At 31.5% G+C, this 69,972-nt stretch overlaps 9 protein-coding genes and 1 non-coding gene across 13 annotated transcripts in view; 4 read left to right on the top strand and 6 right to left on the bottom strand.

Annotated features, from left to right (window-relative positions):
• The window catches only part of LOC110665736 (LRR receptor-like serine/threonine-protein kinase RGI2), a 3,806-nt gene extending 766 nt beyond the window's left edge, over window positions 1–3,040 (top strand). Inside the window, exons 1-2 of the mRNA XM_021825984.2 lie at window positions 1–2,321; window positions 2,461–3,040. The exon at window positions 1–2,321 is cut by the window's left edge and continues 766 nt beyond it. Coding sequence (XP_021681676.2) covers window positions 1–2,321; window positions 2,461–2,906 — 2,767 coding nt within the window. The 3' untranslated portion in view covers window positions 2,907–3,040. The remainder of the gene's footprint in view (window positions 2,322–2,460) is intronic.
• Window positions 3,041–6,281: 3,241 nt separating this feature from the next.
• LOC110665737 (uncharacterized) lies at window positions 6,282–10,814 on the bottom strand. Its single transcript, XM_058131138.1, has 10 exons — window positions 10,435–10,814; window positions 10,254–10,319; window positions 7,877–7,957; window positions 7,708–7,761; window positions 7,554–7,622; window positions 7,248–7,310; window positions 6,946–7,028; window positions 6,764–6,829; window positions 6,565–6,668; window positions 6,282–6,461 (listed from the first exon to the last, which is right to left on the bottom strand). The coding sequence occupies exons 1-9, from the start codon at window positions 10,681–10,683 to the stop codon at window positions 6,626–6,628; spliced, it is 774 nt and encodes a 257-aa protein (XP_057987121.1). The 5' UTR covers window positions 10,684–10,814; the 3' UTR covers window positions 6,282–6,461; window positions 6,565–6,625.
• Window positions 10,815–17,627: 6,813 nt separating this feature from the next.
• On the top strand, window positions 17,628–19,652 carry LOC110636379 (glycolipid transfer protein 3). Of its 2 annotated transcripts, none has more exons than XM_021786053.2 (6): window positions 17,628–17,943; window positions 18,042–18,097; window positions 18,276–18,406; window positions 18,691–18,832; window positions 19,073–19,216; window positions 19,314–19,652. In XM_021786053.2, the coding sequence occupies exons 1-6, from the start codon at window positions 17,784–17,786 to the stop codon at window positions 19,347–19,349; spliced, it is 669 nt and encodes a 222-aa protein (XP_021641745.2). In that variant the 5' UTR covers window positions 17,628–17,783; the 3' UTR covers window positions 19,350–19,652. The 2 variants fall into 2 exon arrangements, with proteins under 2 accessions (XP_021641745.2, XP_021641747.2); XM_021786055.2 differs by having other exon boundaries at window positions 17,633–17,943; window positions 18,691–18,826.
• A 254-nt stretch (window positions 19,653–19,906) lies between these two features.
• On the bottom strand, window positions 19,907–22,726 carry LOC110636378 (endoglucanase 9). The gene is made up of 6 exons (XM_021786051.2): window positions 22,023–22,726; window positions 21,616–21,914; window positions 21,045–21,518; window positions 20,818–20,950; window positions 20,527–20,699; window positions 19,907–20,429 (listed from the first exon to the last, which is right to left on the bottom strand). The coding sequence occupies exons 1-6, from the start codon at window positions 22,399–22,401 to the stop codon at window positions 20,028–20,030; spliced, it is 1,860 nt and encodes a 619-aa protein (XP_021641743.2). The 5' UTR covers window positions 22,402–22,726; the 3' UTR covers window positions 19,907–20,027.
• Window positions 22,727–23,150: 424 nt separating this feature from the next.
• LOC110636375 (uncharacterized protein C57A10.07) lies at window positions 23,151–32,037 on the top strand. The gene is made up of 3 exons (XM_021786048.2): window positions 23,151–24,376; window positions 28,664–28,788; window positions 31,360–32,037. The coding sequence occupies exons 1-3, from the start codon at window positions 23,794–23,796 to the stop codon at window positions 31,678–31,680; spliced, it is 1,029 nt and encodes a 342-aa protein (XP_021641740.2). The 5' UTR covers window positions 23,151–23,793; the 3' UTR covers window positions 31,681–32,037.
• Window positions 32,038–34,397: 2,360 nt separating this feature from the next.
• On the bottom strand, window positions 34,398–35,799 carry LOC110636387 (pathogen-related protein). The gene is made up of 4 exons (XM_021786074.2): window positions 35,399–35,799; window positions 35,168–35,300; window positions 34,768–35,069; window positions 34,398–34,690 (listed from the first exon to the last, which is right to left on the bottom strand). The coding sequence occupies exons 1-4, from the start codon at window positions 35,549–35,551 to the stop codon at window positions 34,547–34,549; spliced, it is 732 nt and encodes a 243-aa protein (XP_021641766.2). The 5' UTR covers window positions 35,552–35,799; the 3' UTR covers window positions 34,398–34,546.
• Window positions 35,800–36,683: 884 nt separating this feature from the next.
• LOC131171659 (small nucleolar RNA Z221/R21b) lies at window positions 36,684–36,776 on the bottom strand. Its single transcript, XR_009142317.1, has one exon. It is a non-coding gene; the product is annotated as a small nucleolar RNA Z221/R21b (small nucleolar RNA).
• Window positions 36,777–38,011: 1,235 nt separating this feature from the next.
• Window positions 38,012–44,521, bottom strand: LOC110636382 (protein LAZ1 homolog 1). Of its 2 annotated transcripts, none has more exons than XM_021786062.2 (9): window positions 44,396–44,521; window positions 42,843–43,292; window positions 42,609–42,665; window positions 41,012–41,120; window positions 40,732–40,916; window positions 40,556–40,644; window positions 39,901–40,156; window positions 38,934–39,179; window positions 38,012–38,771 (listed from the first exon to the last, which is right to left on the bottom strand). In XM_021786062.2, the coding sequence occupies exons 2-9, from the start codon at window positions 43,056–43,058 to the stop codon at window positions 38,439–38,441; spliced, it is 1,491 nt and encodes a 496-aa protein (XP_021641754.2). In that variant the 5' UTR covers window positions 43,059–43,292; window positions 44,396–44,521; the 3' UTR covers window positions 38,012–38,438. The 2 variants fall into 2 exon arrangements, with proteins under 2 accessions (XP_021641754.2, XP_021641752.2); XM_021786060.2 differs by lacking the exon at window positions 44,396–44,521 and adding an exon at window positions 43,997–44,202.
• Window positions 44,522–48,569: 4,048 nt separating this feature from the next.
• LOC110644419 (uncharacterized) lies at window positions 48,570–49,945 on the top strand. 2 transcript variants are annotated; one of them, XM_021797183.2, is made up of 3 exons: window positions 48,570–48,919; window positions 49,030–49,210; window positions 49,326–49,945. In XM_021797183.2, the coding sequence occupies exons 1-3, from the start codon at window positions 48,794–48,796 to the stop codon at window positions 49,730–49,732; spliced, it is 714 nt and encodes a 237-aa protein (XP_021652875.2). In that variant the 5' UTR covers window positions 48,570–48,793; the 3' UTR covers window positions 49,733–49,945. The 2 variants fall into 2 exon arrangements, with proteins under 2 accessions (XP_021652875.2, XP_021652874.2); XM_021797182.2 differs by having other exon boundaries at window positions 48,595–48,919; window positions 49,311–49,945.
• Window positions 49,946–52,475: 2,530 nt separating this feature from the next.
• Window positions 52,476–60,714, bottom strand: LOC110636370 (vacuolar protein sorting-associated protein 45 homolog). The gene is made up of 13 exons (XM_021786035.2): window positions 60,395–60,714; window positions 59,495–59,696; window positions 59,305–59,384; window positions 57,927–58,154; window positions 57,368–57,493; window positions 57,163–57,243; window positions 56,926–57,067; window positions 56,633–56,811; window positions 56,054–56,209; window positions 55,493–55,600; window positions 55,286–55,407; window positions 54,133–54,264; window positions 52,476–52,961 (listed from the first exon to the last, which is right to left on the bottom strand). Exons 1-13 carry the CDS (start codon window positions 60,482–60,484, stop codon window positions 52,901–52,903), a joined length of 1,707 nt encoding a protein of 568 aa, XP_021641727.2. The 5' UTR covers window positions 60,485–60,714; the 3' UTR covers window positions 52,476–52,900.
• Between the last annotated feature and the right edge of the window lie 9,258 nt (window positions 60,715–69,972).

The following is a 69,972-nucleotide window of genomic DNA, read 5'->3' as shown; positions in this document are numbered from 1 at the left end:
AAACTGTTCATGGCTTAGACAGCTTGAACTGTTTGATAACCAGCTCTCTGGAAAGCTTCCTGAAGAAATAGGCCAGTTGGTAGCTCTGGAGACCTTTCGTGCTGGTGGGAACCAAGGAATTCGTGGTGAAATACCAATGCAGATATCAAACTGCAAAGGGCTACTCTATTTGGGTCTTGCAGACACTGAGATTTCAGGACAGATTCCAAGTAGTTTAGGGGAACTGAAGCATCTCAGGACTCTTTCAGTTTATACAGCTAATCTGACTGGTAAAATCCCACCAGAAATTGGTAATTGCTCAGCGTTAGAAGATCTCTTTCTGTATGAAAACCAACTCACAGGCAACATTCCTGAAGAATTGGCTTCATTACAAAATCTCAAGAGGCTGTTGTTGTGGCAGAACAATCTAACAGGGAGCATTCCAGGAGCTCTGGGAAACTGCTCAGATTTGAAAATGATTGATCTCTCTATGAATTCTCTAACTGGCGTGGTTCCTTTGTCTCTTGTCGAGATAGTAGCATTGAAGGAGCTTCTTTTGTCATATAATTACATTTCAGGAGAAATCCCACCTATTATTGGGAACTTTTCTGCTCTGAAGCAGCTTGAACTGGATAATAACAGATTCTCTGGTGAGATTCCAGCTGCCATTGGGCAACTAAAGGAGCTTTCGTTGTTCTATGCCTGGCAGAACCAGCTCCATGGAAGCATACCTTCTGAGATAGGCAACTGTGAGAAACTTCAAGCATTGGATCTTTCTCACAACATCCTCACTGGGTCAGTTCCACATTCTCTATTTCATCTCAAGTACCTAACCCAATTACTGCTGTTATCAAATGGACTTTCAGGTGAAATTCCATCTGATATTAGCAATTGCATTGGTTTGATCCGTTTGCGTCTAGGATCAAACAATTTTACTGGTCAAATTCCACGAGAAATAGGGTTCCTACGTAACTTGAGCTTCCTCGAATTGTCTGATAATCAATTTACTGGATATATTCCTCATGAAATTGGAAATTGCACTCAGCTACAAATGGCTGATTTGCATGGCAATAGGCTCGAAGGTAGCATTCCGACAACTCTTGAATTCCTTGTCAATCTAAATGTTTTAGACCTTTCAATGAACAGCATATCAGGCACCATCCCTGAAAATTTAGGCAAGCTTACATCCTTAAACAAACTGGTAATCAGTGAAAACCACATCAATGGTTTGGTTCCCACGTCACTTGGCCTCTGTAGGGATCTGCAGTTTTTAGATATGAGCAGCAACAGACTCACTGGTTCAATCCCAGATGAGATTGGTCACTTGCAGGGATTAGACATCCTCTTGAATTTGAGTAGGAATTCTCTAACAGGTCCAATTCCAGAAAGCTTTGGAAACCTCTCAAAACTTGCCAACTTAGATGTCTCTCACAACATGCTCACGGGAACACTCACAGTACTGGGTAGTCTTAACAATCTCGTCTCTCTGGATGTCTCATACAACAAATTTTCGGGTTTCCTTCCTGATACTAAGTTCTTCCATGATCTCCCCACCACTGCATATGCCGGTAATCCAGAGCTCTGCATTAACATAAACAACTGCCCCTTAGGCGGAAATCACCGTGGAAACAATACCAGAAATCTCATCATGTGTACTCTTCTCAGTTTAACAGCAATTTTGTTGGTTGTGCTTGTGGGAGTGCTTCTATTTATCAGAAATCACCGAGCTGCATTTGCAAGGAAAGATGAAGAGAACATATTGGAATGGGATTTCACCCCATTTCAAAAGCTTAACTTCTCTGTCAGTGATATAGTAACCAGGCTCTCGGATTCAAATGTCATCGGAAAAGGTTGTTCAGGGATGGTTTATCGTGTTGAGACTCCACTGAAACAGGTTATCGCGGTGAAAAAGCTATGGCCAGTGAAGAATGGTGAATTTCCAGAAAGGGACTGGTTTTCTGCAGAAGTTAGAACTCTTGGATCAATAAGACATAAAAATATAGTGAGGCTTCTGGGATGTTGTAACAATGGAAAAACAAGATTGCTTTTGTTTGACTATATCAGCAATGGAAGTTTGGCTGGACTACTCCATGAGAAGAATCTGTTCTTGGATTGGGATGCAAGATACAAGATCATTCTAGGAGCAGCTCATGGCCTGGCCTATCTTCATCATGATTGTACCCCTCCAATAGTACATCGTGATATCAAAGCAAATAATATCTTGGTAGGGCCACAGTTTGAAGCCTTTCTAGCAGATTTTGGACTTGCCAAGCTTGTTGATTCTGCAGAATGTTCAATAGCTTCTAACACAGTTGCCGGTTCTTATGGATACATTGCTCCAGGTAAGACAAGTACTTCAGTACTTTCATAATACAGCTGAAGACAATGTTCACAAAATAAAGTTTGAATTTTTGAAATCCCCAAACATAATATGCTTATAGTTATGCAATGCAGAAAGCTAACTCCATTTGCAAATTGCAGAATATGGATACAGTTTCAGAATCACAGAGAAGAGTGATGTATACAGCTATGGTGTAGTTCTTCTGGAAGTGTTAACAGGGAAAGAACCGATTGATAACAGGATTCCTGAAGGTGCCCATATTGTCACCTGGGTTAACAAGGAACTCCGAGAAAGAAAAAGAGAATTCGCAACAATTATAGACCCGCAGCTTCTTCTTCGATCAGGCACTCAACTTCAAGAAATACTTCAGGTGCTTGGGGTGGCCCTCCTCTGTGTGAACCCTTCCCCAGACGAACGACCTACGATGAAAGACGTAACAGCAATGCTGAAGGAGATCAGACATCAAAATGAAGATTATGAAAAACCACATTGCAACAGCAAAGCAGTATCCATCAATCCAAAAGCACCAGTTCACTCTTCTAGTTTCTCCAGATCATCTGAACCTCTAATTAGATCACCTTCCTGAATGTGGAATTACTGCACACTAGTTCATTGATTATTTTTCAAGCAACAAAATAATTTGTATAGATTGATATATGTTGTAGTAGTAGGACTTAAGATTCTGTTTCTTCTATACTAATTAAAGTTTGGTTTCATACAGTTTGGGGATGCTTTCATTGGATCTCACTGTGCTTTCTCTCCAAAGCAAAGAAAAGGTAAAGAATGTATATATATTTTCAAATGCCAATTCTGCGTAAGTAAAATCCTGTAGTTTAAAAATAATAGAAAATGACAAGAGTAATACGTCAAAAGTTCAAATTGTCAGACAAGGTACTGTATAACAAACAGCAGCTAAGCCTTAATCCCAACTGCTTGGTGTCGACTATATATATCCTTTTTCGCCATTTTGCTCTGTTAGACACAGGTCCCCATCAATAAGACAAGGTACTATATACTCGGCATAAATTCTTTATTCGCTTTCCTACAGGTCAGAACATTCAAAACTGCCAAGATTTGCATATGCCCAAAAAAGAAAGAGACCAAAATGCCATCTACCTGCTAGCCGATCATAAGTTAAAAAAAAAAAAGGAACATAATCAAACCCATCTGTCGAAATAACTATTGTCAACTAAAATTCATCTTAACTCAATCTATATCACTCCTAAATAAATTGGCTCGTCTACCAGAATCCTCTTGCATCCTTGTATCACATTCCTACCTAAACCAAGATACTGTCACAAAGCATGTTTGTAAGAAACTAAAATGTGTAAAATTGCTTCCATCAACAGAGGTGGTCACAAAGTAAACAATAATTAAAAGTGCTACAGAACAAAACATAACAATGAACAGGACCATGTTATGAAACACAGTTTTCAAACTGGGGACCAAGAGAAAAAGACATTTAGCTTTTGAAACTATCGGTTGTCCATAGGGAGCTGGGCCAATGAATAGCCATGGTTGTGACACCAATATGTTGTTGGCGTAAGCCAAAATAAATAGTGAAATCATGGAGATGCAGAAGGACCACCATTCCCTACAGGACCACCCAACATCAGTCTTAGTAAAGATAAAGAAATCTCTTGCTACACGTTCTTGAAAGGATACATTGCTTCTAGTCACATGATATCAAATCATCTCAGGCCCATAGATAGTTTTAGGAATTCTATCAAGCTCTAATAGCCAAGAAAACAAGCAAACATCAATGCAAGTTATCAGTTTTATGGAACTTTTCATTCAAGAAATTTAAACCTCAAAAATTAAGAGTAACATGAAGTTAATTAAATTCTAGTAACAATTCATGGAAAAACTTACAAATAAAAAAAATAATAATAAAAAGAACATGGTTTGGTGTTACCCTTTTTCTTCTACTGGCCAAATCACAGTTTTCATAATGCAGCTACATTTTTAATTACTTGGGACAAAGGACTCGGTATTATTATTATTATTATTATTATTATTATTATTATTATTATTATTATTATTATTATTATATGTAACGGCCATATTCGTTTGTTATACTACTGCATACTTAGGTGATCAATTATTATTTCAATCAACAAGATATATATTTCAACGTCTGAAACCATACAAAAGGTGGCATGGCATCTAACTTTCAATCTTTGTTCCCATCATAATACTGTATCGTTAAGCTGCTTTCTTTTTCCTTTTTTTTTTCTTTCCAACATTCCAATGCTATAATAGTTAGTAACATTTTTTGGATAAATTACAATTAAGTCTTTGAGGTCTAGCAAAATCTACATATTAGTCCCTGATTTATTTTTGAGTAACAATTTAGTCCTCAAATTTAAATACTATTAACAAATTAGCTCCTGCCATCCAAAATGACCATTAACTCTATTAATTACTTTTCAATTTGAAACAATTTAGTCCATGAAATTTTATTTTATTAAAAAAATAATCTTTCCATCTAAATTTTATATTTAAGTAGTTATTTATTTTATATGTAAATAATTATATATTGTATAGAGTATTAAATATTTTTATATTTATAATTATTTAAATATAAAATAATAAAAAAAACTAGTTTATAACATATATTTTATTGAATTCTTAAATTTTTTATATTATGCTTTATAATTTTGTCAAAAAAAAAATCATTTATAGCAACATTTTTTATAAATAAATAATTATAAAAAAAAATTTAACATGATTTTCATAAAAAAGAAATGTAAAAAAGTTTATTTTTATATGATTCAATAAAATTTATTTTAACAATACATAATCATAAATATGCCATTTAAAGTTATAATTTATTTATAATTTATAAATTTTCTCAAAAATTACATTTTAAATTAAATTTTCATTGAGATTAATTATTTGAAAATCATATTATTATTTATTTAATATTTTTATAAAATATATAATTTTTTATATATAAAATAAATAATTACTTACATATAAAATTTATATACAGAGATTATTTTGTTAATAAAATAAAATTTTAAAGATTAAATTGTGTTAAATTGAAAATCAATTAAAGACGGGAACTAATTAGTTAACAAAATTTAAATTTGAGAACCAAATTGTTACTTAAAAACAAATCCGAAACAAACTTGTGGATTTTACTATGCCTAAAAGACTTGATTATAATTTACCTTTTTTTTTTTTTTTTACAGCTTAAATCCCCAAGAAAAATGATATTTATTGGCACATCCAAGCTAAAGCCACTCCACCAAACCAATGTCTAAAAGGAGCAACACCATCATATACCCAAAGAAGGATGATTCAAAACTAGAGTTCCACTAGGCAAGCTCACTACATAATTTGTTATCCAGTGTGCACAAAAATTTCTCTCGGCTTGATAATGGTTTAAAGAAACCACACTTTCTTGAAGAACTGATTGAACAAATATTATTCAACTGATTCAAATGCAGTTGAAGAAATTCATATCGTATGAAAACAATTTCCAAAAAGTCAGAAAAAATGCATGAACAAAATAGAATTTTGTCCATCAACAGGCAACAGTGCATGGAAACAGGAATGCCATATGCTGTTCACAACATGATTTACATGAAAAGCAATTTTTCACATTAATGGCATTTTTCCAAAACAGGCCATCCACTCGATTGGCTTTACCATCAGCCTCATGGGGTTTAGGCACTCAGTTGATTCTGTATGTGCTCTAAATGCATAACTGCAAAATCCCACATCAATTTCTCTCTTACAGATAATTTTATTTATTAGTTTGGCAATGCAGAAAGAACATAGTAAAATTCAAACACAACATCATACAACATAAAAACCATAGGAATGGATATAATGTTACATTTTCCATTTCTTATCCAAATAAAATTACTTGCATGCCCAAAAAATACATTCTTTTTCTGTGTTACTCCTTTTTTTTTTTTTTTTTTGCAAAATATCAATCAGATAGCACAAATTTGTAAAACTTAAATTTACATACATATGATATTTTGGATGAATATGGTATACACATATCCAAATGAAACATTTCCTGTAAAAGAAAAAAAAATGAAACACTCACGTATTAAACTATCCCATTCTCTTTTGTACTCAGAGAATTACTTGACAGAGAATCCAAGTAATGAACATAACATCCCTGAGATAATAAGAAGTGAAGAATCAGAATAAGTAACTCATGACCAAAACATTTTGGAGCAAAATTCACATTTTAGGAATATAAAAATGGTTATCATATATACCTCAGAAGAAAATTCAGAGTTAATACCAGAACATTATGATCTTGAGATCAAGCATTGAAGATTATAGCCCTGCTCCAGGATGCCACTTTATGCTGCATCCAACACTTATTGAAAAAGGAAACAATGGCCTTAGACATACAATTGCAGTTGGCCAAAACTTCAAGATATCTACTGATGAAATAAACAAGAAATAGAATACCTTTGTTTCTGAATTGATGAGACTGGCTGGCCACTAAGAACACAATCTATCGCCAGACTTAGGTCCCTTAAAAAGGCAATGTTGAAGTAATTTAATCATTGATGCATAGCTAATGTATATGTTCACAGAAAAAAATAATTTCAATATTTGCTCAAATGAAAGATGCAACTAAAGACACCAACCTTCCAGTGACAGGCACATTATTATTGGGTCGGGAATCATCAAACTGGCCATGATACACCAGCTCAAATGGCCTTCGACCATCCTGGAACATTAAATCAATTCAGCAACATGTTTGAAAAGTTCTACTAGCACTATTTTTTTAACATGAATTCATGTAATTCAAATCTTAAGTGATTGGTTTTCACTGGGGGGAGAGAGGCATGGTAGAGAAAAAAGATAATAACTAATCCCTTCAACCTCAATGGGGTAGGTACCATGCTTGAAGGACATAAGTAAAGTAGTTATTGAAGGTTATGAAAACCTTTTTAAACAGAAAAAACTCCGGCGTGCAAACTGCTCCAAAATTTCGAGCAACTTCTTGTGACTGCAATTAATCAAGTTCAACTAGTTAAAGGACTTCTGCAAATTTCAGAAGAAAATAAGTTTTATAACAAAAAGTAATCATGCCCTTCCGGCAATGAGGACACAAATCAGATACCAGATTGATATAATGAATCTAATATGCCCTTCTCAATTTTGATTTACCTTTTAGAAAAACATTAGAATAGTAATAAATAGATTGGGAGATAAAATTTTTTAGGAGTAAGGATCAGGATCACTAGTGTACCTCATCATATAGATAAGGAAATGGGTAATTAAATATTTTAGCCTCTTCTGCCATGAATTCTGGCCCATCCTGCAAAGGCAGTTCCATCTTGAACAAATGATACATAGCTTCAATACAGCTCTAGTCTAATGTCAAACAATGCAGTTATTAAAACCTGCGGGTGAGTAGCCACAGAATTTGAAGATATGGCAACAACTGCAAGTCCTTTCTGCAATGCGATACAATAAAATTTAGATACACTGATGCCATAGAGATTTGCTAAGTTATGCATGTCCCAATAGAAAAATGAAGCAAACCCAAGAGAAGGAAATGGATTTAGATACCTTCATATAGAAATTTGAAAGCTTCACTACATCCTTCTTCAGGTGTTTAACAAATGGACAGTGATTGCAGATAAACATAACCTACACCTCCAAATCCTTACAAGTCAAAATTGCTAAAGTTTTTAGTGAGGAGAAACGATATAGTAATTTCTTGTACTGGAAGAAGCCAAATAGGGAATTGCCTAACCACAACTGAAATGGTTGTGACAGCAGTCAGGCATTACAACCCACAGGCCACAGTCCCAGGCCCAGCTGTGAAATGTCAGTCCTAAGTAGCACATTCTTCCAGATTGTGTGTTCCATGTCTTACATAAGATCATAGAACAAGATTCATGTGTATTCATGCTGTTTAATAAAGGAAAAAGGGAAAGGAAAAAAAAATGCATTCCAGTTTTACATGAGAGCTTCGTATCTAAACACCTTAGCATGAGTATGCATGTAATTTAACAATTCCCAAAAGAAAATCCATCCAAAAAATAAAAGTTGCAAAATTCATATTGTCTCCTCGATGAATATGCTAAAATTAGAAGTGTTTTACTTGAAACTCACTGTTAAACAGGTCATACAGACAGTTATTGGTAACAATAATAAAACTCAAAATAGTCAAAAGAACCATTAAAGCTGGAAACACCACGGGCATTTTACGTGATCGAAAAACTTCCACTAAGTGAAGGGTTCTACAAGACCGTGATTCAATAAGCTATAATACAAGTCCATGAATGTTTGGTGGTTAAAAAAAAAAAAAAAAGATTTCCATGAATTGACTATCCAGAGATGAGGATGCTAATGGGGATTTTTTTTTTTTGGGGGGGGTGGGGGTGGAGGGTGGCGTGGGTGAGGGAAGGAAAGGAAAACTAAAAGCCGAACCCAAAACCAAAAAACTGCACCAAAAAATTAACCAGTCAAATTCAGTTCAGTTTTAGTCATTCTACTCAAAATTTTGGTCCCATTTTTAAGTGAAGAGTTAATTGAATTGGAAAAATACTATATAAAAATATTAACCATATAAAATTCCAGACTAGCATTATTAAATTAAATATTGTTAATATTTAATTCTCATCTCATTTGAAGAGGACCAACATCAGTTGATCAATCTAACATCTCACTTGATGGCATGTTCAAATAGGTGAGGAGACAGAACATCTCATGTCTTTCTGACGAGGGACAAGAAAAGGAATCTCTTAAGAATTACCAGCTTCTATTCAACTGTTTAAGAGATCTCATCATATAACATTGTCTTGAAGGTACTTTAAATATCTCTCTATACTCTAGATTAACTAATTACAAGTTACAAAATGCTCAAGTGTGGAATAATATTAAAAAAAAAAACTGTCAAATATTGTTGGTTTTCTATAGTGTTTGCTTGCAAACTCTTCTAGTTTTGTTACAAAGTGGATCATTTGTCTTTTGTGCCTCCTTGAAATGATATTGACGTGGGAAAATTTATCCCACATTGAAAGGTGATAGAGAAGCGAGGTGAAACCTTTAAAGCTTTAAAAGTTTTGTAAGCCTTCTCAGATTGTATTGTTTTGTGTACTGATTAATGAAAAATAATAATGTTCATCTAAGACATTAACAGATGGATTGTACCTTGAATGCCTTAAAGCTCATTTATAATTTTCAAACCAATATGAGGGCAATTACACTAAGCCCCTTCAAGGGTAGGATGGAGAAGGAACCCACAGAAAGTTTTGGTACTCTTCCATCATCAATGTGTTAATAGAAACAGAACTCCAGAAGTTAGGCTTTCTGCCTTCATCAATTTCTATTATGGTTGACATGTTTTCCTCTTACATGCATGCCTTATAACATAAAACCAACCAACCCTGCTTGGTGTTTGACATATTTAGTAGCATGATAACTTTACCAACATGTTTTTTTGGTTTTCCGTCGTAAGTGATGATTCACAAGCATCAGCAATCAAAGAATGTTAAAAATCATATGTAAATCGAGTCATGCCCATGACACTAGCCTAATGAATTGATAAAGGAACAAAATTAAACTCGAACACACACACACACTCGCATGTAAAATAATTAACCCAGAAAAGCAAATCTTACTCTTGAAGATTTCACCATTTGATACTACAAAAAACAATGAATTCCACAAGACTTGGAACTAATTTCTAATACCAATAGGTGGGGTAAGCTAAGGTAGTTATTTCTCTGGAAACTACAAATAGAGAGAAGACAAAAAAAAGTCCATTTTTTTGCTCTATCTACTCATTATCCATCAGCAAATTTTTCATATATCTTATTGCAATATGAACATTAAACAATATTTTAAAAAAAAAGAGAGAAAAAAAAAAAGCCAACAAATAGTTACACACAAAGCAACAAAACAATCTGTGAAAATGCAAACATGGGGGAGAACTAACCAGCAAAGCAGGATATGACTCAAAATCTTCCGCTTTCCACATTTTCCCAGTTAGAGGCTCTGGCAGCTATAATTCACAACACCAAGTAACCTCATAATTACACACATGGCACTCGAATTTACCAAATTATAAAATGACCTCAAATTCCCATAACCACGCCCCCACATAAGATTGTACACACCTCAAAATGAGGCGCTCTGAAGCCTAAGGAGACACCTTGTGACTCAGTCCTAGCAGCTCGAACTAAGAGCTTCCTGAAGGGCAGAGTGTTGTTCTTCCTGCACCGGAGCTGCAGAGAATTGAAACCCATATTCGAGGATGCCCATGTAGACACAAAGGCTGCACTGGGTTTTGATAACATGGGCTGGAAAGGCAGTATTCGTGCGCCTGCTGCTACGAACGCCACACTCATCAGAGCAGTGGCAGCCATGGTTGGGTCTTTGATTATTGAAATTCTGTTGGAGATAGTGTTCCTTTTGCGGCTTTTGCCCGTTGCCTCCCTCCTCGGCCGCAGGCTCTGATAAGGGCAAAAAGCGTCTTTTGCTCTTAAATGGGCAAGGTTACCATTGTAATTTGGTTGAATGGGTGAGGATATTTTGCCATTTCAAAATCTAAACAAATGGGTCTTCGTAGGTCATTAGTCTAATTTTGAAAAAAAAATCGTATTTTTTATTTAAATAAATAAAAAATTTAAATCTTCAATTAGTTCTGGTCAATTTTATTGAGATTTAAGGGATCAGAATCACATTTTGATTTTAATTTAATTTAAATTTGATTCTAATTAGATTAAATTTAATCATTAATTTTTTTTAAAAAAAATTATATTTAGTTTTGATCTGTAATCCATTTTTAATTAATTTGATTTAAAATTAAATTATTTCAGTTTTAAACCATTTTTAACTCTGAATTGACCCTTAATCAGGTCTACCTTCAATGGTATACTTTCAAAAATTATTGATAATGGTGGAAACCAAATTTTTTTTGATAAATTACTTCATAATTATAATTTAGAAATATGAATATATTAGATATACATAAATTTTTTTCTTCAAACAGAATATTATGAAAATTGCATTAATTTAAACATATATTTTTTCTAGACAAAAGGATAATTATCTTTAAATTTTTAGTTTAATGGTCAAAGGCCAACTTCACACTACAAGAGATAAATAAATATTATTTTGCTAAGCATTTTTAAAATATTGAAGGATTAGTCATTACTTAATAACCATAACATCACTTCATTGGGTAAAATTGTAAGAAGTCAATAAGTTTAGTAAAGAATGTGCGGTTCCAGTTTGATTCTGAGTCCAATTAAAAATTGAAATTGAATAGAAAATTTAATATGATTCTAATTCATTTTTTTACTATTTTGATTTCATTTCAGTTTTGATTTCATTTCAGTATGATTTTCGATTCTTTAATTTTAATTCTCTATTATTCTGATTCGATTATCGGTTCTTGAAATAATTTTATATAATTATTTTCTTAAAAAGTCATACTTAATTAGAATTAAAGTTTTAAATTAAATTATTAATATATAATATATTATATAATATAACTTTTAGATATTTCTAAATTATATAATTTTGAATTATAAGGTGTATATATAATTTAGGATAAGTATATTGTATAATATAATAATATATTATATAATATATATTTTAACTATTTATTATGTAATATTTAATTATAAGATATAAATATAATTATAAATTAACATATATAGTATAATAGTGCATTATAATTTATAATTAAGAATTATAAGGTAATTTAATATATTTATAACTAAAATTATTGAGAATATATAGAGAAATAAAAAATAATATTATGTTATATTTAGTTCATAAATATATATACACATATAAATATATTGAAATTATATAATACATATAAAAAATATATATATATAAATTTGATTTTCGATTCAATTTTGGTATGATTTTGATTTGATTCTTAGTAAAAAATAAGAATCAAACTAAATTATCAAAATAAATTTAATTCAGTACGATTCTTTAATTCGAATCGGGACCCCTGAGAATCATGCACAATTCTAAGTCTAACTCTAAAAAGGAAAAATTACTGTTTACATAATTTTAGCAAAATTAATTATTTAATTTTTTTATTTTGAAAATTATAATGTTTAGTTGATTTATTTTGAGTTCGTGAATTATTTAGTCTCTCTCTAGTCAGGTTAGCTAAAGAAAAAAAAATTATAGATATGAACTGAATAATTAATAAATTTAAAATTATAAAAAAAAATAATTATATTATTCAAATTATAAAAATTAAATAGTTAAGTTGAAAAAAAAAAAATTGTAAGTATGCCAGTTGTGTGCTTTATTCACATGTTAAAATTTTAAGGTATCGCAGTATCTTGTCTATATTATTACTTATCCTTATCTCCTCCGTTCTCTTATGTATAAGAAAGGGTTTATCATATGCTTTCCTCAAAAGAAAATAACTATTGAAATCGATGAGCATCCCTAAATTCGATTCTAAATCCCTAATCTTTCAAATTGAAATTATTAGTTGGATTTCAATTCCTACCTGAAATTTGACAATCATAGCCATGCCACATGCCCAGGGAACGCTGGCTACCTAAGATTCTTTTTTATATATATATATTTTAAAACTGCTATATATATATATATTATTGGAACACCCTTTCCACGTCGGACTTGAATTTGCATACCAGAATTTTAATTGATAAAGTAAAAGAATTAGGTTTTTTCGTTTTTCTGAGAAAAATAATTTATATATTAAAATATTTTTTTATATAAATTTATTTAAAAAAAAATACTTTTTATTATTTAAATATAATACTAGATTAATAATATATATTTATATAATATATTTATAAATATTTTCATATTTTAATAAAATTATTATAATTCAGAAAATAATTTTACCTTTTGAAAAGATAAAGTTATTTTATTTAAAAAAATTAATTTTTCTTTTAACTATAAAAATATTTTTTATTTTTTTTTAGTATCCTAAATGCTAAATAATATTAAATATATATTACAATAAAATATTTTATACGAAAAAAACCAAACCTTAATTAATATGAGATTATTAAAATGAGTATTATAAGTTTGAATTTTAACTTATTAATCATAAGAAATGAGAAAATTGTTAGATACGTTTAGCTGTGATTTCTCTTCTCCAATTCTTTTTCAAGACAGTCTGATTGTCACTATCACAATTTTAATAAAATTTTTAGATTCATTTTAAAATTTTTATTGATTTATTTTTCAATTTATTCGAATTTAAAATTTTTTTAAGTAATTTTAATATTTTTAAGTTTAAACTTATTAACTATGTATTTTGAGCCAATTGATCATAATAATATAAACTTCCTCTTAAAAAGATTAAAAACTTTAAATTTTTACACTTATTTTTAATTTTAATTTTATTAATTTGAAAATTTTAATATTAGTTTCAATTACCAATTAGATTATTTATGTCCAAAATTTCATGTAATCGAAATAAAACTTTCAATTCATAAAATTTTTTATTTAATGAGAAAAATGAAACCAACCCATTTAATATATATATTTTTTAGAACATCATATTAGTGATTTCATATACTTTCACCAATAAAAAAAATTTTACTAAAATTAAAACATATATAAAGCTTAAGAATCAAAATTAATAAAATTAAAAATTTAGTTGAAATTATAAATATACATAAAATATTTAATTTTTTTAGTCATTGGAGCTAAAAAAAAATCCTCTTAGGCTTCTAATTACGTCGAAATATATATAAAATAAATTACATGACTAGTCATAATTTTTTTTTATATATATATAATTTTTTTTAATTTGACATGATTATAGAGTCAATTTCAATTTATAAACTTTAAATATAAGACTTATTTATTTATAATAATTTTTAAATTTATAAATTGAGCTTGTAAAGTAAAAAAATAAATAAATAAATTGAAAGTCTAACTTTTTATTTTAATATTTATAAGCCAGTTTAATTAAATATTTTACTCTATTATTGTTATTTATTTATTTTTTAATTTATCATAAATCTCATTTAATATTATTTTTATTTTTTTACTAATAAATATACTTCTAGATTATTTTTTATCAAACTCATGAACTACTTATTAATTACTTATAAGTACTTTAATTAAATATATAACTATTTAAAATTTTAAATATTTGTAAATTAAATCGAACGTGCTCTTAAGCTAATTAATCATAATTCCTTTTTCTTTTATGTCCTCTCTATTATTGTAATATATCTTCTCCATTTTAATCTCACAACAAATTTTCAATTTAAATCTTTCTAACTAGTTGATATCTTTTTAACAAAATAATAAAAAAAAAAACACACTCACTAAAATCATAATACAAAATCCATAATAAAAGAAATTTCCAATTACATTAGATATATTATTAATTAAGAGGCAACTCAAATTAATGTAAGCACGTATTTTTTTCTTTCATATATTACTTCTGTCTCATTATAAGTGGTGTTTTAAAAAAAAAAAATCTCATCTTTAATTGTTATTTTAAAAAATTAAGAAAATATTATTTTTTTTAACTTTACAATTATTTATTATTATTATTCCCGATACATTTATCTATACTTATTATTTTTCTACATTTTAAAGTTATTATAAGAATATTTTAATTAATTATTAATATTTATTTAAAAAATAAACTATTTAATTATTTTTTTTAATTTTTAAAATATTTATTTATGAGCAATTATTGAGGAGTGGTGTGCTTCATCCTATTATGGTTTGTGATTAGACCACATAATTATCTACTAGAGCCTCAGTTTTTCTAACAATAATTGCCTTCTTATATTAGCAACTTTTTCTTCGTAACCATCCCTATTTTGTGAGAAAAAATTTTACTTGCGTCTATATCTCAAATTTTAGGGATACGAACAAGATGTGTATGGTTGATTTTCCATTGAAAATATCCACCTCATCACGGGACTTACTCAAATATACCCACATTCTAATTTTTATTTTTATTTATTTTTACTCTCTTTTATATAAAAAAAAAATTTAATAATTCTCCATCTTAAATTAATTATAATTTTACGCATTAAAAAATATGTAAATTATATATTAAATATATAATCCAGTGGAGCCGATTAAAATATCTAATATCTATATTTATTGTCACAACATTAAATAGGTGAGTTTAGGGTACGTTTGGTATCATTGTAAGTTTTTTATTTTTATTTTTTAAAACTGAAAAATGTTTATAGTTTTAGTTATTATTTTTTAAAAACTGTTTTTGTAAAAATTCTTTTGAATTTCTTAAAAAAAGTTCTTTTGAATTTTTTTTATGTCATTATACAATAAATAAAAATACCCATATATTCATTTTTAAAAAAATAAATTTTATAAATACATCAATTTCATTATATTTAAAAGTACTATTAAAAATAAAAGAATGATAATAGTAATTTTAATGAGTCATATTCATAACAATGGAGGGGTGGCCATGTGGCTATTATAGATAATATCTCAATCAAAGTTTTTGATGAAGAGAATATTATTTTAAAAAAATTATACATAATTAATAAATTTTAATGCAATAATATTAATTTTTTTAAAAATATCAGGATTGAGATGGAATTTGAGTTTCAAATGGAAGTTAAATTAAAAAATAAAATAAAAATTATTATATACATTATTCATGTTCAAAATTTTGCTGACACATTAATTGTCCAATAACATATCACAATTGAGCAAGGAGGTCATCCGCCTATAAATATGATTTGTTTAGCAATATTGGAATATTTGACAAGAGTGAAACATAATCTTATGATATGATTCCGCGAGAGGTCCCCTTGGATTGGAAAGTCAAAAAAAGCGATGCCACTTTCCCTCTACCTTTTAAAAGGTTTGCAAGTGTTGACGTATATCAAGCTGCTATTATTATTATTATTATTATTATTATTATTATTATTATATTTTCTTTTTCTTTAGTAGAGATATTCGAGGAATAAAAATTCAAACACGGATTTACCAAATGAATGATCATATATAAGTGTGGTCAAAATCCGATTTTAAATTTAAATTAAATTAAAATTGATTAAATTTAAAATTAATTTTAAATTAGGTTAAAATTATTTTTTTACGTTTTCATTTAATTTCATATTTTCTAAGAATTATAAATTAGTGATTTTAAATTAGATTGAATCATCAACTTTAATCCTAATAAAATTAATGATTTAAATAAAAAAAATTTGCTCACTCTTAATTTATTTATATAAATATCAAATTTTTCTAGATAATTATTTTTTATACTCTCATTAATTTTTAATACTCTCTTAATTTTTCTATCCTATTATTTTTATATATTTATTGAAATTTTAATATTATCTCAATTAATTTATTATTATTACTTTATATCCTTAATTTTTTTTCTCTTTTATTTTTTTAATTATCAAATTTTATAATAAAACTGAAAACTTTGATTTTTCTTAATCCTAATATGATACCTTATACATTTTTTTTTAAATTTTTGTAAGAAAAAAATTAATTTTATCTCTAATTTTTCAATTAAATTTATTTTTTTTCTAAAAATAAATTAATTTTATTATTTTTTTTCTTATTTTATTTTAATTGAAAGATTTCTAAAAAAAAATAAAATATTTTTACAAATATAACTTAATTTCAAATCAACAAAATTTTTCTCTTTTTTTTTTTCTAAATTGCCCTCAAACAACTTTCAAATCGTCTTTCAAATTATTTTAAACTTTTTTTTTTCGATTTATCCTTTGAATCATTTTAAACTAGGGATCAAACTGAGATTGACGATTCAAAAATTATTTCTTAAATTATCTCATAATAATTTGATTTAAGTTCATAATTTTATTAAATGAACGTTTCAAAAACTATAATTGACGATTCTCAACATGAACAACCCAAATCATATGTCATTAAGTCAGGGTAAAAGCATTTTCATATTAGTTCAAGCAACAATAATTAAGACAATTTTATGTCCAATAATGCATTTCATATTCTGTCTGTATATTGAAAAATTAGCTCTGCCCGCGTGCTTGTCCCAAGAGTTAATCAACACTGGGTTTTGCTAAAATTAATCCAAATTTTATAGCCAATTATTCCTCAAACCTTATCGCCATGGCCACATGATGATAAATACTCCCTCAGTGAAAAGGAAATTAATTATTATTGTCACTTTTGTAATGTAAGGACCCACAAAATACATCAGAGAATGAATGGATGGCATGAGTTCCATCAGATGCACACAGACAAGTTTTAACAATTGCAATTGTAGCTATTAGATAACTTCAAGGACAAATATCACTATCTTACCCGAGAAAAATGAAAAAAAAGAAAAGAAAAATCTGATGTATAAAAGTTAAAACATTTCAAGAAGTTACCAAATCAGAATCTCCTTTCTTAGTAGACGGCAGTCGGCTGCCAAATTTCTCTCAAGAGAGTGCAAGCACAATTTCCAAGCTATTAAAGAAACCCAGTTAGTTATATATGTAATAATTAAGAAGATACAAGAATCCTGGAGATGAAGAGAAAAAGAGAAACGGAGAAGGGGTCAGAGATAAAATATGCCATTGAAGAGCTTTCCTTGCTGATCCAGCTCAAAACTAGTGATAATCATGATGCTGCTTATATACCCACAAGGCCATTTTTATATGTCTGCAATTTGGTTATTCAAGTTCTTGGTCAGTTTCTTTTCTTCCCTTTTTTCTTGTATCTCCATATCTTTTTCACTTGAGAACATCAGCTTCAATTTCTGGTTTTTACGTTTGTCCTTATGAAGATAAGATAGGCCCAACAATGGCAGTTTTGAGACAAGACATCAACCAGAATGTTAAGGTAAAAAAAGAAAATGGCTTTCTTTCATGACAAAAACGCCCCCATGACATTTCAACAACTTAAGCTTTCCTGGTTTCGTTGTTTCAATCAGTCTATGGACATATCTGTCTATGTCCGAAATTTGTCATTTTCTTGCTCTTATCTTTTATAAACTTTCTTTTTTTTGTCTTGTCCACAGAGAATAGAGATGCAATGTGATTCTGATTCTTCTCTATACTCAAATTTGGTGGATATTTTGAAGAAAGAGGCCGATGATGGCAATGCAAGAAAAGGAACCAGCTGTAGTAAAGCCTTCGTTTGGCTCACCAGGTAAGCATATTGGACATGGGTTCAACTTAGTTTAGTGTGTCATTAACATTATTTCCAATTAAACAAACAAGTTATAGGTTACCTCTCATGCATATTCCTCTTCCTTTGGCTTATTTAATGGCCGATAATAATGTACTCATGTGCTTCACCTTTTTAAATTATTGGATTACAAATATTATTATTCTGACTGTTTCTGCAAGGGCATATATAGATTAATTATGCAAATTTGTAGCAGCTGATCAAGGTTAATTTTAAGTCAAAAAGAAATTCAATTTGCTTCCCAGATCCTTGGATTTTACTGTTGCTTTGTTACAAAGAATAGTGAAGGATCCTGGTCAGGAAATGGAGGAAGCTGTGAAAGAGTCTTACAATATCACTCTGAAGCCTTGGCATGGATGGATTTCATCTGCTGCATATAGAGTAATTGTACCTATTTCCTTATATCTATCCACCTCTGGCAATTTTTTTTTACTCTAATGGTTTTAGTTTGAACTAAGATTAGGATCAATCCTATAAAGCAAATCCCACTTCAGAACTTACGCAAAATGCTAGATATTAGATATTAAACATCAAGAACAAAGAACTTAAGCAAGTGCATCCGTCATGAGTCATGACCAGGTGAATTCTTAGTTACTGAAATCTTGAACTCACAGATAGTTATTGCAGGTGGCTCTTAAATTAATTCCTGATACCAAAACCTTCATTGATCTCCTTAAGCCAAAAGATGAAAACAATGACACACTTACAGAGGATATGGAAACCTTCATTTCACTACTTGTTCCTGTTCTAGAAGAGATTTACTCTATTCTGGTGAGCCCAAGTTCACATCATTGAAGTTACACGGTCACTGCCTTTCTGTTTCTTGGTTGGCTGCTTAGATCTCTCTTATCTCATATCAATTTTGCAGACATTGTACAGGTTGGATAAGCTGAAGTCTACCTAAGGAGAAAACACAGAATCAAAGCACAACATACGTACAAAGTTTTGTTTTATACAAAACCTATAGTTTTCTTCAACTTCATTTCCTTTTAGTGTAAATATGAATTCTATGAATAGCTACATGGAGAATTTGGTGTGGGAACTAATTTTTCGCTTCTCATACAAAAGTCTGATGACCACATCATCCTCTGCTCTGAACAAAATGCATTTTCGTGAGACTTGGTAGGCTAACCAAGTAAAAGTGCTGTAATTTATATTTATTACAATGTTATTCAGAGGCCTAATGAAGTGAAACCAGTCAATGGCACTCATAACTCTTAGAAAAAGTAAAATCTTGGAGTTCTTTCTAATGAAGAGAAGAAAGGTTATATCCTAGGAGAAGATGCTGTTTCTGTGTCTCATGTTACAGAAATATTTGTGAAAGGTGTAATGTGCATTTTCAATTGCAGCAGCCTCATTGTTAGAACACTTGTGGTACTTAGCTATAAAAATTTTCTGAGCTTCCCCCATATTTTACCTGGAACATTCAATTGAAAGTATGAAAGTGAAGAAAGCTAAATATCCTGGAAAACAGTTGTTCGAACTCAATTATTCACCAAACCATTAGCAATCAGAGTTTCTCATCTGTTCAATTTTCTTCTTTTAATTCCTTCATTTTTTCCAGTACTAAATTGTAAGACTCTCAAGGAGCTGGAGGAGGCTTATGAATCTTTTCAAATATGCCATTTTGATCTATGCCCAAACTAAAGCCATTTGAATCAGGAGGATTAGGTGGTGGATCATGAAGGGCAATGAGAGCTGCAACTAGACCTGCATTGCCTGCTATGCTTGGCTCAGTGAACTGTGGTTTGTCCCTTTTATCCAAGAAATTATCATTTTGATCTGGTCCTGCAACCATGGCTCCATAAAGAATATTTGGATTTCCATCTTTGGCGTACAGCCATCTGTTTCCCTCTTCACAAGTGTAGTGCCTATCATCCCAAAGGATTGATGCAGCCCTGTGATGAACTTGGGTTGGATATTTGTTCCCAAAGCCAACCATGTAGCTCATCTTCATAGGATTGTCCCCTAGGATGTAATTTACCTGAAAAATAAGAATGGAGGAAATAAAAAGCAATAGCAAGACCATATCTAATGTCATAGCCTGCAATATTCCAGATTGTGATGCTTCATGTGCTTGCCTGAGACATGGCGAAATTTTGCAACATTTCAAGGGAAAAATTATCACTGCTGCAAGTCAAACCCAAACTGCGTGTGAGTTCAAGATAGTCGCTGTATAATTTACTGAGGAAAGATGCTGTAGCAGCAAATTGGATTGGTTCGCTGTTATTGGGACTTAAGAGGATCAATCCACCTATATCAAGAAATGGTTGGGATATCATGAATCTCGGGATGGCCAGGCACAATTTATTGTAAATATATCCACATATTGCATTACGTGCATTGTGTTCAAATTGGATCACGAAACTTACCTGGTGTTCTGTTGAAGGTTTCCTGAGAAAGATAGGAACATATGAGCAAGTTGGTTTCATCTGATGAAGATCCTAAATCATCCTCATAGGGATATCCCATATCGTGAAAGTATAGAAGTCTTGTTAGCAAAACCTGCAAGGTTTCTTCAAGGTTTTTATACTATCCACACATCAAATTCACAAATTAAATCTTTTCTCAACCTTGTAGAAGTTTCTATCAGAATTACCGCAGTAGCAGTAAGCTTGTTGTTCCAATAGAAAACACCTTTCTCTGATATTGTTTCCTCTTCCTCCGCTGCACCAAAATGATTGGTAGCATATCTGAGGTAAGAAACATCGCCAGTAGCAAAGAACAACCAAGTTCCTCCCCATATCAGTTCATCTTTGTAGCCAGATGAGTTGTAAAACATTCTTGCCTCTCCTCCACAAGTATCAACAGCAGTGTAAGTTCCTTGTACGTGATCTGAGTCATTCTTAGTTGCAACATCAAACAAAATCTTTGCAGATTGGATTAGTCTTCGTGAATAAGCAGTATCTTCTTGGAATACCATTGATGCTGCTGATAATGCTGCCATGATTTCTCCTGCTAGATCAGAAGCTGTGCCATCACAAGCTGAAAAAGGTCTTTTATAGCTCATGTCTTCAGGTCTTTGCCAGCAACTTATATCGTTATCGACTTGGGTGCTATTGCCAGTTCCAACCTAAAATTGCAACACATGATGATATATGATTCAGCAACTTTCAGTTCAAGACCAATTATATGGAACACTTGGAGCTTTTGGTTTTCAAACAGCTTGCCTGAGAATATAGTGTAATGGAAGATGAATTCTGGGGAGCGAAAACCTCAAGTAAGTAATCGCTGCCCCACCTGATAATGTCCTTGACATGATCAAGCTCACCTATATCAGCATATTTCTCATGATACTCGATCACAGTCCAACTCAAGAGGGTAACAGTATAAGCTGTAGGGAAACTGAATTTGATATTGTTCCCAGAATCATAAAAGCCACCCACAAGGCTTCCGGGTAGAGAATCCCCATCTTTCAAACCTGAATTTCCTCTGAATTTCACTGGACTATTACTTGGGTAATTCCCAGCTGCAGAAAGAATATATTTATATGAAATTATTTGGAAATAACAATAAAACAGAACTATACAAGATGAAAAATAATCTTAGCTCTAATAAAAAGTAAGCAAAATATTACACTTCTGAGCATCGAAGAACATCAGGGCTTGGTTCAAGGCAAGTGTGAGATTCTTCGAATTCCCATGGTGATTATGCTTGTGGGGCAAGAAGTGAACTAGTAGAACAAGTGCTATGATAACAAAAACAATAGCAAGTGAAACGTAAAGAAATCGCTTAAAGTAGTCCCTATCAGTAATAACAAGTTCAAAATCGAAGGATTTAGAGTACTGAGAGGGAATTGAATCGTAGGCAGTGTTGGATTTTGGGACTAGATGGAAGTCAAGTTCTATGGAGTTCCATTGGCTTGCCGAAGGGAGAAGCCTGCCTGCCTCAGGAATTGAGTGAACATACATTACAGGATAATGATCTCTACCACACGAATTACTTGAACTTTGCATGGCTGATGAAGATGTTTGGTTCCCAAGAAAGTTTTGGATAGGAAAATGGAAGGAAAGTGGCTAAGTGAGAAAAAAGAAACGCCAGTCCTTGAACTTGTCATTTACTATATTATTACAGGAGGCAGAGAATAAAAAGATTCCCAGGAATTGGATGACCTGGAGAAACTAGAAACGAAGTTGGACGGATTAGAAACACCGAAGGATAGCCATCATGACGGTAATTCCAAAGCATGTTTTGTCTGTAATGCATGATTGTTAGCAGCAACATAGAGAGACAGAAGCGAAGACTATGCCGTCCTACTTCAGGAAAATGCTACTGTGGAAGAAGAGGATACCTCATACTAAAATATATTGACTTAAAATTTATAATTATAAATTAATTGCATAAAATATATATATTTTTTATACTAAAATGGGAAATTATCGAATGCATTTGTGCACTAAAAATAGTGCAAAATTTTATTTGTTTAAATTAAGAGATTATTTTATTTATAATAAAAAACATATAGATTTAAGAATATTTATGTTATTTTTATTATAATTAATAATTAATTAAATGAAAAATTAGATAAATAAATTAAATTATAAATTTTATCAAATCTCAAAAAATAAATTAATTGATTTTAAAAGTGTAGGGATTCAATTATAAAATTTGCCCAACTTTTGGAATTAAATCGTAGTTTAATCTATTTGTTTGAGTATTGCAGGAATATGGGTTTAATTGGGCTTCACATGGGCCTCTTGGACGAAGCTATCTAAGATCAACCGGGCTTCTAGCTGGGCAGCAGTAAACTGCTAGTCGTCTTCTCCACTCATCTCCTAAAGCCGTGAAAAACATTGCAGTATATATGCCATCAATTTCCCAAACACAACTATAACAACTCTTTCCAAGAGTCTGAATCTTGTGAGCATTTCATGATCTGATTATTTCGAAGACCGGGAATTCTCTCTTCATTAACCAACCAACTATTTCATCAACTTTCTTTGGTGAGTTCTTCTATCACTCTCTATTCGTGCTTGTTTTCCAAAAGCGTTCTGACTTGCGCTACCCTATTGACTTCTCTACTCGAATGTGTTCATGGTTTTGTGTGATTTCCCTTTCCCAAGCTATAAAATTTATCCGTTGATCAATTGAAATTGGGCTTTCCTTTCTGTGTGTGTGTAAAACAGTGCCTGGTTTCAGCAATTGAATTATAACATATGATCCCATTGCTTAATATCTTTAAATTCTCATATGGGTGTGTTTAAATTGATTAAAGGATAGCTGTCTATCCGAATCTGTTTCTGGTCATATTCATGATTCCATTGCTTTACCTTTTTCTGTCCAAATCCCTATCTGGGTGTGCTTGATTTCCATAAGTATCACTGCTTATAAGCTGGATTTTCTTTATAATGAACATGCATGCAAATAGTCCCAAATCTTTCAATGCGTATCCAAGAGGTGAATTCGATTTAGAATCAGGAACCATCAAAAGGCTCCGAAAGTCAAAAAACTCCTCCTTTCTCCCCTTCAAAATGCTCAAATCTCTGGCTAACCGGCTTCACTATTATTACAAGCTGCACCCATTTCTTGTGTTCATCATTTCATTGTCTTTGGGGATCACTATTCTCGTTGTTTTGTCTCTATATGAGAGCCGGTATCGAACGATGAATAGTTACAGGAAATTGGATATGAGTTCGAATGTTTATCCTTTTGCTAAGCTTAAAAATCTTGTAACGGTGGCTGGGCATTCGGTTTATACCAGTAGTAGTTGTGAGAGAGTTGATAAGGAGGATTCTTGGTTTTTAGAGTCTTATCAGAGAAATCCAGGTCAGGCTGCTACTTTTGTGACTCATATACAAGAGGGAGTTGAAATTACAGCAAAGGATGATAGGGCTTTGCTCTTGTTTAGTGGCGGTGAGACTCGAAAAGATGCTGGTCCACGTAGTGAAGCACAGAGCTATTGGACTGTTGCTGAATCAAAAGGATGGTTTGGTGAGTTTTGTATTTCTCTCGCCTGTGTTGTTGTTTTTATGATGTCTTACTTTGTGTAGAAATGACTAACGGACTTGGGAATACTAATCTACTTTTGATTCTTTAAGATGAAAACTGTTTAACATTGAGAAGGTTATCATGTTTGTTCATTCCTTGGGGTTATATTTTGCTCATTCTTGCAATTGCAATCTCTTCATCTATTGACGTGAGAATTCTATCAAGAAAATTTATTTCCACTTTTTAGTTTAATTTACTGGCCAGTGATGCATTAGAATCTCGTAAAGGAATTTAAGAAACTGATCTCCAAGTTGAAACATGCAATTTTTTTTTTCAGGCAGTAAAATCAGGTTTCCAATTTTTATATGTTAGACTATTGCTGAAAGGGATATGAGCAAAAAAAAAGTTAAAAGGAAATTAAAGAAGAAGTAATAAACCGAGAGATAGCCCCCACTAGTTGATGCTTCATTAACCCTGGAGCCATAATTGACTACTCTTTATTTTGTACAATTTAATCTTTAATGTTTATCAGAAAAATTTAAGAATATTTATTTTGACATGCATTTTTAGTGGCCATTGATTGAAGTGAATCTTAGGGAACAATGCTATAAGCTCTTTTGATGAAAAGGAATTTTCGGCTTCACACCATATATTGCATCTGCTTACACCAACTAGGCTTTTGCCCACACGTTGCGCAAGTATAATCACCATCTGTATATTATTTAATAGAATAAGAAGATGACTATATAGTTTTTCATTTATATTTATAATTAATTTATTTAAAATGTTTTAAGAATAGCTTATAAAAAATTGTGAAAATATAAAGAAAATAAATACTAAGAATAAATATAAATTGAAAATGAATATAAAAAATAAATAATAAGATACCAATAAAATGTATATAAATAAATTCTTATAAGATAAATATTACCTTAGTGGTATTTGTACAAATTGTTTATCATCTTTTTCAAATGCCTTGTTTACTAAAATATCATTTGATAGGTTTGAGAGAAGATCTTGATTGGACATTATGTCTTCTATTTGTATTTTTTTTATTTGTGATATTGGTTTATACAATTTATAATTATGACTTTTAGTTTTTCCTAATATTAATTAAATTGTAACTGTTGTCATAATTTTTTTTATAAAAAATAAGTACATGATTTTAAAATTATAGTGAAAAATAAAAAGGCTACTTTGGTTTATATAATTTATAATTATGACCCTTAGTTTTTCTAGTATTAATTAAATTATAACTATTCTCATAACTTTTTTTATAAAAAAATAAGTACATGATTTTAAAATTATAGTGAAAAATAAAAAGGCTACTTTGGTTTATATAATTTATAATTATGACTCTTAGTTTTTCTAATATTAATTAAATTATAACTATTGTCATAATTTTTTTTTTAATCAAATGCTATATAGGTCTATCAATATTTACATGTCACTATGCCATCAATTGATGTTGTAAAATTGTTAGGGGAATAAGGGCAAAATGGACAAATAAGGAAAAAAAATCTAATAGAGCGCCACTTGGCACTTTTTGGTGAAATTCATTTTGAGATCAGCTTTATTATATTTATATAGATATGTAGATATAGATATAGATATAGATATAGTAGTTTGAAACTTGGTCACTAGCTTTATACATATCTAATATTACCAAACTTATTTAATAGGAATAGGTTCATTATTTCAAATGACTTTCCCCAACATATAGCTTATGAGAATGAGAGTCTATGTGGTTGTTTATTATCAGCTTACAATTAGTTACTGAGAATTTCACAATACTTCTATTTGTGCAACAATTAGGCTAAATTGCAATACATATCTACTTTGAATGGTTTGAAAGTTGTTGAAAGCTTAAATCTGTTGTTACTGATGCGTAAATCTGCAAGTATACGGTCGTATCAAGTAATAGAGTGATAAGTAAAGTATCGTTCCCACGATGAATTGGTTTAAGTACTAGATTATGGTTGTTTCGATTATTTAGACTAATGATAATTTGCAAGAGAATTAAATTAACTAAATGCAGAAATTTAAATAGAAAATGAAGAAAATAGGCAATGGGTAATGTGAATAAAGTCTTAATCTAAGCAAAAATTAACTAAATTAATAATGTGCAAGCAAAAACAAAGATTAATTAATAGTAAAAATAGTTTCATAGTTGGGTTTTATGAATTAAATCTATTGAGATTTGTTTTGGGTCATCTAATTTTTAAAAGAAAATAGAGTTTGAAGGTGATTGATTCTAAAATCTTTTGATATCTTTTTCAAGTAAACGAAAGAGTATTTTAAGAAAACCAAACCTACTTTTGTACGACATTTGATTAACTTAAAACCTATTAAGTTTTGTAACTAATCAATAAATCCTCTTAAAACCCTAATTTATTTCTAAATATAGGTGATTTCTAAATCTATGTGATTTCAAGTTCTAATCCTTGATTATTTATCAATGATTTTCAACTTTCGGTTCTTCAATCAAAGATTAAAAACTAGACCCAATGGTAAACAACATTAGGTAAGTCATAAAGCACACAAGGAAAAGAATCAAAACTCATATTTATATAAATCTAGATAAAACCCAATCCAAATTCACAAATAAATTCAAAACATTATAACCCAACTCTGAAATCTTAGAAAAACTATTCTATCGTGATAAAATTTACAAGAGGAAATGATAAAATTAACAAAAGAAACATAAAAATAGACAAAGAATAGAAAAACCCAAGGGATGGAGAGCTCAAAACTCTGAAAAACTGCAGGTAGACATTATTTGGTAGCAGCTTTCCAGCAGAAATGGTGTGCTTCTTCTCCTTCTTATTCTTTTCTAGCGTTTCTGTTCGTTGTTCTCCCTTTCTCCTCACTTCTTCTTGTGGTAAAGACTAGAAAATGATGCTTTTATATGGTTCCAAAAGTTGTCCTAAAAATGGATAAGAGCCAATGAGTGGATAGGAAATGAGGTATAAAAATATCCAGGTCAACAAAGCTGTTCACGTTCTAGGCAGTCTGTTTAAGGTACTGCTTACCCTAAGCAACATCTTTAGCAATTTTCGGTCTCTGCATGCACTGTCTGTTTAAGGTTAAGCAGACCCTCAACAAATATTGGCAGGTTTGGGATAAAATGAATTTTTTCTGCTCATGTTTGACTTCCAGTTTGACCTGAGTTGCACCTTAAGCACTGCCTCGTACCCTAAGCAGTATCTCAAACAGAACCTTAAGCAAATCTCGGCAAGTTTGTGGATGAAAACTTGAATGTGTTGGATTTAAGCTGTGCTTGACTTGCGACTTGCTCTAGGCTTAAGGTTAAGCAATATGACATACCCTGAGCAACATCATAAGCAAAATCTCAAGCAAATTTTGGCCAACTTAATGTTTCAAGACTTGATTTTTTCAATTTTCCTCCATGCTTAAGAGACTCCAAATTTCTTCAAATCACTTATTAATGCACTCATTGACCCTCAATTTGCTATAAAAACCTATTAAAAACTGTAAAATTATAAAAATCAAATATAAAGTAACTAAAGTTAACAAATAAGCTAAAATAAAACTAAAAACATAAAATATATTAAAATATAAGGGCAAAATAGATGCAAAACTATCATAAAATGCCTATATGAAATGAGTGCAACAGTTACTTTATTAGAAGTGAATGCACTACTCTTAACAAAATTGACCAAGTACTTGAACCATACCATTTTACATTGTTGCAATTGTGTGAACTTTTTCTTAATATTTTATTTTATGCATCTCTAACTAGAATACATTGCTCACTTTTAATCAAAGCTTGTTTACTGGCATGTGAGTGGTTTTCTGGCTTTGAAATCTTAAATATATTTTTGCTAGAAAAGATGAAAATAGGGAGCTGAATGGCTGAAACATTGATTAAATCATATGGTGCTTACCACGTCATTACTGCTGTACTCTATTGCTATATGAGTGTAAGAGAGCAATTCTGGCCTTTGGCTGACTTAAATTTCTTAGGTTGATGTGTCCAGACTTCCAAAAAGCATGTGGTTGTAAACCAAATCTGAGTTTCAGTGATTACCCCTTTACAATTTTGGCTTAGAAAATTTAGCTTCCTATTAAGCATGAAATCTTATTTTAAGAACACAGCATCACTTTCTGCTGCCTGATGGATTCACTATCTGAAGATTCTGAACCAGTACTTTACTGGAATTCACAGCTCTTAATATTATGAATGGCACATGATGTTTGTCCAGTCCACAAGAAGGCTTTAAACTGCTGAATCTTGATTTTTCTGTATTTAAAATGTGTAATTGTCAGGAAATGAAGAAGGTGTGAGATGGAGGGCATTGACAGAAGAACATGCAAGAGACAGCTTTGAGAATCTTCTCTTTAGTGTTTGCCGGTTCCGAGAGCTTACTGGCACATATCCTGAAAACATAACAGTAAGTCCATTGTGTTTAAAGGTTCTGTTTTTGTCTGGAGTTAGCTGTACAAGTACAAATATTTTTTATGTGCTTTACAAGAGAAACAATTAAAGAAACTTCAAGTCTATTGTCATGCAACAACAGTAATAGCACCCATAATTAAGAGAGGGGTCTTCAATTGAAATCCTATTTCTGTACACGTGAAAAACTGTGAAAGCATTTTTTTATGCTGAGTCTAGTCTTTCCTGCTTCCTCCTGGTGCAGTCAAGGAAATCAAATTTTTATTATTATTGTGATTTAATTTTTCATTGTAAAATTAGGAATTTTAAGTTTCTATTAATTAGGAAGTTTATATTCGTTGAGAATTTTATTATTATTTAGGAAGTAATATTTTATTTTATTTAGAAAGTTAAGTTAGTTTGTGATTTCTAATTAAAATTTGCTTAGAATTTTCTTGTTTGGGATTCTAAATCCTAATTCTTTTAGGATTGCAAATACTATAATAAACACCTATGTTTTGAAGTTTTTTGGTAGAATTTATTATTATTATTATTGAGAATTTGTCTCTCTTCCCCATTGTGTTCTATTGGTTCTACATCAATTTGGTTTGAAAAAATTTTCTTCCCTTACCCCTGCCATCACGTTTCCTCCTACTCCTTTCGCTTCGTCATCCCTTGTGTTGTTTTTTTTCTCTTTCAGACCTTCTCTACTGAGTTATTTCACAAAAACAAAGCCTAGATGTTGTTAACTCTAAGCGACCATCATCCAGTCATTAGGCAGTTGTGCTGCCACGACCAAACATCTTCCCAGCACTATGCAATCCTCTTGAAGTAAGTCTAGCTGCCAAACAGTGCCCTGGCAGAGAGTTTTGATCGAGTCAAATTTGACCTGAAATCACTCCGGTCTTGATTTCAGCAGTGCAACACTCCTTAGATGCTTTTTCATCACCGAAAAGCTCGTCGAATCATTCATGCACACCCGCACATTAGGTTGATTCATATCCACCATCAAAACCCAAATGAGCTCACATTGCTTACTGTGAGCCAATTGCACCTGATCTTCCTGCCACGTTAATCCACATCAGTTGCCGACTCACAGCCACGTCAGGCACCTCATTTCCATGCCAACCACATCACCTGATAGCTTACCACCACGTCAACGCCCCTTCCATGTCAATGATTTTGTGGTAGAACCCTTCCCTGCTAATTTTGATTCGCTGATTTTGATTTTGACATCTGATTTGGGAAAAAAATGAATATTTAAGGTTGATAAGAGTTTTAACTTTTGTTTTCTATGAGACTGATGCAGTGGACTGAATTGAAAGACTAAAGTTGAAATCAATGACTACAAGATATCTTTTATGGACTAAAATTCAAGGATCACAATCTGAAATCGATGACTATAAGGTACAACTAAATGAAATATATTATTGGGGAGATTCATATGATGGTGCTATATATTTTCCATCTGACTTATTTTATAAATATCAAACTATCAAACAACTTCTATGAGTTAGGAAGAGAGAACTTAAAGCATGGAAGACAAAATATATGTTTAATCTAAAAGCAGAGATGGGCATGATATTAAAAACTCTTGAAAATATAAATGCAAGGCAAGGGCTTAAAGATGAAGAACAAGAAGAGCAACTTGAAGATGAACATGAACAACAACTTGTAGATGAAGAACAAGAAGAGCAGCTAGAAGAATATGAAGCTTTGGTTGTTAGTCCTTCATATATTGAAATCCAAGATCTTAAGACTGAGTTGGAAATTTTTGAGCATCCTATTCTAAAGAAAGAAGCTGATGAGCAAGAAAAGCTTGAAAAATCTGTCATAGGGAAAGAAGAAAAACAGACCCTTGGGAAGACAATGAAAATTGGAGATTTATCTATCTTATTCCTAGTGAATTAAAGATTCTTTCAACTGTTGTTATGACTGATTTTATATGTTCATATGTTTTCAGAGATGTGAAGGAAAGCATGAAGTTTTTGTTTCACTCTTATTACTACAATTCAAGAAGATAGAATTCTTTGTTCTCCAAATTTTGTTCCTAATTCTTTCGCACTATAAAACTCGAGGTTTATTTCTTTCCAATTAGGGGAGAATGATGCAGTCAAGGAAATAAAACTTTTATTATTATTATATTTAATTTTTCATTATAAAATTGGAAAGTTTAGATTTCTATTGATTAGGAAGTTTATATTATTTAGGAATTCTATTATTATTTAGAAAGTAGTATTTTATTTTATTTTATTTAGAAAGTTAAGCTGATTTGGGATTTCTAGCTAGAATTTGCTTAGTATTTCTTGTTTGGGGATTTCAAATTCTAATATTAGTATGATTACAAATGCTATCATAAATATCTATGTCTTATAGGTATTTTGTAATAGAGTTTATTATGATAATTATTGATATTGAGAATTAATAAATTGAGCATTTGTTTCTCTTTCTCTGTGTGTTTTATTGTTTCTAGTGATCTACATCACTTTATGTAGTATTGAAAAAGGAAAATAAAAATACCTGTAGCAACTTGATTGCTTTCTGTGTTGTGTCAAATTTTGGTTCTAATTTCATTGCATTTGGAAGCTAGGTTGTAAGTTATAACTTCAAGAAAGAAAGATTTTCACACTTGCATCGCTCTGCAATTGGTTTTCCGGATTCAAGATTCTTTTACTACGGCACTCCAACAACATCAACTTCCAAAGAAGCAGCTTTGAAAGGTGAGGCACTGGTAAGGGCTCAATTTCAAGAAGATCCATATGGGTGTACAGGTACGCTTCGGCGTAAAAAACTTGGGCGTGATCCCTTTCATCGGTCAATCCCTTATCCTAATGGCTGCCCTGAAATTGAAGGTTTATTCAGATATTGTGGTGCTGGTCCTTACCCAGGTTCTCTTCCGTGGACTAAGTAGTATTAACCATTATACGTGTCTTGATCAATAGCATAGATATAAGATCAATCGGCTAGAAATCTTACAGAGCCAAAGCTTGAATGCTTTTAATTTTCCTCTTGAGGGCAACAAATTATAGAAAGATATTTTCTTTACGTTTACTGTGAAATTTGATATCAAGATCAAGGCAATCATTACAGTAACATGCCTGAAATTTCTTTGGCTTTGCCTTCAAGGCATTCTTCTTTACATTTCATGGTGTAAGATTTTAAAGCTGTTCTTGAAGCGTTCCTCAAGATTAGACATCGCATAGGTATGCACAGTTGCAAACACAACAATTGAAAAATAGAAAAGATGTGATGGGCAGATATGATTTTAGTTGGTAAGGGATCAAAAGCCATGCATATGATATGTTTCAATCAATCTTTTTATATCAGAATAAGCCATTTCTTTGTTCTTTCTAGGTTTGGTTGGAACCAGTCTATATATTTATTTTATAATGTATTTGAATATTTATAACTTGAAATTATGTATTTATATATGACAAAAAATATAAATAAAAAAAAGGTATAGTATGAACAAATCGACATGTACAATTTCAAAATTAAAGGTAGGTTTAATGATTAGGACCGGTGTGGTGCGCCAAGCGTGTGGACCTAATAAGCCGAAATGGTATTGTGTCATGTCCAATATCTATTATCAAGTGAGGAATTCAAACTTTCCACCAAATTTATTGGCTCAATCTTTCGAATTCTTATTAGGTAAAACTGTTGTATATGTATCATAATAAAATTGTTGATTATATATTAATTTTATTAAATAATTTTTTAATTTTTGAAAAAAAAAAGAAATACAAATTTTTTGAACAAGAATCATTATATTTTAGAATTAATTGTTAAAAAAAACCTGAAATTTATAAATTTTTACGATTAAACTTTAAAGTTTAAATAATTATCAATTAAACCTTCACGTTTAATTGATTTCTTAAATTTACTCGATCGTTAATAAACCGTTAGTATATTTAACTAGAATTTTACGTCAGTTAGTATATCATCGCTAAAGATACCGTATCAGATTTAATTGCCAAAAAAATCATAACATTTATTAACTTTTATAATTAAATCTTAAAATTTACATAATTGCTAGTTAAACTTCATGTTTAATTAATATTTCAAATTGATTCGATTATTAATAAACTATTAATATGTGGTGTTTGGTAGGTAATTGTAATAATGTTTGTTTTGATTATTTTGATTGGGAGCTATATTTTATAAGTTTATTGATAATTAATATTAATAAACAATTGATTTAGGAGAATAATTATTTTTTCTTGTAGTGATTTGATCTACCTTGTGATATTCAGGAGAAGGAGCTACTTACGCATTTATTTTGGCAAAAAAATGCTATTAAGGAGAAGTCACAGAGTTGAATGAGATTTACAGTAAAATCACTAAAAAATGGATGTACCTTAGTAAAAAGTTTAATCAAAATGATCACTGATTAACAATATGCAAAGCAGAGTTAAAGCATTGACAAAGATAAAAAAAAATTTAAAGGATGTATTATGTTGTTATGCATATGTATAATAATAGTGAACAAGTTTTGTTAGTGTTGGCTTGAATTTATAAGCTGACTGGAATGGGATAAGGTAATAGTATCTACAGAACAGAATTTGGCTAATAATTTTTGATTTGTTAAAGTATACTAATAATTTATTAAAGGTCGGATCAATTTGAAACATCAATAAAATGTGAGGGTTTAATTGATAATTATGTAAATTTCAGAGTTTAATTGTAAAAATTGATAAATTTCATGATTTTTTTAGCAATTAAAGTAAATTTGTGATTTCTGATTTGGCTTTTTCAATAATTATATGACAGCTAACGTAGAAGTTTGTTAAGTATACCAACGAATTTTTACGATTGGATCAATTTAAGGCATCAATCAAATATTAAAATTTAATTGATAATTATGTAAATTTTAGAATTTAATTATAAAAATTACCAAACTTTAAGATTTTTTTTGACGATTAACCCCATATTTTACTCCAAACGAAATTGATAAGAGACGAAGTGCTTCTTACGGTCGCTGTGCTCTGGTTTCCACACGTAAAATTCCATGTTTCAACTGCATTCGCTTATACTATTCAATCTAGAGGAGACCATATCAGTGGGATTGTTCACTCATAAATTTAATTTTGTATTTCAATATATTTTTTATATGTTAACCCGCAACGTATGATATGCCTTTTGCAGCTACTGGCACCCTCGTAGATGGCCTGATTCTCACCAGTATAGAACTCATAGCAACTCACAAGAGCCCTTCTGACGATGATAGTTTATAGAGAACAAATCAGCTAGCAATGTATATTAATTTTTTTTTTTTTAAATTCTACTTGTTTCAGGTAAATTGATGCAATAAATATTGCTTTATTATCAATCCCCATTAACAAACTCCATGGAATTGATCAGGATAGAATTCAAGAGAGAATTAGATTAACTTTGTCTTGAGGATTCTCCTGGAGTGCTTGGTAAACCTCAAGGCATTTTCAGAGATTTCAGGTTGAATATATAGAGCTGGATTCATTAAAATTAAGCCAGTCTAGTGTGGTTTCTTTGTCAATACAAAGACTTGGTCTGTGTCAAAAGTGTGTGTTGGTTGGTCTAATTCTTCTTTATTTAATAATATATCTCAGAAATAAAATTTTCATTAGCACAGATGCGCACTGCTCAAGCAGGTGAACACAATAAAGAAATTTATTACAAAGAAACAAGCAAGTCAAATATAATAATATCCATATAGAAAAGAACATGAGCTCTAGCATATATGCCTATTGGGGCAAGCATCATTCTTTCAGGTTGCCTCTAGCTCAAGTTCTGTTTTTAAGCTACCCTGTGCCCTTCAAGAAAGGGCAGCTTGAAGTTGAATCTATGGTTGAGTCATCCAAGGAAGCACCCTTCATAAGACTTCCAAGCAGTTCTCCACCGTTCATAAAGAACTCTACCTTCACAATTTTCATGTGTTCATCCACCTGTTTTGAAAGAAAACAGAGGCGCCTTAAGTCCATCTAAAAGGAGAAGAAACAGAAGAAGAATGCTAGAGAGATACCTCAAAAATAGCCATCCCAAAGAGTTCTACCAATTCTCCTGTGGGAGCATAGCCCTTGAAAGGACCTTCCATGTAAGCCCAGTGCCTGAACTTGTATACAATCACAGGTGGCCCTGAATAAACTTGGAGAATCTCCAAAGCAAACCCCCTAGGGAATGCTGTTGTAAAAGCCACATGAGCTGACTCCACAGTTTCCTTTTCAGGATCATAGGCCCGGAACTTCACCGGCAAGGAGGTCTGCATAAAGGTGTTGTAGCCTCCGCCAAGCTTCCTCTTCTCTTCCAAAGTTATAGGTTTCCTTCCTGCAGCAGGCCAGGTATATATCCTTAAGCTTAGACACTTGACTCGTTCCAATGAAAAAAATTATACAAATCAGCTTGTGAACTACTGGTATTTTTACCATTTAGGCTGAAAGTATACTTTTTTGGATCGATTGACTTATAATCATCAAAGCAGGTCTTGTTGAAAACCTCCATTTCCCATGTCTTCACTAGGTTCTGCACTTTCTCTTCTACTGAACCAGGAGGCCATACCTTACACAAACACGTAACAATTACTAGCTCAGAACTCCAAAAAAGGATATCTGATCAATGAAATAACAGAAACAGGCAATTAACAAAAGTATATAAACCTTAGTTCTGCCTTCTTCAAAGAGTTTGTTAACAATATCATAGTTTGGAGGACCCCCAAATCTCCATTTGGTGTTCTTCTCTCCTTCTCCATGCAAGTAAGAACGATACTTATCTCCCTCAACAGCTGAAGCTGAAGCTGAATCTACTGCCATAATTGCTATCCGTTAAATGTTCAATCTAATTTTCATGCTTTATATAGGCAAAAAGGAGCTGGTAATGTACTCAACCTACTCTTTGCACCATACCAAATGCCAAATTGGCAATGCTTGCGGGTCAACATTAACGATTACAATATTCTAAGGTGCGTTGCATCTGAGAAGCATCTATCACTTGGACAATACCTATCAAATTCTTGTTTTATAACGTAGTAGCCAAGTTTGAATATTATATTATGTTACATAATATTACAGAGTGTGGACTTGGAGTAGCCACTTTATGCTATGATATGAAGATGACTGGAAAAAACTTATCACCATATGCTAAGAAATAAATAAATAAATATGTGAGTTACAAATATATATATATATATATACATGATAAGTTAAAGTCTAATAGCAATAATTTTCTAAATGCATGGGAGTCCAAATTCAAGCAACACCAAACACAATGTGTGTAACAATGGCTTACTTGTCAAATAAGTCTAGAATTATTTATTATATATCACAATTCTTAATTCTTAATAAATTTAATTATACTTTTCAAAAAAATAAATTTAATTATAAATCAAAAAGATAAATATTATGTTTTTTAATAATTTTTTAAGATTCAATTCACTACAAATTAAAAATATAAATTTATATAATTTATATTAAAAAAATTATTATTTAATCCCTACATTTTAACTAAATTAATTATTTAATTTTACTATTTTAAAAACTATATTATTTAATCTCTCTACTTTTAGCACATGTACTATTTACTCACCCTCATAATTTTAAAACAAAATTTTTTCCCTAATTCAACCCTTCAATACCTTTAAAATAAAGGAGGAATAGTATAATTTTTTAAAAATAGAAAGATTAAATAATTAATTTTATTAAAATACAAAATTAAATAATAATTTTTCTTTCATTTATGATGAACGAAGTCTAATAAAGGGCTCGGTTAAGATTTTCTAAAATAGTGTAATTTTCTAAATTAGTCTGCTGTCAAACTCTCCCGAAGATAATTTGCCTGAATAAAATTTTTCATGATGTGGTGATTGTCATCACTCGCTTCCTTCTTTTCAATACAATTTTTCACACAAAGATAACAGAGGAAAAAGAAGGATTTGAAATGAAGATTAAGCTGAGATGTATAATATGGGTATCAGAGATTTATCACCTCAATTATATATCAGAGTGGTGCATGACTTTCTCCATCTCCTCATCGCTGCCCATCAGTTCCAAAACAAAATCCCCTGCTTCTACAATGTCATCTAATTTAATTAACCAAATCAAACACCACCAGAGACCATTTCCATGAAGGCAGTGATTTGAAAGAGAGTGCCAAAATCCATCCTAAACCAACAGACTTTGCAGTTGTCATTTTATAGTGATGAGCAATAAAAACCCTGGTCTGCTTCCCTTGATTTTTGTATGACAATTTTACCCTCCATTTTCTTTTTTAATATCCTCTCAGTCCCTACTTCTCCTGCGTTTTTTTTTGGCGAGGCAGTTCACCTCAACCCAACTTGAATAAATTCAAATGGAAATTAATAGTTTTATATTTTTAAATATTGATTATGATTTGAAAAAAATTATAAATTAAATTTTTAATTTGAATTTCGAATTAACGTAATAAAAGCTAAACCCAAATTATATATATATATATATATATATATATATATATATATATATATGAGAAATATGTAAAAAAAATTTTGTTTTATTTTTATTTATTTTTATTAAATAATATATTTTAAATTAATATTTTATTTTCAATTAATTCATAATAATACATATATAAAAAAGATTTAATAAGAGTTGAATTATAAAAATTAAAAAAGTATTAAAACATATAAAAAGCAACAAGTAAAAATTACCCAAATTAAATCAAATTTGCTTATCGTAAGAAATCAAATATATATAATTTTATAATTTAATTTATTAATTTTAAATACTATCAAAACTTTTTCAATTTAATTGACAAAATATATTAAACCCGTCAAAAACGACTCATGTACACCCCATACTCCTTATCCACATTTCCAAATGGAGCTACCTAATAATTCGAAGGAAATTAATATATTCATTTGCACGCGTAAAATTTTTTTTGGTAATATACATTTTTTATAAATAAAATTTCGAATTTAGTATTACATTTATATAAATTATTAATATAATTTAAAATAATGACAATTTTATTCAGTTAGATTTAATCATGTTTACATGGAAAATCTTATTTACGTCAAAAACATTTTAATCTCTTTATGATCAATATTTTGTGGCATATAAAAAGTACTACAAAAATGCAAACAAATTTCCAACACCAGTACTTCATCAAAAATGCTTTAATCCAAAATGGGAGTCAACAACGTATATAAGATAATAGATTTGCCAGTCACTTTATGAGCACTCATGGAAGATAATTAATAATCCACTAACAAACCAACTCTTTATCTTACACAATAATAACAAAACACAAATTGGGTATTCATCTTCTAAAACATTCAGCAACAAATGTAGTCATAATTGCACAACAAAGAGGGCAGAGACCCTGTTCACGTTACTTGCACATAAAGGGCTAACGAAACCATCATCCGTACCATTTTTCAATTTACAGTGGGAGTGTCCCTTTTTCTTTTTCTTTTTCTTTTTCTTTTTCTTTTTAACTCTGCAGCAAAATTTAAATGAGCATACATGGTTGATAGTCTCTGTAGTATATTCTCTGTACAAGTTCAGTTAGAATTCAAGGTCTAGTGTCACTGAGTTCACCACCCTTGAAACAAAACATCATGTGTGAAAGTACAAGTAAAGAGAACCAAGAAATGTGGATTTTACTAGGACTCATTGATGTTTGCTCAAGGCGATGATGAATTCAAAAATGCCATTTGATTTGTTACCCCACCTTCATATATTGCATCACCTTACGTAATCTATCAGTACGTGCCCTTGATGCAGTGGCTTTAGATTGATAGGGGGGTCTCTTGCTATTAGACAGACCACTGTCACTGACACTGCCTTCCAGGAGGTTATCATGAGCTTCAGAAAATTCCTTCGTCCACGAATTCAAGGGGACAAGATGATTGTCATCCTTAGAGCTCCTCTTTCGCTCCTCCTCATGGCGTTTCACATTTTCAGAAATCTGATGGAAGGTCCTATTTATTTTCGCAATTCCCCTTTCAACTGGCTCCACAACATGTGAAACTGTATACTTCATGTCATCAACAATCTGAAAATAAGTAAAGCAAGAGCACGACATAGGAAGAAAGTAAGCAAAGCACTAAAAATGTAAAAGGTTAATCATCTCATATCTCATAATGTCATTGTTGTACAAAGGTACAACTTCAGCAGTGAATTCAAATCCACTAAGGAAAAGGCACAAGCATCTCACAATTTCACCACTACCAAGGACGACGTCACAAACACTCTCGGGCAAATTCAATCGCTTTTCTCTATCATCATGCCAAGCTAGGTGTAACCTGCTGTATCTTTCACAATCTTGGACCTCTTCTGGGTCCGGAGGTGATCCTATAGATGCATAGTCAGTCATCACAGCTACATTACGAACGCATCTCTCTCCACGCTTGTACGGGACAGCAGGGAAGACATGAAGATGCACTACAGCTGCAATACCCATCTGCTTCACCAAACGTGATATCAGATAGCTCCTTGAATTGTCAGAAATCAGATGCAACAATTTATCCTAAAATGGTCCAATCAGAAATAGTACTGCAGATAAAAAGAATCATTATCCTGGGAAGACTTGATGCAGCACTGGTTATTCATCAATACATAAAGATTTACTGAGGTATGATTCCTCTTATATGGTAGAACAAGCCATTGCTTAGTTTTATCAGTAATTTCAGTTTCACTTATAAGACCTATCAAATGGGCAGTCCTGGTGATAACCATTTCAGTGCCAGAACTACTCACACTCACATTGCTGAAGTGTCTATTTGACACAAAAATCAAATGAACAGTCATATCCAGTGTCAGGATAACATAACTAATCAACCTTCATATGCTGTTTAAGTTATTTGGTTCAAGATGGAATAATAAATCAAATAAAAGAGCTAATACATCATCATTATCAGGTATGAAGTTCATATTCCAACCAAGTATTGTTTATCATTCTCCTGTCCAAACTACCAGCGCAAACCATTAAGAATACCCACCTCACCCACAATTTTTTTTAGAAGAAAAAAAAAGAATTAAGCATATTACCATATATTAACCATTAATAATTAATATCATACTGTGTTTAAGAGTTTGAATATCCATGCAAGTGAAAGCATGCTCAGCCACTAGAGTAATGAACAGACTAGTATTTATAAATAATGCATTAGTCTATTGCACACCTCTATACAGATGATGTAGTCTTGTATACGTGTTCTCAGCTCCTGAGCTAAAGATCCTCTGAAGGCTCCCATGGAGAAAAGAAATGCAACAGCAACACCTTGCCACCATGTCAGGAAAACAATTGATTTGAATGTCAGAAACTTGGCCAGTGGTTTAATAGGTGCTAACTTGTCTTTAATGACAGAATAAAACTGCACAAGGCAATACAGGGCCCAGCTTTGGCTGAAATTAAGAACAACTGCCAAGTACGGATAGCTGCAAATGAATCCCATTCATTCAGTTACAAGTTAATCACAATAATGAAAAGCATTAGCTTCTTTTCTAATTATATCATATCACGTGGTGGGGGAAAAACCCTGGATACTGAATGAGACACAAATTGACAGTCATACAGGCAGCAGCGCATTTATGGTTAGGGGGAAAAAAAATAAAAATTAACAGTGTAAGTTTGAACTGGAAACTCTTAATCGTGTATGTTTGTGTGTGTATAATCTCAAATCCCTAAATAGGAAAAGAATAATCCCTAAAATTATGCTAACCAATATAGGAATATATCACATATTTATTTCCTATTCTATAACAAACAGAAAATTATCACAATAATCAACTTCAAGATGCGGAGAGTGCTAAACATAAAGAGCAAGGATATCTTACCCATATCTCCACTCAAATTTGCCTTCTCCATAAACCCTAAAAGCCTCAAGAACCATTGCTAAGAGTGCACAGATCAACTTTAATATCATCTGAAGAGTGTATATGTTTCTTCAGTAATCTCAAATGGTTGATTTTATAACAAAGAGAAGGATTTAATTCAACAAGCAACCACATACATATTGCACAATGCCCACTTTCACAGCATGATAGAAGTCAGGACCAAGTTGCCAATCCCTCAGAAAGCAATTCAGTGGAAAGGGATGCTCTACAACTCCATATGCATACGACTCCTCCAAAAGAGGTATACTAGAAGTGATTAGGGTCTTACTTTCCATGAACTGAATCGTATTTTCCTCACCACCTTAAAGCAGAAAAATGTTGTCAAATAAAATAAAGGGGAGTTATAAAGATTGAAGGCTATCAGGATTAGGTAAATAAAATTACAAATGGCAATACCTAAGCAGGCTATCAGATATCTCTCAAAGCAATACATTGCAAAAGCTTCATAGCAGTCCCTAATTGCTTCACAGTTGAACGCAGCACTTGAATCCAACAACGATAAAAACTGTTCAAGAAATTTTGAAAGCCAACATTGAGAATTAGTCCAAAATCCAGAGGTAGAAAAAAATAGCTTATAATCTGTAAGACTTTACGCAATCACTAGCCCAACAACTTGGATGAAATGAGCCCATCATATGGCCCACCTAAAAGCTCTTAGCCTCTTATAATAAACCAGTCAAGTGTTAATATGAAAAGCATCATAATTGATGCTAGAATCATTACTAATAGGCAGCTATTGTGGACATGCAAAACCTAAAACACAGGCAAAGCACAAACACACAACAACATGCCCCTAAGAAAAAGAGTATTTAACACACCACAAAATTCAATTAGCTATGGCTATGCTTCTGAGTCAACATATACTATTTTGCAGCATTATGTGCAAATCTACCAGCCCAACAACTTGGATGAAAAAACGTATCCATGTATAGCAAAATTCTCCCAATTTGTTCACAGTAGACTAGTAAAGGCCTCATAATCTTTTGATGCAAAATTGGGGCATAAGTAGCCACTACAAACCCTGCAAACTTTATTTTTTGAGCAAGTCTGAGCAAACAGTTTCCAATATATTAAAGCTTTCACAATACCATGGCATATTATGTGGGGTAACTCATCTAAACTCTGATTCTAACATTTTGAAGTGAAGTAAGTGCTAGTAACTGTGACAGACAAAGTAAAGCAGCATTCAGCAAGCCTGAATACTGAAGCTCCTTCAAGCTACAATGGCATAAACATCTACTTGCATGATATTTTAAAGCAGTTATATCATATCTTATACCAGCATGCCAAAACTTGTAACTCTATTTGGAAAAAAAAAAAGTAAAGAAAAAGTTGCTGACCAGAAGACATCTCACAAAATAACATAACAGAGCTTCAAAGAGTGCAGAAATAGTTCCATACAGTGTGCAGCAATTGAGTCTGCATCTAACATTAAGAATCCGACATGTACAATCAGTGCTAAAAGATTTACTAACTAGAGCTAGATACCATATGAGGTCAATTTTGCAAGGAAGGTAGATCATACTTAAGAACAGGATATGTAGGACAACTAGATCATAATCCCCAGCTTGTCCAATTATCTATAGTACTTTGAGCATTACAAATAGGCTAAATTTCCAAATTGTCAGAGTTTTCTTAAGACCCTAATCCCTCGTCACTGCTAAAGCATCTCCCTACAACATCAAATTGCGACATTCACATTCCACACGCTCTCTGATACGTTGTTCCCTCCCACAATAAATGTTTCCCATATATATGACCATAAAATATGCAATTAGCCCAAAATGAAAATAATCAGTCCTATTGATCTATACCCTTGAATAATAATACCACCACTACCATTTTTAATCAAAGTTGTTGCACCCAAGCAAAAACTATGCCCAGCTACATATCAATTCCATAAAAAATTAAAAAAAATTTTAAAATATAAGGAAAAGAAAAAGTAAGCAGAGGAGAGAGAGAGAGAGAGAAATAATAGATTTCTTTATCATACCGATTCGAGAGAATAGACAGGAACCATCAGAATGAGTCCAATAAGAAACTTTTGCTCCTGAAATTAAAATCATACTCGCTGCTATCAAGTTCAAAGGATAATACTAAATGAAATAAAAAGATAAGATTAACTCTTACTAGTGAAGCCAATCCAAACCAAATATAAAGTGTAGCACCAAAACTTAATGTGAAAGGAAACTCCAAATATAAGACGTGAATAAAAATATGAACAAACCTCAGGCTGATTGTAAGCAGCTAAATGCTGAAAGATAAGGTATGTGGACAGGGCAAGAGCAACAAGCACGAATATGCTAGCACTGAAGATTGGCCAGCCTATATTTGCAAGAGAATCTGCACCCAGATTTAATGTCCAAAGTTTCCCTGAACTACTTGTGGATTCTACCAGAGTGAAAACGAAAAACAAAGAACAAAAAGCTCCCCTCCATCCCATGGAGCAGGACCATACAACGATGCTATTTAACAAGTCAATATGTATAGCCGGCTTGATAAAAGGAGAAGTGCTACTTCAGGAAAATATTAATAATGTCACTGAAGCAAATTCTATGCTCCCAAATGCTTGCTTTCAATCACTTTTCAACAGTGTTCAATTGATCTTCTATAACAGTGGACAACATAGGTCTACCATCTGCTGGGCAGGTGGAGAAATCGTTGAAGGCGGTGATACCTATAAGCGCAATAGCAACAGTAAACATCAGTAAGTATGAACTACCACTAAACTGATGAAAAACTAGATAAATATCTAACATGTCAATCTTCAAGCAATTGAAAAGCAACAGAATAAGCTAATTCAAAAGAACAGTTGTAATAAAAAAAAAATTTCATATTAATATGAAAAGACACAAGGAACATATTATTTTTGATCTTCACACCGCAATCCTGCTTGCCTTAATAACCAGTCTTTTAAAGATTAAATTTTCAGGAAATAAGAAATAAAAAATTTCAAAATTCTTGATTTAGCAAATTCTCATTCTCAGCAAAATTTCAATAAAGCGCATAGCAAATGCTTAACTCACTAACCAATTGCATTAGACTCCAATAAAGCAGACAAATCCCAGAAACTAAGTTTTAAAAATTAAAATATATATATATAAAAAAAAGGAGAAAAAGAAACAAGAGAGGAGTCATCGTTAAGCTGTTTTCTTATGATTCTAAACGTAACTCAATATCTAAATCAAACAAAACACATTTAGCAGAACAAACCTCAATATCAAAAAAAAAAAATCGAAAAGCAAAAGCGAAGAAATCCCTATAATACATTCCCAAAGCCTACAATCTCAAAAATCCGAGAGCAAAAGCGAGAAATAGTCATCAAGTTGTGTTATCGAGAAATGAAGTTGATAAAATTAACATATGATGTAGCGTTCAAACCTGGTAGCCAAAACTTTCCCGCAGAATCAGATACTATGAACAAAATTTCCACGGAAAATAAAATTTTATTTTGTGAATATTTTGCAAATAAAAGAAATTTGGAAAAAAAATAAAATAAAGCGAACTGATTTTGCTTAGGCGGTTGGCAAGACCATGACGCAGGTTTTTGTTACATGTAAAAATACGGAAAAGGCTAGTGTCACGGCAAAATGCAAGATTCGCAATCACAGGCGAGAGAAGAACCGTCGATTTCAAATACAATTTCGGGGACCCATAGCCCGGGCTGAGACAATCAGGTTGGTGGTGATGATTGTATAAGATAGAGATGGTGTGTTTTCTACATATACGAAATTGAAATCCACGTGACCAGTAGGCTCAGGTAGTTGAGAATTAGAGTACCTGTTGCCAGCAAATGTAAAGCCGAGTCATGACTCATCCTTTCCAAATTGAGTAGGGTCAGGCTCAGATCCCTTAAAAAAAATTAGGTTTCTTCGTTAGTCGGTGTTTGATATGAATGATTATCAAATATTCGATCCTTGAGATAATACTTATTAAGAGATTCTTAATGGGTCGACTCAGTACAAATAAAATTAGTATTGATTCATTAAACTAAAAGTATTAAATTTAATTGAGATTTAAAATTAAAATTTTTCAGTATGATTGAGTTAAAGTAGATTAACATAATTAAAAAAAATTTTGATAATTTTTATGCATTAAAATTAATATTTGTTCATATAAATTAAAAAATAGACTCCCCCACGTCCACCTCATATTTAGGATAAATATTCAAAAGTGATGAATTAATGGATTAATACGTCAAGTGATGAATTGTATAATTAATTAAAGATTAAGGAATAATATCATGAATAACTATTTCTTTTAAATAATTAATTTTCATAAGAAAAATAATAAACTCACAATTCTCTACAAAATTTAAATTTTAAATTTCTTCATTTTTTTATATATTTAAAAAAAATAATCCAATTATTTCTTAATACAAATAATGAATATTATATGGTAAACAATAAACAGCTTGCAGCGACAGCAACTGGGTTTTCTAAGTTTATTCATTACATGGTTTTTGCCATTTCAGTCTTTTCAATATAGTAAGATGACCTTAGATCAACAAAATTTCAAGCTTAAACAAGCCTTAAGAACTGTCGTTATTGGGCTGCAATACCTTTCAGTAACATTATTCTCTTGTACAAAATTATATTTTGTTTTTAATCTTCATTATTATGAAATTTGGTTGGACCAATATGAAGATTACCCCAAAACAATTTTCTTTTGAGTGTCAGAGTCCATTATTGTCTCGATCTTGAACTATTCACAAATGTTTAGTTCTATAAGTTTTATACTCAAAATATTCATATTGAACGTGAGAAGAATGTGCAGTCTCACATCGATCGATTATAATATCATAGTGTCAAATATAATATAAAGACTTGAATAATTTTCTTTTGAATCAATTTTTAAGGTTGAATGACATGTAGCCCATATTTTTACATTTATTAAGTTGTAAATCAATTGAGAGTTTGTGATAGCAGGAATAGTTTAAAATAAAAAATTTTAGAAATATTGATTTTATTGGAATTAGCAGTGGAGGGAGGAAGCTAGGGCCATGGCTCCCCCTATATTTGTGGGTAAAAATTTAATGTAGTTAAAAGAATTTAATATAGTTGTGTATATTTAAAATTAAATTGATACTAAAATTAATATAATTTTATATATTTAAAATTAAATTCACATTCTAAATTAAAAAAAAAATCATATTTTATTGAACTACTTATTTATTTGAACTTATAATAATTGATTAAAATATTAATTTAATTTTAACTATAAATTAAAATTTGTAGTATATTACATAATGTTTTTAAGATTATTAATTTAAAAAATATTGTCTTATATTAATTTTTGAAATAAAAGATTTCAAAAGAAGTGAATGGCCTATTCCTCATTTTAAATATTAACTTTAATATAATTGTTTTTAAATTCAAATGCTAAAAACTTATTTCATAAAAAAAAATAAATATCTAAAAATTCTTTCTATTATATATTTTAAGAATTTTAAAATTCTTAAATTTACAATTCCAAAACTCAATTTATCATATTATATAATTTTCAAAAATTATTTTTAATTAAACTTTCTATTAAATTAACAAAAAAAGGGAGAATCATTTTTTAAAATTATATTAATATTTTAAATAATTATTATCTAATTGATTTATCATTATATTGGTGTAGTTGAATAATTTTAAAAAATAAAAAAAAAATCTAATAATTAACTTATTTACTTATTAACATGTGAAATAAAATTATAATTAATTAAACATTTTATATTAATAAATTTTATAATATGATTATAAAAATATTAAATATAAAAATTATATATATTAAATTATATTATTAAAAAAATTAATAAATAAAGATAATAAATAATTCATGTTCCACGAAGTGTTACTTGAATCCCTAATAATAAATTCAGGCTCCACCACATATTAGAATTAATTGGGATTGCTTTTGACAAATGCGAATGAATAGGACAATTCAATGGTTGAAAGAGAAGAGGCAATGAGAGAAGGGGGAGAGGGGAGTGATTCTAATTAGGCAAAGGGTGGTGATTCTTAGTAAAACCCTCAGCAAGTTATTTATTTTTCATTAAAAAAAGGGAAAAAATGAGAAAATAATCTTTTAATTTCTCATTATTTATAAAATTCATTATTTTAAAAAATAATATTTTATATTATCATATCAATCAATTAATGATATTAATATTATTATCATAATTAAATTAGACGTTTCGATTAATTTAATTGAAAATTGAATCTATAGTTAATTAAGTTTAAATAAAAACTATTTTTTTGAAAATACCAGTTAATCCAAACAAACTCTTTCGTAAGTAAATCAAAATTAAATTAATTATATTAAATTAATTATTCTATTAATTATATATATTATTTTATAAAATTTCTAAATTTACTATGCCATAAAATTTAATGCATCGAAATTTATAATTTTAATTAAAAGTTTTGGAATTTTCTAAAAGTTATTATATATTAAAATTTAGTTAAATTTATTTTTTATAATTATTTATAAAATATGTTAAACTACTAATTATAACAACACATTATTATTAATTTTTATAATATATAATTAATTTTTATTTAATAATATACTCATTAAATTTTAATTTGACCACGATTAAACCTTAAATTAGTTATTATTTATTGTCATTATTCAATAAAGGAAATTTATTATTTAGATTTTATATTTTAATAAAATTAACTTCTTAATTTCTCTAGTTTAAAACATAAGTTATTTAGTTCTCTATTTTTAATTCACTAAAATGATTAGTCCCTCTATCTATTTTTATGTCACTTAATATATTTTAATGTTAATTAAACTATTATTTAATCTCTTTATTTTTATAAAATTAATTAATTAATTTTTATATTTTTAAAAATATATTAGTTAGTTCATATAATTTGATTTTGTTAACTCTTTAATCTTCTAAGTTATTTTTTTTATACCTAAACTGTCATTATCATTTCCCTCTTATTTCTCTCTTACCCTTTGATCCTCATTTGTCTCTCCCCATGTTTCTTTCCTTCTTTGCAATTATATCCCTCTCTCTCTTATTTTGTTTATGTTTTTCATCTTTTGATAAAAAATAATATAAGTTACTTGAGAAAAAAGAAAAACAATTTCTTTATATCCCTAAGTAATCAATGTGATAATCCAAGAAAATTAAAAAATATAAAAATAATGTTCAAAAAATTAAATAAAAATATTTAAACAATTTAATTTTTGTAAATTAAAATTTTTATTTTCATATAGAGATATATTTTGTAAAATATAAAAATCAATTAATTAATTTCATTCAAATAAAGATTAAATATAAAGATTAAATAGTAATATTTTTTAGAATATAAGATTAATTAATTAATTTTATTAAAATATAAAAATTAAATAATAATTTAATTGATATAAAATTTATTAAATAATAAAAAATTTAATGAAATAGTCGAAAAGTTTAAAAAAATATATAAATTAAATAATATATTTTTTAAAATATAAATAATAAAAATTTCATTAATATAAAAAAATTAAATATTAATTTTAATTAAAATTATTGGGTATTAGAATAATTTAACTTTCAAAAACATCTCAAGATATCATTTTGATAAAATTTAAATCATAAACTTTAATGATAATATATATTCCCCAACAATAATTTGAGAGGCTCAATGCAAACAGCAATTAACTATCGGCATCGTCTGCGTCCACCAATCTTTCGTTTCCTGCTGTGATTAGAAGAGAGCCGTCAAGGACACTTCTTTTCTATTTCAAATTGAATGAAGGCCTCGACTGCTCGCAGAGGAGCTACCTAATGACAAAGACCAAACCAGACAAGTGAGGGCCCAGAAGGAAATCTTGTGTGGCATAAGAATGATATATATGTTATTATCTATATCCCAAAGGCCATGCATTGCATGCCATGTAAACTATCTACTCATCATGAAACCTCCAAGCCTCCCTTTCTCTTTCTGTACGCGGAAAGATGATCAGAATTGATGGTGATGAGATAAAAATGACAACATCTGCCTTGCCTTTCAAAATGACATCACTCTTAATTGGTTGCTTTAACCAAAATAGGACAAAATATAACTCTATAATTCCAGTTTCCATTCAAGTTTTGTGACGCACAAGCTGTGTTTGACTTTAAGAAGGAATTGCCTTTACAATCTTCCGTTTCTTGAAAGAAAGAAAGAAAGAAAGAAAGAAAAGCATCATAATATGGGTAGCACCGGCGATGAAGAACTCTTTGATCAAATGGTTCGAGACTACTATGAATCAGAATCAAACACACCCAATAATATTCCACCCATCATGATTTCTTCTAGACCTCAATCCATTTTGCAGGTTTTTGATTCATTAATTTCTTCAAATCACTTGATTATTTTCTACTTGTTCATTTTCTTGGAGTCTGATACTTGTTAATTTTTCTCTTGTGCTGGGGACTGTATATGTAGGTTATTCTTTTGGAGGCTACTGATTTTGAGAAACAGGTTCTTGAAAAAATTTTGATTAATATTAGAAATATGGGAGAACCAAGTAGTCTCAAAAAATGGGTGGTGATGAGATTGCAAATGGATGGCTACAAAGCCTCTCTTTGTAAAACTTCTTGGGTTTCTACTTTCCGTTGCTCTAAAGGTATCTCTCTCTCTCACTCTCTGGTTAGTATTCCATGAATAGCTAATTTAGTAAACTCATGATTGATTTACTTTGATCTGGCTTTTCTTTTGGATCTTAGTATTTCAATATGTAGGGGATTACGAGTATATAGAGGTGATGATGAACAACAGTAGCGGCAAGCCAACAAGAGTAATAGTCGATATGGATTTCAGGTCTCAGTTTGAAGTGGCAAGACCTACGCAGACCTACAAAGAACTCATAGCCACTCTTCCTTCAATCTTTGTTACTACTGAAGATAGACTTAGCAAGATAATCTCTCTTATATGTCCAGCTACAAGGGAATCACTTAAAGAGAAGGGTCTCCATATTCCTCCATGGAGAAAAGCTAAGTACATGCAATCAAAATGGTTGTCCAAGAACTGCAAAAAGGTCTCTGTAACGCCCAACGCTGAAATGGGTTTGGAGGAAAATGCAGAGAAAGCTACTATTGCTACTGCTGCTGCAGCTGTTACTGCTAAATGTTGTCCTTCCATATTTTAGCTAAGGGGCACCTAAGTTTCTTGGTCTTTTGATCTCTAAGCTAATATCAGAGCTTAAATTTGAGGCAGTTTTGTTGAGGCAGACCTAGATTTTGAGCCTGTAATGTATGTATAAGCTATTATAATCCATCTACACTCTATGACAATCCTTTAGTTAATGTAATTTATCCGATTTTGTGGATTTTGGATTGGTACGCTAAGAATATTTTGATCATGTTGCTCCCTTAATGCTCTTATTATTAATTAATTAATTAATTAGTGTATGTCTCTTAACTCTGTGTCCTTAATGCCACACCTTTTCTTAATCTCATCCTTTTCAAGTCCTTTATTATTTAAAAGAATATTTAATTTTCTGAATAAGTTCAATCTCCACTTCCCGGAATGATCACACCGTGTCATCATAAAGAGAAATTCTTTTTAGTCAAATTCTCCAGCTTTTGTTTTTGATGAGATTGCGGAGATGGATTTAATATGGTAAAATAATTGTTAATGAAGTTAGATAATATAAGATGTGATGACTAAAACAAATGATTAAAGTATTAATTATTATGAGAAGTAGGAGGAAACTACACCAAGTACTGCATATTATAAGCATTTAACAAAGTTAATCAGAAGATAAGAATGCCAACAAGTAATTACATGGAGAATGATTTTTGCAGTTATATATATATATATATATATATATTAGTTTAAATAAAATTTAAATTTTAGCCTCTAATCTTAATCGATAAAAATATGAGATTTCAATAATTATGCTAAAGATTATGAACTTAGGTGTATAGTCAACCTAATAAATTAGAAAAGAATATTGATATGCATGGAATTTTCCAAAATCATATTTGTCCTCATCTATGAACATTCTTCAAATTTTAGATTGTATGACTTTGTACACCCCCTAAAATCAAAACAAAAGTACAGAAAAAGATCAAGATTAATTAATGGTATTCTTAATTGTTAATAATTGAAATGGTAAATATTAAAGGTTTAAATTTTGTATTTTTCATATTTGAATTAAAAAATAATAATTAAATGACCTAATTGTTTAATTAAGTCAATCATTTTGAAACTTTAACCAATAGTTTATGAAGACCAACTCTATCACTAAATTTTCACAACTAAAGACTATTAAACGTTCAGCAAGTATATTTATAAAAATTGAGTGTAGTGGTTAATTTTATTATTATTATTATTATTATTATTATTATTATAGCAAAGGAAATTGCATTAAAGAAGTAGGGTTGTACTTATTGAGAATAAATTATCCATCAGATGGGGGATTCTTCTTCTGCTGAAGTGTGGATGAAGTACTAAATATGATGACAAAGAGCAATAGGCATTGCAGTTAAAGAAATAGAAAGTTCTAACAATAAAAAGTATATCCAACAAATTATTATCAGCTACAACAGTAGGCTAATTCTTAGCTGATCAAGAAAATAAACTGAAAAGACTACCACAGTCTAATCATAGTTGATAGATAGAAAATTAATATACTACCTGCTCATCCAAAAATCTTTTTAACAGAGAAATTATTAGATATTTGAAAGAATTTTTCAAGGTAAATTATAAAATAATTTTTATATTTTATTAAAAATTACAAACCAATCTTTTATTATTTAAGAGCGTAATAATTTATTCTTACTTAAATTTAATTTATTAAAATTTTATTTTAAAATTTTTCATGTAAAATATAATAATATAAAGTTATATTTTATTTACATTTAATGAAATATTTTTTTTTTCTTAAAGAGTTCAAAAATCAAATCACTGGCAAAATTGTTTTATGATTTTAATAAATTTCAGAATTATAAATTACTTTTTTACTTTTTTTTTTTAAATACTATTTTCTTGTACCAATGGATGATCATAATTCCTGTTCAAAGAGATTTGACAGGAATATGTAATAATGATAACTATACAAATTTAAATATGTAGGAGCAATTACTGCTGCTGCTGAGAGAGAGAACAGAAATATAGAATCTAGAACTCAGAATCTATTCTACACACACTGCAGCCGCTGCTGCGGAGTTCAGTTCCCTTCTCCAAGGTGAGCAAGATCCTCAAAATCCGACTCTGATTCCTTAAATTACCACAAGCAATAAGCAAATCAAACCATGAATGAAAGAAACGAATTCAGAACCCAAATTTGTTTTATAGTGTGGATTTTAAGGCTAAAGTGGGAAGGTGGTGAAGTTGCCATTACTGGGATGGGGATACTACTTTTTGTTTGATACCAAATCTGTAAAAACTACTACTTGCTAATAGAAGACAAGTGGTTAGGTATTTCATCATTGGTCATTGGTAATCGTACGAGTCACAGCCAACCTATACCTGACAGATTTTTGGCTTTGCTTATCCAAATAGAGCCAGGTACTACTTTTTAATCAATGATCCACTAGTTAAATTAGCTGCGCAGATCTTTTGTTCTTGATAATGGTGCTTTAACTTTCATCATCCGATCATGTTCACACAGACGATTCTTGTACATAGACATGCATCAATCCACACCCTTTATACATACATACATAATAAATAAATAAATAAAATAATAAACCATAATATATATATATATATAGCTTCCCAATCATTGCTTGTTCAAGCCAGACAACAACTGCTCAAGTGGCGTGCCGAAATTTCCACAAAAGATGTCACCTCCAAATATAAAGCCCAAGTTTAAACAAAAGTCAAAGATTAAGACTACAATCATAGATTAAGACTCAAAAGGCACAGCTATATGGACGTATACATTAATGAACAGAAATGTAGGTTCCTTCTTTTGTGTGTGAAATTATAATTCTTTGTTCTGTACTCCACAGTAGAAACATACAAATTTTGCCAAGTCACTATAGACATCAGGCAACTGCATGGTGGCCCAAAATTGGTATAAAAGTTGAATATTCATTTTCTGGTGGGACAGTAAGGGTAGATAACTACATCCTTCACCATGAATTTACATGGCTTTAGGCCTCCGCAGACTCTTCACTTTGCAACTCTCATGCAAGCGGGTGAAGATTATACCTGCTTGTACAGTAACAATGGGCTGACATCTCCCATCATCCATTGTAGCAAATCTACGCCCACTCCTAGCCATCTGAACATTTGTCCCATGTAAAGCCGCAAACAAATATGTACATGGCTCTCAAAAAGCTATGTATAAAAGGGCGCATGAACTTCAAACAACACTGGTGCTGGATCGTGCTATCCTCTGAGCTTCTTCGAGATCCTTCAGAAACCTGGCATTTCCGACCAAAATAATGCTAAATAAGTAAAAGAAATGTTTCAATTAGATGTTAGGTCCCAATACCATAGTTCCTATCACTTTTTTTTTCTTCATCAGAAAAGTTCTATCAAGATAGAACAAATATTTACTAAGGGCCTATTTAGTTTTACTGTTGAACATGGTTGTTACAGCTAGTCAATAACTAATAACTGATAATTAATGGTAATTAATTTATATTAAGTGTTTCGTAAAACTATATCTAACTGTTGCTGTCGATATATTAAAAAGACTAATAAAGATATGTATTCTCTAATTTACTTTGCTATTAAAATAAATATATCATATTAATTATTTAATATTAAAATAAATATATAATTAGTAATTTATTATAAAAGTATATTTTTAAGATTTATTTTTAAAATATATAACTAAAAATTAAATAATTTTAATAAATGTAATTATAAAATAATATAATATTTAAATGCATTTAGGTCTCTCTATCAGTTATATGCAGTAGTTAAAAGTTATAAATATAATTAAACTTAAAAAATATATGTAAACCTGCTTCCAAAAATTCGTCATACCCACATTTGATAGATAATAGAGAAGCCAACGTATTATAAATGGCTGTCGTAATCATTAAAAATATTGCGGGCATTTTTGTCAAATAATAAAATAAGTACATGGCAATTCATGAACATCTCTATAATTAGAGCTAATAGGAAAGGCAGCCGATAGGTGTCTTATCAGTTATTAGTTGCCTTTTTAAAAGGTTTATTAAGTTCAGTTGTTTGTATGTCTACTAGCTATTAGCTATATCTAATAGCTAAACCAAACACCCCGTAAATGGAAGATAAGGTATCCTCTTATCAATTTTGTTTACTTATATACATAAATAATCCAAATATTTCCAAACTGATCTTAAATTCCTATCCCTCAGAGAAAAATTAGGAAATGTATCCATGGAAAAAATTTTTAGATGCTAAGATCATTCTGTTCATGAAACTGAAAAGGCAAACAGAAGCTGCAGATGCAAGATTGACAAAGCCTGTACCAAGTTAACTTATGATTCTAAGTTATGCGTGCTATGCATAAAACATAGGTAGCACTGTAATATTTGATTTCAGTTCAACATCTGACAAATGAATATCAATTAGAAGATCACAACAATGAGAAACCCATACCTCTTTGAATTAAGAACTACAGAACCACCAAGTATGAAACGAATTCCAGAATTGCTAGCATTTTGCAAAGCAACTGAACGAGACTCCTCGTATGTTGTCCCACCAACAATGAAAATAACCACATCCTGTGGCCTGAACAAAAGATATAGTTTATGTCATTTGAAATGGAATCCAAGGAATTGGTTGCTTTTCCATTTTCTAAAACACAACTAGATTTCTTTCTTCCACCAAAGCGATTATGCTCAATACCACAACAGAATATAATTAAGCTTTGAGGGTCTAGAGAACAGAGAAAGCTACAGAGAATTAGAACAGTGTCAAAGGAAGAAAATGAGCAGTAGATTAAGATACTGATGTAGACATCATAATGAGACAGAATCTCAAATTAGCTGTCAAGTTATAGATAAGTAATACTGCTGATAGGATCAACTGCTACAAGCACCAATCTACTCTCCAGGGCCCTAAGCCTGCCAACTGATACTGCACGTCATGCAAAACATGTCCACTGTCTTTGCAGTTTGCGCATAATGTGGCTTAAATCACCATTCAATGGCATCCAATGCCTGAAATATCAATAGTCCACCAAAAATGTTTGACCATGATGAAAGGTGACACGACAGCCCATCGTCTTTTACCTGACATCAATGGTTCATTCACAATTCTGGATGCCCCCTCTCAATTAGTGCCCAAAGTCAAAGCCAGTGACCTTGAATACAATCATCTAAAAAAAATTTTTTCTACTGTTCTGCTCTGAGATTCTAGTTAACCACTTCATATTAGAAATAAAGTATTAAACATGATAGCTTAAAATCTCTCTTGTGATGTGATTGAGGTTGAATGAAAAATAACTATGATGATGGGTTAAATATGTCTACCGTCAGCTTAAATATAACACAAGTGCATGCAAACAAATACAATATATATTAACCATGTTAAGTGCATCCTGATGAGTCACCTAATCAATCATCAACTTGTGTTTGACTTAAAAATGTAAATACAATTACTAAATGGATCTGCAGTTTGGGGCATCAATTTGTGGAACCTAACTCAAATGACAAACTCAAGCTGTTAATACCAATTGCTGCCCCACAGATTAATTTCAAAAGTACAACAGAACAATAATCATAATTTTTCCATTCTTTATATCACCTACCTTCCCTGTTGAAAGTGATTCCCAACAAAAGGGTAGTCCACATCTCTCATCCTCCCTTTGATTATGCTTTCCATGGTTTGGAAGAGTAGAGGCTGGTGCTGGATGTATACATTTTCAACTCCCTAGACAAAGTTGGAAATAATATCTATGAGCAACTAAATGTGGATTCAAAAGAAGAGGAATGAAATGCAGTTTTTCAGCCCAAACCTTTAAGCCACGAGCCATATTACGAGCAATATTCAAAAGATCTCGATTCCCATAAAGATCCCCAGTTCGCTTATCCACACCTGCTTGCTTCAGGAGAAATTGGACAAGCTGCCATTTCATGATGATCATTATATCAAAAACAGTTAATGGTCAATACATAAAAACAGTTCTCTCTTAACCTAGCCACAGAAAAAGATACAAGATCTCTCGACATAACTGTAGCCTAAGATGTGCAAAGGATAGAAGAAGTCCAACAACAGTCATAATCAAATTAAAAAGGAGAAAATAAATTCAACTCTTTCAGTCTGTATTACCACAACCCCCAAATCAGTTAAGAGTAAAGATTGCTGAAAGATTTGACAAGGGTAAATTTGACGAACGATCTGATCTCATCTTCCTTTTTTCATTCATGAATAATATATCTGATCATTGATGACCCTTAAACAGGCATATGCATCTGTAAACATGTTACCATTATCACACCCTAAGGCTTGTACTCTGAAAGTAGAATATGGGCAAAATTCAAAGTGTGCAGGGAGGTTATCCTAGATTGATAGTTACCCCAGGCTTGTACTTGGGAGATCGAGAAGCCAGCTTGTTGAAAAGCTGCATCAATTGAACAGGACTCTCCTTTTCGTACCGCAAGGCATATAACATCACCAGGCGGAGACGGTCAATGTCAGACACACTTTCGTTGTTTAAAAGATTTGTCACAGCCTGCAAAGAAGAATATGAAGAAAGGAGGCCATTGTTCATCATTTGCACCATATATTTCAAATTGTAAATTCAGATTACCCATAAGATTTAGTCAGCTAAGATTAATGAAATTAGATATCACCAGCAACTGATAGCATTAATTTGGATAATGTTGCAGCGATTATTAGACTAGCATATTTAGAAGGAGCACGACATGTTGATTTCTTATAAATATTGCAATTATTTCCTCCAGAAATACCAATGTTTATAGTGTAATGTGTCATTAACAGTGCAGTTATTCCCCTCCATCAATTTTATAGAATTTGGATCTCTTTTGAAAATATAGTGTGCCTGTTATATATCAGTCACTTTATTTGAAAAACAAATGAAGCACACACAAAAAGAAACAAAGACAACCTAAAATTTATGACTCATGTACACTACCTCAAAAGCAGCAACTTGCCCACCATTGCAAGCCAACTCCTGTTCTGTTTCTGAAACTAACATGAGCTTTCGTTCTTCAACTATCTTGCTCATTTCTGTTACTAATGTTACATGCTTTGAAACATTGCCATGCATTTTCCTGTACTCAGGGTAATTATCAATAAATTTGGCCATGTCCTCTGCAGGAACTCAAAGCATTTACTGTTATATTAGTAAACCAAGCTGCGAGTAGTGCTTTAAAGTTGAAACTAACAAATTGTCAACATGTGAATTCTCAATTGCTAAATACAAACCTATTGTCTGGATGTTTTGGTTACTTTTTCCAACTTGCTGAAATTCATCCACCATCCGCTTGATGTTCATTCCAATATCTCCAAAATTCTCATACATGTTAGCTTTAAAAAAGGCATCTTGCTCTGACGACAGGACAACCTCCTGTAAGTGCAAAGGTGCAAACAACATGAATATGATACTTTATGAAAACTACTAAATTTAGTATATTTATGGCAAGGGGGAAAAAGCAAATCGACCTCCTGATCTTTTGGAAACTTGCCAATACTTCTCAAATCCACTTTGTTGTCCTGAATTCCTATTAATTCATGAACCATAGCCTGCAAAACAAAAGACAATAATCATAGAATTGCATTACCGGTATGACATCAAAATTAATTGAGAAGCGTTGAATCATTTATGGAGACCACAAAAATCAAATGTCATAGTCACAGTGACATGTACCTGATAGGTCCACTGATTCAGCAAAGGAGTCACCGGGTCATCCCTTCGATCAACTATCAGCAATAATGGAGAAACTTCTGTTCGCCTGAAATCAAAAAGACCACTTTCCTGCTGGTACATCAACTTCTGCCATACCATAAAATTAAAGAAATCAGTCTTCTTTGTTATCAAAATTCATGTTACATTGACAGTGTCTTCAATCCTGGGGGAAAAATTGCATTGATATGGTATGAATATTCATAGATATACATAAATTTATATGTATATGAATTTGGATATGCATACACTGCAGAAAAGCATCTCTAACAAAACTTGGTGCAATGTACATGTATTGAAACAGTATGTCATAAGCACAGAAATACTAATGTTTCTGTGCATATATATAACTAATCCAACTAGGCCGATTCTAAGAAATGAAATTGGAAAAAAATAGAGAGAGAGAGAGAGAAAGAGAGAGAACTTGTAATATCAACATAGAAAAATGGTTTTCATAGCAATTCAAGAAATGCTTACATGCAGATTACGTCTATGCAATATTTCAAGCTGAAATTTTACTCACTGCTGTTTCTTGTGCTATCCTTTTTGCAATATCAGAGGTTCTTTGATATCGGATAACAGGTCTTCGTTTCATTGCCAAGAAAACTGCTGCGATACCATCAACAACTCTGTCAGAGAAGTGCTGCAAACCTGAAGGATCTACAACTGCTGGGAGCATATAAATGTGATTTGAAGGAATATTTAGTGTGAAATGATAAGGATCAACAGCGATAAAGTCTGCATAAAATTCCTGCAAAATCAATAGAGCACTTTTAGATAAAATTAATCTCAGATAAAGGACTGAATGAATAAGATGGCATTATAACAATGTCTAATTGATATAAGGAAAAAATTTTGCATGAACAACATAGTATTTAACATGCATAAAAGGACTACCAAGTGGTTGCTTCATGAGTGTAAACCCAGATGAGTATAAATTCACTCCTCATATTTACTCATGCATGTCAAGCTTGATAGCCCAAATATCAGGTAAGATGGCTTGCAGGGAAGAGCGAAAACCATGCTGAGGCATTTGAATTCACTAAGATATAAAAAAGCCTAGACTCGGTGCATCCAGGCAACCACTTCTCTCTTCAGCCATTTAAAAGGCTGACAATTCTGAAGTGCTAATTTCCATTAGTTATTGCAATGGCTCAGGGTTTCTCAAATCACTAAAAATAGCCTATGATTAAACAATAAAGGGTCTGTTTCCCTTTACTCCATTGAGGGCTCCAAATTATATGAACTTTGTGAATTATTGCCATGCTCAAATACCTCTCCCCAGGTATTGTCTCTCCTCGAGCGCTCAGCGTTATGCACCATATTGTTAACTTAGTACAAGACACCTCATCTTAAACAGGAAGAAGTCTAAACAGCATCTTAATCTCTTTATGGACAGTTTCAGCATTTCACATAAAAATAGCCAACCTATATTTTTCTTAAGAAATACAATACATAAAATGCCATCACCAACCTATATTTTTCTTAAGACATACAATACATAAAATGCCATCACCCAATTACTTCTACTAAAGCATCATCCTGGGAAGGGCAATCTAGATATAACACTATTGTTCAGCATTTTAGCAAAAAATGACTCAAACCTGCAAGCCTTTGTGCTTGGCACCTAGTGTTTGCAGTTTGACCATTACCCAACACAATGGTTTCTTTCTTCAGACTTACCATAACTTTTTCATATGAAATTGATTTGAATTTAAAAGTTAACATTTAATTCCCTAGTGCATAAAGTTGTAGACCTGGTATTAGAAACATATAATCCAAATAAAGAAGTTTGGATGAGAAAGAAGAAAAGATAAACTTATTTAAACACACAAGAAAAATGAAAAAGGATGCAAAAAATAGAACATCAGTTAACAAACTCTCAATAAATAACAAGTTACCTGAACTTGCTGTACAACTTCATTCTCATCTGAATCGGCCAAAATATGAATCTGGGTATCCTTCAACATGTTGGAGAAAACTGTAAATACAGCAGAGAGAAAAAGGGAATTTAACTTGACAGCATATAGTTATGAGAAAAAAAAATTCAGATATTACGAGATTAATTCGCACTCTCTTGCAAAAGCTTACATAGGTGATACTCCCCAAATCTAGTATTAGCTAATTGCCGGCGCAAATGCTGAATATTCTCTGGTGTAGGGCGAAGGAAGTAAACTGCTTTCAAATGCGACATAGATTCTTTTGACTTGGAAATGGAATCTACCAGTTCTACCAAAAATACTTCCTTCTGAAGAAGCTCTGATTGTGAATAGACAACACTTACGATACTAACCTGAAACTCATAAAAATAAAACACATAACAAAACCCCATCCTGTTAATGTTTTCCACACGATTTTGGTTAACCAAGTTAATAGCAAGCAGAAAAAAGAAAAAAAAAAATCAACTCCCAAATGTTAAATTCCACCACGGACATGAACAACACAAACTCATCCTTGTTTAGCTGCATGATCCAGCGTACAAACCCTTTTACTCGTTAAAATTCAACCCAGGAGTATGAATGCAGGATTTTATAGTTGAATTCATGTAGATAGATAATAGATAGCAAAACACTATAGCAGTTGCTAAATTTTGAGATTGTTGTGGGAAAAGGAACATTAACTAGAGATGCCCAATAAAACCTATCTTTTAGTTTAAAGAAATAACATTTTGAGGACAGTCATTCACAACTCTACATCATTATTGCCTCCTTCCTCATCAGACTTGCTCTACATAGCCTAAGAACTGATGAAACTACAATTTGTAAACATTTAATTACTTATTTATACATATCGGAAAGTATTTTGGTCTTCGTTTGGCAACAAACCTTTGTGAGCTAAGTTTTTGGATAGCAATCAATTGTTCAACAAATAACAAATATTTAAAAAAAAAAATTGCAACACAAAGTTTTTAGTAAATTAAGCGAATCAATGAAAGAAAAAAAAAATTAGAAAAATCTAGTGAGAAGTTATTGAAGATGAGCAAGAGATTACCGTTTGGGAATCGAGGATGAGAACCTTCATGCCGGAAATGTCCTGCAGCATCCGGTTTATGTAATCCCGTACTGCCGATACCAGCACCATTTTCCGGGACCGGTGAGAGATTGACCGTTTAGATCTAGGGTTATGATCTTCCTGGTGATGATTGGAGCTGAGAAGGACTTGGTGTAGTTCAATTCAAAGTGCAGCAGAGGAAGAAAACTCTGTCAGATCTGCGTGGAGCCGCAGAAGCTAGGGGGAAATGGAAGTTTAGAGCAAGGAGGCAGGAAGAGTAGAGAACCGGAAGGAGCGAAACGCACCGTTTCTTTATTATGTCGCACCATTTAACGCAACATTTGCGTTCAACATCTTGATGGTTCCTAACCCACCTGCCGCCTGCCATCAAGTGCGTAGGATATGGATAAAAATCATCATACTTAAATTTAAATTTAATTAATATTTTCATTATTTTTTTAAAACCTTCATTATTTGTTATTTAAAATCATCATATTTAAATTCGTTGTAAATTAAATCAAAATTAATTTTAAATTATTATCATTATTATTTAAATTTATTTATTTTTCTATATTTAATTAATAATAATAAATAAATAATTTTTATTTTAAAAATTTATAAATTTAATTTATTTAAAATATAATATATAAATTTTATAAATATTATTATAAAAATATATTATATATTTAATTATTTATTATATATACATTAATGTGTAATACATAAAGCTGGAATTAAATATATGTATTATATTTAAATTTGAATAAATTTTAAATCTAATTATATATTATTTTAATCTAATATGATTGAATTTAATTAGACGAAATACCTAAAAATACTTGACTTTCTTAATTGGTTAGAAGCTAATACATTCTTTTGGAGTTAATTTTCAAATAATTTAATGCTTCATTTCTATCGGCACTTAAAGTGAAGTAAATGAGAATTTAATTTTTTGTTTTATATAAAAAAAAATATAAACTTTTTTGGTGGTAGATCACAAATTTTGAAGGAGCGGAAATATATAAAAAACATAAGTTTAAATTATTGAATTTAAAAATTTTTCTTCTAGGGTCTCATGCATTATACAATATTCATTATTTATCTATTTGATTTCAATGTTAAACAGTATATTAAAATACTTTTAATATGTTTTTTTTATATCTACATTTGCCATTTAAGATTTTAGAATTAATAAATTAATTCATTAGAACCCTAAATTAATTCAAGAACATGTGCACTAACATTTTGATGCACTGTACTTGTGTTTGGTACCTTTGGGATGCACGTAAGACACCAGATGTTGTCTCTCTAACTTGTTCACACCAAAATCACTAATGACAGCCCCTTGAATAGCTTCTCCAGCCTTTCCAATCAATTAGAAATTAAGGTTTTACCTTTATCTGTTATGGATGTATAGAGGACACTAAAAATGATTTCTAGCAATTTTAATTCATGAGAATGTTTGCAATTCTCTTTGAATTGATGAGAGATGAAGAAGATGAGAGGAAGAGGAAGACAAAGGTGGCGGCACACAATGAGAAAGAGCAGATTCTTATTTTGTTCTTTCATTCTTTCCCTTATATAGCTAAGTCACCACTTAAAATCCTTGCCACATGTCATCTTCTGATTAGCTCTTAGTTTAATTGACCCAATCACATTGTGCCAAGTGTCAAACTTAGATTTAATCTTAACTTTGATCATCTTACATGATTAAAAGACAAATGGCAAGCTTATGTGTAATAACCAAAATACCCTTATGTCTTAATTTTGAGTTCTCAACCCAAAATAATTATTTCTCTTCTTCTAATCAATTTATATCAAATATAAATTAATTAATTAATCTCTACTAATTAATTTCTCATAATTAAATTCATATTTAAATGCTTTAAATATAAATTTAACTTATACTATACATCCAATAACCTAAATTTGGTTTCAAGCCATGCTAGGGACTTTGCAATCTAATTGCAAACAAAACCTATGTAATTAATCAATTAAACTCTTTAACTAATTAATTAAATTACATTTAACTTGGTGATTTCTTGTGTATGTATGTGACTCACTAGACTTATCACTAATTGGCAATAAGATATGATATCAACTCTTAATATCATCAGAACTCTTTCTTATTATAAATGATATCTCTAAATCATTTTATGCACCTCATAGACCATAGTTAACACCTAGTATAGCATGCCATGGCTACCCAACTAGTAATAAGGTTTACCTTAAATGAACCTATAATCATATGTTACCATGCACTAGAATATCTTTGTTACAAAATTCCAATTCGAGCTGGAGTCGTGATTTATGTCAAACCCCATTTGCTATGAATATTATGTTCTCTTTTAATTCCAGTTATTGATTAAAAGGATTTTCTCATCAGAAACTCTTTTCTGATTAAATCTATCTGTCATAGCTAGGAACTTGAAACATCAAGAACAATTAAATGAACATAGGATTTTATCCCTATTTACTTAGTGTAACAGATTCCATCTTGATCAACACCTACCTCCATATATAACTAGTAGGAGCCAATTCATGCCCATATACCCATACACAGTACAAGTATGAAAGCAGTATTAAACTCAAATCACCTATATATAAGATAACTGTGTTATCTCAGGTTTAAAGATTATATGCACTGATATGATTTATGACAATGCATTGACAAGAGTAAACTCCATATGCTTGTCATAAATGTCACTGGTTCGGCCTACTTATCATGCATAAGTACCTATCATGTTTGTTATATGGCATGAGACTCACCATTCCATCTTATTTACATCTCATATAAATAACTTGGGACCAAACATGATTACAATCTTTCTAAATAAATCATGTCCTTACTGTGAAGCATCCTCGATTGTGAACTAATTTATGATACTTTATGCTATAAATATTGTCACTCATATTCTTAACAACTTAAAAATAGAATTTCTAACAAAATATCAATGGACTTTTTCTATTACACATAAATATATTATGTAAACGGAAAAGTGAAAATGTCATTTATTAATAAAACATGTACAAGATACATACTAAATGATATGCTATAGGGCATACTACTAAAAATCTCCCACTAGCACTAGAGCCATTCATTACAATAACTTAGACCCATCTTCTCAAGATGACGGTCTAACTGAGCTTGTGACATAGGCTTAGTGAATGGATCAACTAGATTTTTAGATGATGTTATTTTCTGCATGACTACATCTTCTCGCCCAACTATCTCTTTGATAATGTGATAGCGCCTTTCTATGTGTTTAGATTTCTGGTGAGATCGGGGTTCCTTATATCCAAACAGCTTCTTTTGCAGCATCTGATGCAGCAATATACTCAGCCTCTGTAGTGGAATCTGCAGTCGTACTCTGTTTGGAACTCCTCCAACTAACTGCACCTCCATTGCAAATGAACACATATCCAGAAGTAGACTTTCTATCTTCGATATCTGATTTGTCACACCTTACTCCTATGTAAGGCATAACATGATCCTGTATAATACTTAATGAACTACCGAACTTCACCTACTGATAACTCATTAAGTACCCTATAAGGGATTTTAAAACAATTTTCTTACATTTTGGAAGTGGTGAGCATTTTAGTAGGAATTAAAACCATTTATTCAAAATTTAAATACTAGTAAAAATTTTTGTCCATTTTAATTTTGCCGCAAATTTTATAAAAATTTTGACAGAGTTCCGTTTGTAATTGGAGAAAACAGTTCTTCAAATACCTGAGAAAAACACTTCCAAAAATTTTTCACAACTCCCAACCTCCAATAAACCTCAAATCAACTCAATTCAAATCACTTCAAGGTGATTCCACAATCCAAATCAAAATTTATCATCTCAAAATACTTAACAACTCCATTCACAAGGCATAAAATATGAAATTCACATGTACAATTATTAATTTACAGAAGGAAATCCAAAAATAATATGATTACAATTTATTTACAACTGCTCAACTTACATTGATACATACAACATTACTATATTTACATCAAAATTAACTACAAGGGTATAAAATAATATCCGTACAAAAAGATCAGTGGAGGCCTCATTTCAATAGCAGCTCACTCTGCTGCTTTCTCCTTGCTCTTATCTGCGACCGCAAAATAAGCTATCGCTGAGTATAAAATACTCAGTGGTGCACAATAAAAAATTAAAATGCAATACATAAATCGTTCATTGATGAAACACAATTTGAATACTTCCCAATTACATTTCATAAATATCAAAGCTCATAATAACATCATTTAGTCAAATAATTTATTAAACACAGTGTTGCCAAAATCATATACACTTAAGCCATGACACAAAATTTCCGATCAATGCCGTGTTGTACAACACGACAAAGCAATCTACAACCCCATTAATCGAAATCAATGAGGGAGGTGGCTAGCTAGCTAATGAGTACTCATCCGATCTCAACCTCAACTAGCAAGCCAGAGAGGGAGGAAAATAAAGGATCTCAACCCCATAAATGGAGGAGGAATAATGTGATACTGTCATGCTAAGTGTGAGCATAGAATCAATTCAAAACAATTTATTCAAATAATTTATTTGAAATCTGGTAAATTTTCAAAGTCATATTCACAATCATAAATGGCAACACAATTCGTAATTAACTCAAGAAAAATCAAATTTTCAAGAATCATATATTTAAACAAAAATTACTGTGCACAGACCTGACGTGAGTCGCCTCTAGGCCTTGACTCAGTCTCTCAGAGCTTCCAAGTCTTTTTCAGCTGAAACACACAATTTCACAGTGTTTCAGTACCATAACTTAGCATAAATCCAAAAATAAATTTCACTTCATTTTTACCTAACTTTAATGTGCTAATTTCGACGTTCTCGAAGTTTTTGTGTTTCGGGTTACTATTCACTATACTATTCAAGTCAAATTGTTGACTTTTTAAGGCTTAATAGGTATGGGAACTCCAACTTCACCCGCATACCACATTTGGTCATTAAATTTGTTGGTTTTGGTCATTTTCTCAAAGCTTAAGTCATTTTGGCAAAATTGTCAAATTTTCAGTTTTGGTGTCCCCAATTGCACTATTCCATTGGTCAATCTACTGTTGGAATTTGACAAAACTTCCTTCATAGAAAATGTTCCTTATTGTCTTAAGTTTATTCTCATTTTTGGATCACCATAATTGGAGTTTTGTAGCTCAAGTTATGGCCATTTGAACCATGGCTGCCAGATTGAAAACAACCCAGATTTTCTGGGCAAATTTAGTGCTGGCAGTTTTGGGTCACCAACTTGAGGTGGCCAAATGACTTGGTTGCTGGTAGAATTTGGGTTTATGTTCTTCATGAAAGTTTTAGGTCTATATCTCATCTAACTACTGGTAAAATTTTAGGTCATTTGGACCTTCCTAGCTCGAGTTATGACCAAATGAACAAATACTAATCATTTGTTCAGTTTGTACAGTGGCAGACTGCACTTATCCAACTTTGGTCAATTTGTTCACTAGGTTTGGTTCACTTTTTGGGCATGGTTCCTAAATGAAAATTGTGTCATTTTATGTCTATTTTCATCCTCAATTGGTTCCATATCAATTGGACTTGTAAAATTTCAGTTTTGGTCCTTCAAAGTTGACTTGGTCATGCCGCATACACCCTCCGAATTTAGCTTTCATTCCAACCATTCCAACACAACTCATTTGATCACAATTGACCATTTTTCACTTCACAATAGGTCCAAGACACCATTTACTCATTTTTTACATTTTTGGTTCATAAACCCTAAGTCCCAAAACCCTAACTCACTTAATTTATTGCATTTTACTAACTCCAACCATACAAACACAATTCCTCAACTTATTCAAGCTTTCTAACATATTTTATTCAATCAAACTCATGCAATACTCACCCCTACATAGGCTGGACGAAAATTCAGTTTGGTCCTCTCCCCATATTTTTATTTCATTTCATTAGTTTCTAAGCTCATTTCAATAACTAAATATGCATTTAAAGTAGGAAATTGCAAGTTAGCATACTAACCTTTCTTAGATCTTCAAATCTCTATCTTTTGTTCTTCTTTCTTCTTGTAATCTTCTTCTTAAGTTGAAATAACAAGCTCTAGTGAGATTTTTATGGGAGTTATTAAGGTTGAGTAAGGAAAATTAAGCTTAAATGTAAGCTTAAATGAAGAACTTTCATGGAAGAATTTGGGAGAAGGTGAGGCGACAAAGGAAGAAGAAAGAGCTTTCTATTTTATTTTTTTTTTCTTTTCTTTTATCTTTATCACTTTAAGAAGACCGAAAATTCAAATTAATAAAAAAGTTAATTAATTCCTTTATGGCATCATGCATGAGGTCATGCATGATGTCATCACCTTTTTACTTTTCCATTTTTCTTTTTTTTTATTTATTTTTTTATTAGTTCTTTAATTTAATTCTCGATTCCGAAATTTTTTTTTCTCCGATTTTATTTGACAGTTAGGTCAGGAGTCAGCTCTCGGGGTTAATTGACCAAATTGCCCCTCACCAATTCATCCCGGTTTGCAAATAATTCAATATTTCTTCTGGCTCCCTGACCTAATTATTTGACTGACTTAACAGTTCTTTTTCATGATTTTCTCTTTTCCACTGTGTTCATAAGGGTCCTAAGGACCGCAGCGTCATATTTTACGGTTCGAAATTTGTGTTTAAAACGGCTTTGCAGTCGTTCCCGAGAAGGTCACCAATCGCTGTGACTCTCGACTCGTTTAACTTCTTATGTTCTGTTTTTCTTATTTATACTTAACTAATTGAACATTACTAATTATTTGTGTTTATGGTTTCTCTAATTGTCTTAAGTATGGTTCTAATCCTCTTAATTGTCCGCACCGACACCGGTCACCGAAACAGTGAAATATACCAGGCTATACAAATAGGGGTGTTACAATTCTCCCCCCCTTAAATAAATTTCGTCTCAAAATTTGACTTGGTATCAATCTCTGAATAGCTGTGGGTGTTGTCTCCTCATGTCCTCCTCTCGTTCCCAAGTAGCCTCCTGGCCCGAATGATGGTTCCATAGCACTTTTACCAATGGTATCTGCTTGTTCCGTAGCTGCTTCACCTCATAAGCCAGAATCTTTATGGGTTCTTCTTCATATGCGAGTTTTGGATTCACTTCAATTTCTTCTACTAGTAGTACATGAGATGGGTCTGATCGATACCTCCTCAACATAGACACATAGAAGACGTTATGTATCTTCTCCAACTCTGGAGGTAGTGCCAAACGATAAGCCAAAGGACCCACTCTTTCCAATACCTCATATGGCCCGATAAAACGATGACTTAGTTTCCCCTTCCTATCGAATCTCATAATCCTCTTCTAAGGAGAAACCTTGAGGAAAACTTTCTCACCCATTGCATACTCAATATCCCTTCTTTTCAAATCAATATAGGATTTCTGACGGTCTGATGCAGCTTTAAGTCGATCTTTGATCACCCTAATTTTCTCTTCAGTCTGTTGAACAATTTCGGGTCCAATCATTTTTCTTTCACCCACGTCATCCCAACACAACGGGGTTCTACATTTTCTGCCATACAAAGCTTCATATGGAGGCATCCCAATGCTTGATTGGTAGCTGTTGTTGTAAGCAAACTCAATCAAAGGCAAGTGTGTATCCCAACTACCCTCAAACTCAATCACACAAGCCCGTAGCATGTCCTCCAAGATCTGAATTACCCTTCTCGCATCGCCACATGCGTGGGTGGAATGCGATCTTGAAGTTCAATCTAGTTCCTAGGGCTCTCTGAAGACTACCCCAGAATCTAGAAGTGAATCTAGGATCTCTGTCTGATACAATGGATACTGGTACTCCATGAAGTCTCACATCTCATCGATGCACAACCTGGCCAATCTGTTTAAACTGTAGTCCATTCGGACTAGCAGAAAATGAGCAGACTTAGTCAGTCTGTCAACAATGACCCATACTGCATCATGACTCTTCTGTGTCCTCGGAAGTCCCATTACAAAATCCATCGTTATTCTTTTCCATTTCCATTCTGGCACTGGTAGTGGATGTAACAACCCAGTGGGTACTTGATGCTCTGCCTTTACTTGCTGACAAGTTAGGCATTTGGATACAAACTCTGCCACATCTCTTTTTAAACCCATCCACCAGTAATGCTCCTTTAGCCCTTTATACATTTTTGTACCACCAGGATGCATAGTAAAAGGAGACTCATGTGCTTCCTTCAAAATGATCTGCCTCAAATCAACATCGTTAGGAACACATATTCTACCCTAGTGTAGCAGTAGACCATCATTTTTTATTAAAAACTCTGGTTTCTTGCTCTGTCTGACTTCTTCCAACAGCTTCTGATACTTTTCATCATTCTGAGCAGCCATTCTGATTTGATCAATCAACACTGGCTGTACATGCCATGCAACTGCTGTCTGCCCCTCATCATTAATCTCTAAACTGGCATGTAATGATCTCAACTCATGTACCAAAGACAAAGGAGTAACCCGTAGACTTGCCATAGTCTTGCGACTTAAGGCGTCAGCCACAACATTAGCTTTCCTTGGCTGATAGTCTATCAGATAATCATAGTCTTTTATCAACTCTAACCATCTCCTCTGTCTCAAATTCAACTCTTTCTGGGTGCCCAAATACTTCAAACTCTTATGATCTGTGTAAATGTAACATTTCTCCCCATACAAATAGTGCCTCCAGATCTTAAGAGCAAACACAATGGCTGCAAGCTCCAAATCATGTGTCGGATAATTCATCTCATGCGGTTTTAGCTGGCGTGATGCATAGGCAATGACATTTTGATCTTGCATCAATACACAGCCTAACCCATTATGAGAAGCATCGCTGTAAACTGTATATTCTTTACCCGGTGTAGGTGAAGTCAGGACTGGAGCCTCAGTCAAACATCTCTTCAATTCATCAAAACTTTGCTGGCATTTGTCCGTCCACTAAAATTTCACATCCTTTCTAAGTAGCTTGGTCAATGGAGATGCCAACATGGAGAATCCCTTCACAAATCGACGGTAGTATCCAGCTAACCCCAGAAAACTGCGAATCTCTGTGACATTTCTGGGTGGCTTCCAATTAAGGACGGCTTCAATCTTGCTAGGATCTACCTTAATACCCTCTGCTGATACTATGTGCCCTAAAAAGGATATCTTCTTCAGCCAAAATTCACATTTCGACAATTTGGCGTATAACTGTTTCTCCCTCAAAGTTTGTAGTACAATCCGCAGATGTCTATCATGCTCTTTTGCATTCCTCGAATAGACCAATATATCATCAATAAACACCACAACAAACTGGTCGAGGTATGGTCTGAAGATAGTGTTCATCAGATCCATAAAAGCAGCCGGAGCATTAGTTAACCCGAATGGCATGACCAAGAACTCATAATGGCCATAGCGGGTTCTGAAGGCAGTTTTAGGTATACTTTGCTCTTGTACTTTCAGCTGATAATAGCCTAATCTCAGGTCAATTTTGGAGAATACAGCTGCACCTCTCAACTGATCAAATAAGTCATCAATGCGGGGCAATGGGTATCTGTTCTTTATTGTCACCTTATTTAACTGCCGATAGTCAATGCATAACCGGAG

This window comes from Hevea brasiliensis, chromosome 12 (assembly GCF_030052815.1).
Source record: "Hevea brasiliensis isolate MT/VB/25A 57/8 chromosome 12, ASM3005281v1, whole genome shotgun sequence".
NCBI lineage: Eukaryota > Viridiplantae > Streptophyta > Magnoliopsida > Malpighiales > Euphorbiaceae > Hevea > Hevea brasiliensis.
The sequence above is the reverse complement of the archived record's forward strand: the minus strand, read 5'-3'. Positions and strand labels throughout refer to the sequence as shown.

Excerpts from the sequence above, each read along its gene's own strand:
- LOC110665737 (XM_058131138.1), bottom strand. The coding sequence starts at position 10,683 with ATGGCTGCCACTGCTCTGATGAGTGTGGCGTTCGTAGCAGCAGGCGCA. Across the intron at positions 7,029-7,247 it reads AGTTTTTTCTGTTTAAAAAG|GATGGTCGAAGGCCATTTGA; the intron begins GTTTTCATAACC and ends TTAATGTTCCAG. Across the intron at positions 6,669-6,763 it reads TCATCAATTCAGAAACAAAG|TGTTGGATGCAGCATAAAGT; the intron begins GTATTCTATTTC and ends TTTTTCAATAAG.
- LOC110636379 (XM_021786053.2), top strand. The coding sequence starts at position 17,784 with ATGAAGAGAAAAAGAGAAACGGAGAAGGGGTCAGAGATAAAATATGCC. Across the intron at positions 18,407-18,690 it reads GCCTTCGTTTGGCTCACCAG|ATCCTTGGATTTTACTGTTG; the intron begins GTAAGCATATTG and ends TTTGCTTCCCAG. Across the intron at positions 18,833-19,072 it reads CTGCTGCATATAGAGTAATT|GTGGCTCTTAAATTAATTCC; the intron begins GTACCTATTTCC and ends TAGTTATTGCAG.
- LOC110636378 (XM_021786051.2), bottom strand. The coding sequence starts at position 22,401 with ATGCAAAGTTCAAGTAATTCGTGTGGTAGAGATCATTATCCTGTAATG. Across the intron at positions 21,519-21,615 it reads CCATTACACTATATTCTCAG|GTTGGAACTGGCAATAGCAC; the intron begins GCAAGCTGTTTG and ends TTGCAATTTTAG. Across the intron at positions 20,951-21,044 it reads ACAAGCTTACTGCTACTGCG|GTTTTGCTAACAAGACTTCT; the intron begins GTAATTCTGATA and ends GAAACCTTGCAG.
- LOC110636375 (XM_021786048.2), top strand. The coding sequence starts at position 23,794 with ATGAACATGCATGCAAATAGTCCCAAATCTTTCAATGCGTATCCAAGA. Across the intron at positions 24,377-28,663 it reads TGAATCAAAAGGATGGTTTG|GAAATGAAGAAGGTGTGAGA; the intron begins GTGAGTTTTGTA and ends TGTAATTGTCAG. Across the intron at positions 28,789-31,359 it reads CATATCCTGAAAACATAACA|GTTGTAAGTTATAACTTCAA; the intron begins GTAAGTCCATTG and ends TTTGGAAGCTAG.
- LOC110636387 (XM_021786074.2), bottom strand. The coding sequence starts at position 35,551 with ATGGCAGTAGATTCAGCTTCAGCTTCAGCTGTTGAGGGAGATAAGTAT. Across the intron at positions 35,070-35,167 it reads GTATACTTTCAGCCTAAATG|GAAGGAAACCTATAACTTTG; the intron begins GTAAAAATACCA and ends GGCCTGCTGCAG. Across the intron at positions 34,691-34,767 it reads TTGGGATGGCTATTTTTGAG|GTGGATGAACACATGAAAAT; the intron begins GTATCTCTCTAG and ends CTTTCAAAACAG.
- LOC110636382 (XM_021786062.2), bottom strand. The coding sequence starts at position 43,058 with ATGGGATGGAGGGGAGCTTTTTGTTCTTTGTTTTTCGTTTTCACTCTG. Across the intron at positions 41,121-42,608 it reads CTGTCTATTCTCTCGAATCG|TTTTTATCGTTGTTGGATTC; the intron begins GTATGATAAAGA and ends TTTCTTGAACAG. Across the intron at positions 40,645-40,731 it reads AAGTGGGCATTGTGCAATAT|ATGATATTAAAGTTGATCTG; the intron begins GTATGTGGTTGC and ends TACACTCTTCAG.
- LOC110644419 (XM_021797182.2), top strand. The coding sequence starts at position 48,794 with ATGGGTAGCACCGGCGATGAAGAACTCTTTGATCAAATGGTTCGAGAC. Across the intron at positions 48,920-49,029 it reads GACCTCAATCCATTTTGCAG|GTTATTCTTTTGGAGGCTAC; the intron begins GTTTTTGATTCA and ends CTGTATATGTAG. Across the intron at positions 49,211-49,310 it reads TACTTTCCGTTGCTCTAAAG|TATTTCAATATGTAGGGGAT; the intron begins GTATCTCTCTCT and ends TTTGGATCTTAG.
- LOC110636370 (XM_021786035.2), bottom strand. The coding sequence starts at position 60,484 with ATGGTGCTGGTATCGGCAGTACGGGATTACATAAACCGGATGCTGCAG. Across the intron at positions 57,494-57,926 it reads GGATAGCACAAGAAACAGCA|AAGTTGATGTACCAGCAGGA; the intron begins GTGAGTAAAATT and ends ATGGTATGGCAG. Across the intron at positions 55,601-56,053 it reads CTCCCAAGTACAAGCCTGGG|CTTGTCCAATTTCTCCTGAA; the intron begins GTAACTATCAAT and ends ATGAAATGGCAG.